The sequence below is a fragment of the Chlamydotis macqueenii genome, chromosome Z (assembly GCF_036417535.1).
Source record: "Chlamydotis macqueenii isolate bChlMac1 chromosome Z, bChlMac1.mat, whole genome shotgun sequence".
Classification (NCBI taxonomy): Eukaryota; Metazoa; Chordata; class Aves; order Otidiformes; family Otididae; genus Chlamydotis; species Chlamydotis macqueenii.
In genome coordinates, this window is record NC_141593.1 from 72,978,030 (window position 1) to 73,039,146 (window position 61,117).

The following is a 61,117-nucleotide window of genomic DNA, read 5'->3' on the forward strand; positions in this document are numbered from 1 at the left end:
CAAATTTAGAGTTCCATTTTTTTTTAAAAAAAAAGCAGTCCATGAATCAAATAATCTTTTTCTGACTCTCCTCCCAAATAAATGTCACTATAATGATGCAAAAGTGTTACTCCTACCTCATAACTTCAAGATGTGAAAAAAGATTATTTCAGGTGAAACAATGTGGGCAAGACATGCTTGGTTCTGTACTGACATGCAGACTGCAGTTCTCTTATGCCCTTCACTCTGAAAAATAAAGCATTTGAACAGCAGATCATGAAGAAGTTTTGGTGTGGGTACAGACTGAACTGACTAAAGCCTTAACCAGTTAACTAGACAGAATGCAGCAGCATTCATTACAAAAGACAGCATGTATTAGGATGCTTTTGATGATGATCTGACATTATATAATATAAATTCACAGATTTTATCAGAAGATGCAAATATTTAGGTATTTATTTTAGTGTGTTAGGCATTTCCTTTTGTCTGCTGCTTTAAACAATTTCATTCAAATGAAAACGGATTAGAAACTAAAACTCCCATCTTGTGAGGCATTCATTTTTTGAGGTTTGCTGGACTGGACCAAGAAGTAGAAGTTTTTTAAACATTCTGGAAAGTTTTGGTTTGGCGTTTCTGAAAAATTGCATTTCAACTGCACTGAAACTTTTTGTTTCAGCTCCAAGTTTACACAATGCAGTGTTTTAGTAGTACAGTTGTGGGGCCTAAACAATACTAAGCCATAGAAAAATACAATACATAGAAATCAGCATATTCTATGGAGAGAGATGAATTATGACAAAATCTTATTCTTTCTGTAGGAAACAACTGCACTGTAGCAAGAGTATTTCTACTATTCTATAGATACTGTAAATCATATCTACGATATCGTAAGAAACATGTTCTCAATAAGTGCACGTCAAGTAAAGGATAACTGGTTAACTTGTTTTGTGTGTGTATAGATTTAAATTATGTTAAAGGTGGTTTGATATGTTCAGAAGAATTATAAATGGGGCAGAAAAGAGCTGAACAAGAACAAAGACAACGATCTGTGTCTTTCTTGCCAAATACAAGACTGGGCAGAATTATAAGGAAGTGGAAGGCAAAGGCCTGGGGTGAGATTCTGACCTTGCTGGTGTCAGCATAACTACTGTTCCATCCTTGTTTAGGATGAAGATACAGCTGTTGAATGAGGCTCGCTGTTAATAAGGTCTGTTTTATAACTTCTCTTTTATGAACTGCAATCCTTAAAAATGCTCAGGTACTGCTCTTCACTTATCATCCTTACATATTCCTTGTTACTAGTGCTTATATACTCTGCTCCCCCTTTTGGCACAGCAGTAGAGGGAACTTGGAGGCCCCTTTGTGTTGCCAGAGAAGGAGAGAATCCGTCCAGGAGGGAGCTGGGGAATGCAACACATAAGCGTTTCACCAGGCAGACCAGTGGTGACCTTGATTAGTCAGCAAGATTCAACAGCAGTTGGCAAGCTCGGCTCCTGTGAGCATGGAAATATACTGTAAATATAGCACAAAGCTTGTCCGAAATAGGAAAATATCACTGGGGAAAGAAAAAAGGGAAAACTTAATTGAAAACTAGTACACAAAGTATCTTCAGAAATAAGGGGAAAGGGAAGCGAAGAAACTTTGTATCTGCAGTGATCCATGATCCTCTGGACTGGATTTGGCACTTAGAATCTCTATCTGATTTCACGTAACTACATGTTCTATATAGCATTGATTTTCCTCTCCTCTGCTACTTGAGAATTGCTACCACAACTGAGACATGCAGTGATGCAAAAAAAAAGGGCACAGAACAAAGGTTTCTGTTCTTTCGTACTTTTGCAATCATGGCACAACTAAAACCAAACTGCTTGTTTCAGTCTGTTGACTTGTGTGAAGAGTGTGTGAAGAGTATCTGTCAAAATTGTTGTGGAAGACAAAGGCCTATCCTCAGTCAGATCAACTATAAAACTTATTTTCCAGAGGGAGATTGTAACTGCTTTGTCATAGCACGCGCAGACCTACCACATAAGTCAAAACAAGATATACTCCTCAAACGAAGCACTGTACTGAAAGCAGTTTGTCAACCATCGTTTGCTTCTTAATGTCTAATTTTTTAGATTTTTCAGATTTTGCTGAGCTGCCATAATAAATGCAATTGGAAGTATAGAAAATGACAAGGTGAAGTTACACCTCGATTAGATAAATCAATTTGACTCTAGGTTGGATGTTAGTAAGTTTCTTAAAATAGTGTGTATCATAACCAAGTCATTTCTTTTTCAAGAGCATACACATGCTAGTACTTGAAGAATTCTGAGTTTTTGATAGCTTCATTGACAAATGTTCCCTAGCATTAAGTATTTCAGATCTACTTTGAAGCAGTTGCATTCATGGCTTCTGCTAGCTCTGTGGAGCATGGAAGATCTTTAATCATTCAGGGATAAATAGAAAAAATAAGAGGTTAATAAGACAAGGTTAATAATGGTACTAAAGAAAGTGGTTCTGTTTGCTCAAGAACAAGAAAGAATGGGAGGAAAGTTGGCCTGTACAGAAGGAGAACTATTTCAAAGCTCTTCCCTCCTTTCCCATTACCTGATGAAACTTCTTTATATCTGCTGCTGACTTGTATGCATGTATGTATACAGAAAGGTTTATTGATTGATTCACAGGTAGGCGAGTATGTGTGTGTGCACAGTAACAATTCTGAAATATCTCAGTAAGAGTCTACTTCGTTTACTTAAAGTTAACACAGCACAAAATAATTCCTTAGTTAACTTTTCCACCTCAAAATCAGTCTTTCTTGAATTACAATAAACACAAAAAAGCACGAACACAAATAAACATCGATTTAATTCCCTTGCATAGCACAAAAAGGAGTAGCTGCAAATTCTGTGAATAAAGTCAACGTTTCTGACACCCCTGTTTTACAGTCAGAAAGCTGGTAAATAAATTAATATGATTTCTAAAAAGTTATCACGAACAGCATAAGAAATTGCTTGTCTGTCTCTAAACACCTGTTGTTCTCAAAAGTGTGTATCTGGACTAATTTTAATTAAGGCAGTACCTCTTTAGGCAGTGTACTGGGTTTACTGAAGTAGCCATCAGCTAGATGGTTGCCAGTCTGGGCTCCAGGCTACTCCCTTATGTAGATATCCCATTTTCAGGCATAATATGCATAATGCAGCAAATTGATGTGATCATTGCTCTACCAGCTGCTAAGCTGTTCTCCAACTATATCCCAACAAACACTATGTTCACTCCACTGCTTTCATCTTCTGCTGAGTTTATACAATAGGATGCAAGAATTCATTTGTATATATATAATTAACAGTGCTTGGATGAGCATATTCTCATAATGAGGTCATAAAGCAGGTCAAAAGGGAGTAGAAAAGCTCATCCAGAATTTGTGTGGCATGAAAGGTTCCCAGTGCAGTGTTACTTCTGAGCAGAGGTGACTTTGCAAAAGCCTCATCTGGGAGAGCGCTGCAGCTGCTTTATCTGAATGTCCGGACTTGCTGTAATGATGCTACAAGATTGCATCCTTCTTCAATACTACTATCTTTCACTTTGGACAGAGTGAAAAAAGAATGAAGAAGGATGCAAACAGTAAAGACATAATACCTGTAAATTCGGTACTGTTAAGGAAGCTTATTTGAGTAACTGTGATTTCATACATACTGCTTACCTTGATCGCGTCACTTTAGTTCCCAGCATATAGCTTTTCAGGGCAGCGTATTTCCCTCTAGCTTTTCCATTCCAAAACTGGAACGAAGTTATTGCCAAAATCAAGTCTCCACAGGGTAACCAGCACCCTCTTGTGTTCATGGTGTGCAGAGACCAAACCTTGGGCTGGTAACTCTGGATAACTCCAGAACCTCATTCACTGCTCAATGCACCTTCCCGTGCCCTAAATCCGACGTGACAGCAGGAACCTGAAGGCTCACACACGTTCGTCCAATAGCTGGCTATTGCCCAAACAGGAAAGCAGGACTTTAGCACAACAGTGTGTACCTCACATTTTAATTTGCACAAACACCATCAGAAATCTTTGACTGGAACAACGTTTTTTTTTTTTTCCCAAGCATTTCTTTGGAGCTACCAACACCTTTACAGGAAGCATGGAAGTTTCTAAAAAAATAATTTTCACCATGTCTTCAACAGAAGGCAGAAAGTCCTCAACGGGCTCTTCATATCTGAAACACATTGTAAATTGCACAAGGAATAGTGTAATAGCAGTGAAATGATGTAAGTAGATCCAAAGCAAAACAAATACACAGTTTGGCTAGGGTACAACGCTAGTATCTCAATAAAAGCACAACTGATGCAACTACCAGAGGATCAGTTCTCTTATTTCAAAAATGAAGAGGACTGCCAGCCTCTAAACTCCATAAATTAATGATTTTTTTTTTCTATGCAGATTGTTTTATACAGAAAATCATAATTGCATACAGTTTGTGAAGTTTTCTGTAGAAACAACTCAATAGTTGTGGAGTTTAATAAAGAACTGCTTATTTTTGCAGCTTTTCAAAAATCCTTCTATAGAATTATGTAGCATATATTGTCCTTATTGCACAGCAGTGCTTCTCCAAGAATCCTCCAGTATGATCATAATTTTCTGTTTAATTCTATGGGTTTCTTAATGAACTAAGAAGTCAGTCCAATGCACATGAATATAACCATATTTTATCAGGTTTGTATTAATGCTTATGTATGTAAATTTTTGTAATCTTTGCTAGCTGAATCTTGAATAACTTTTCCACATAAGTATATTAGTAAAACTATGTAAATTTGAGTGCAATTTAAATTCACAAGATGCCAGATATAAAAAGATGTATGTTTGTAGTAGGTGAGTTAACCAAGTATAAAATATATTCTGAAGAATAAAAGAAGCAACAATAGTGCTGAATGCACTCATGAAGATATAGTTACAGAAAAAAAAAATACTACTGGCCATAATAATTAATTCTGCACCAAGGAAGACACTTCAATAAAATTTCTGGGCCTGGCACTGTCTTACGTTTACCATCAAAAGTAATTAAAGCGTCTCAAATTGCGCCCAGCTGTGCAGCCTGCAACATTAGAAGGACGTTGGAGCGGGTCCAGAGGAGGCCATGAAGATGATCAGAGGGCTGGAGCACCTCTCCTGTGAGGACAGGCTGAGAAAGTTGGGATTGTTCACCATGGAGAAGAGGAGGCTCTGGGGAGACCTTAGGGGGCTTGTAGGAAAGATGAGGAGAAACTCTTTAACAGGGCCTGTTGTGGTAGGGTAATGGTTTTAAAATAAAAGGAGGTAGATTCAGACTGGACATAAGGAAAAAAATATTTACTGTGAGGGTGGTGGAACACTGGAACAGGTTGCCCAGAGAGGTGGTGGATGCCCCATCCCTGGAAACATTCAAGGCCAGGTTGGATGGGGCTCTGAGCAACCTGATCTGGTTGGAGATGTCCCTGCTCCTTGCAGGGGGGTTGGACTAGATAACCTTTAAACATTCCTTCCAACCCTAATAACTCTATGATTCTAAAAGAACAACTTTGTCTCCTGAACCACAGTGTTCCTTATGTATATAATGAGGGTGAAATACTTGTCGTAGTTCAGCCCTGATCAGGACCAGACTACGCAGTCTCTCTCTCACTCCCCCCACCCTCCGAGAGAATATGGAGAGATAATACAAGGAAAAACGGCTTGAGGTTTGAGATAAGGACAGGGAGAAAATCCTTAAAGTCACCGTTACGGGCAAAACAGACTTGACTTGGGGAAAACTATTCATTTATTACTAAAACTAACAGGATAATGAGACAGAGAACAAGATAACCTCCCCCCACCCCTCCCTCTTCCCAGGCTTAACATTATCTCTACCTCCTTCCCCCCACCCCGAGCAGCACAGCGGGGAAGAGGGAATGGGGGCTGCGGTCAGTTCATCACGCATTGTTTTACGTCGCTGCTTCATGGTCGGGAGAAGAACTCCTCACATTCCTCCCGTGCTCCGTTGTGGGGTCCCACCCATACGCCACAGTCCTTCGTGAAACTGCTCCGGCATGGGTCATCTCTTCCATGGAGTACAGTCTCTTCAGAACAGCTGCCCCAGCACAGGCCCTCCACGGGCCACAGCCGCCTTCAGGCATCCACCTCCCCCAGTGTGGGGTCCTTCACGGGCTCCGAGTGGATCTCTGCTCCTCCGTGGACCTCCATGGGCTGCAGGGGGACAACCTGCTCCACCATGGTCGTCACCACAGGCTGCAGGGGAATCTTGGCCAGGAGCTGCATTACTTGTCCCCTCTCTTCTTCACTGACCTTGGTGCCTGCAGCTGTTTCTCTCACAAGAAAAGTTCTTCACAACAGGCAAGATCTCTTCATATCATCCAGCTCATCTCTCCACTTCTTGCAGCCGGGCCGGGCTGAGTCGGGCCCAGTCGGCCGCCTGGCGAGAGGCCAGAGGGTGAGGCCTGCAAGGCCCATGAGGCCTGCGCCTCCCCCTCTGCGCCTCTGCCCCCACTCAGCTTCTTCACATCTTCTCTCTTTTTTTTTTCTGTTTTCCCCTTCTTAAATACATTATCGCAGAGGCGTTATCACGGAACATTCTGCTACCAATTGGCTCGGCCTTGGCCAGCAGCGGGCCCGCCCTAGGCCCGGCCGAGTCCCCTGAACAAAGGGGAGCGACTTCTAGCAGTTTCCTACAGAAGCTACCACCTTAGGCCTCCCCTCACTAAACAAAACCACAACAATACTACATACTAATAACTGCTAGATCAACTCAAATGAGGGCATGACATATTCCAAATTTCTGTCACCTAATGTGGATCAGGAATACAGCAATGTATGAGTATGAAAGGATGAGCAGCTGGTAGCCTCCTCCTGCAGCCTAGGTGGGCAACAGTGCACCCAACCTAAGTGGTGTGCCTTCATATCCACTAGCCTCCACTGGTGCATTAGAGAGCACCGCCTGTGCCACTACTGTTTATAATATACTGGCAGGAGAAAAAAGTCCCACTTTTTTTTGGTGTCATACTTATTGTACAAATAAATGATCTAATCTGTCTTTGATTCTGCAGTTCAAGAAGACTTAGAATTGCCATCTTTTGCCTACAAAAATGAGTTTGAATATCATAACACGTAGACTGTATACCTGTTCTTCAGGTGAGTTCAGTAATATAGTTTAAAAAAAAAAATCTGTCCTCAAATGCAGAAAAATATCCCCCTCTGCTGGACTTTTTTAAAGATGACTGTTAATTTCATGAATACAAAAGAGTGGTGAGGTTATAATAAAACTACAGCTTGTACAGCATCGTCCATGGATATGGTGCACAAAAAGCTATAATCTCTGATTTGCCATTATGCTTTCCATTACACTCTTGATTTTTGTTGCACTTGGCTTAATACATCAGCCCATTGTGATCATTAGTCTCATTTCAGTGATCTCTGTTTGGCAAGCATGTGCACATTGGTCTGAAGTGTTACCCATTTTATGAATAAACGCAAGTAGAAAACAACAGCCAATGTGGTCTCCCGGAATTCACAACCAGAATTCAATTATACTTTAAACAACTCTGTAGATTAAAGAAAGCTTTATCTTGGCCTGGAAGATGCTGAAGCATACCTTTTAATGCTTAGTTACCACATTTCTCATTTGAATCTGTGTGCCAGTTTCTTTAATTCCTTATAGATGTGAAAATGTGACAAAAAGAAAAAAGTGGCAGACTTGTAAAGGAGAGCTCTAAAATCTTGTTGCAGGTATTCGTAAACTCACTGAATATTCTGAAGGTTAAAAAAAAAGCGCTGAACAAATGCATCATTGCTCTACAGGTCTTTTTTGAAAAAGCAGATAAATTTCTAGCTGATATGCCACAGAAGAGTGTACTTGAAAATCATGTGCCATTAACCTTAAATACTCTGGAAATTCAGTCATGGGTGATATACTTTGACCAGATCAGTGCAAATAGTTATGCCAGAATTCCAGCTCCAAAAGGGGGAAAATCAGCACATCTAGTGTGAGTAACACTGTGGTGAAGAATGGTAGGGTATAATGTATTTTCATAGAATCATAGAATCAATCATTTGGGTTGGAAGGGACTTTTAAAGGTCACCCAGTCCAACCCCCCTGCAAGAAGCAGGGACATCTCCAACCAGATCAGGTTGCTCAGAGCCCCGTCCAACCTGGCCTTGAATGTTTCCAGGGACGGGGCATCCACCACCTCTCTGGGCAACCTGGGCCAGTGCTTCACCACCTTCATTGTAAAAAATCTCTTCCTATATCTAGTCTGGATCTACCCTCCTTTAGTTTAAAACCATTAGCCTTTGTCCTATTGCAACAGGCCCTGTGAAAAAGTCTGTTGCCATCTTTCTTCTAAGCCCCCTTTAAGCACTGAAAGGCCGCAGTAAGGTCTCCCCGGAGCCTTCTCTTCTCCAGGCTGAACAACCCCAACTCTCTCAGCCTGTCCTCATAGGAGAGGTGCTCCAGCCCTCTGATCATCTTCGTGGCCTCCTCTGGACTCATTCCAACAGGTCCATGTCCTTCTTATCCTGGGGGCTCCAGAGCTGGACACAGTACCCCGGATGGGGTCTCAGAAGAGCAGAGTAGAGGGGCAGAATCACCTCCCTCAACCTGCTGGCTATGCTTCTTTTCATGCAGCCCAGGATACGGTTGGCTTTCTGTGCTGCGAGCACACATTGCCAGCTTATGTTCAGCTTTTCATCCATCAGTCCCCCAAATCCTTCTTGGCAGGGCTGCACTCAATCCCTTCATGCCCCAGCCTGTATTGATACTGAGAGTTGCCCTGACCCATGTGCAGGACCTTGCACTTGGCCTTGTTGAACTTCATGAGGTTTGGAAGGGCCCACTTCTCAAGTTGTCCACTTCCCTCTGGGTGGCATCCCATCTCTCAGGTATTTTGACTGCACCACTCAGCTTGGTGTCATCTGCAAACCTGCTGAAAGCGCACTCGATCCCACTGTCTATGTCATTGATGAAGATATTATACAGCACTGGTTCCAGTATGGACCCCTGAGGGACACCACTCATCACCGATATCCATCCAGACACGAGTTGTTGACCACTGCTCTCTGGAAACGACCATGCAGCCAATTCCTTATCCACCAAACAGCCCGTCCATCAAATCCATATCTCTCCAATTTAGAGAAAACTAGCGGAGGCTGGAGATTAATTCTGTCCTTCTTGTGAGTACCCTGGGTACTACTGACCTGTTAGCCTCACCTGTGTGCCTGGGAAGATCCTCCCAGAAGCTGTGCTGAGGCACATGGAGGACAGGGAGGTGAATCAAGACAGTCAGCATGGCTTCACAAAGGACAAGTCCTGCCTGACCAACCTGGAGGCCCTCTATGGGGGAGTGACTATGTCAGTGGACAAGCAAAGAACTACTGATATTGTATGTCTGGATTTCTGTAAGGCTTTTGATGCGGTCCCCCACAATATTAATTCAGGTGCCACTTTCCAAAAACAGGGCACAGGTCAAGCCTTCATGCTCAAATCTCTCACTGTCCCTTTTCACTCAAATAAGCCAGGATGTGTTGCCTGCTTAACAGGGGTAAAAAACCCCTGTCTTTTGGAAAAGCACCCCATGGGGAAACTGTCCAAGAACTTTGTTAGCCCAAAGACAGTATTTAGATATGGTCAGTGCTAGCCCATTGCTGAGGACTTTTTTTCCGGAAACACAGAAATCCCTGGAGATTTCTAATGCTGAGAATAGTTCTTCAAATGATTTCTGTGAGACCACAAAAATTCATGCAAAAGACCAGATCAACTTCTCTTATTCATAGCTCTGAGTTTTCTCCCCTGGACTGTTCTTCCAATAGAAGTGGTGTGGGCCAGATCTGTCTGCTGCCTTTTTTAGGCTGCGACCTAACCTGCAGGCTGTGGCTGTCAGAAGTTTGTGCTGGGAGGAAAACACACAAATCACTCGCCTCCTGAGGTCCATGGTATCTTTCCTAGGAATGCTGCCTCTTGTATGGGACTCCCTCACTAGGCTTGCTTGCCTGGATCAGCTGAGACAATGTGCCATCTTCTCCACAGCCACCAGAGGCTGGACAAAGGATGCCCTTCTGTAGCCAGGTCCCAACTGCCCTGACACATCTGCAGCAGCAGAGGTCCGTCACAGAGTGAAGGGACAGGGTAGCACATTCCTTCTTTTTGTGGTTTCGCCTGCTGCAAATGAAAACAAAAATCAGTGGAAAAAAAAAAAACAAAACCCAGATGAGTGGTCTCCTACCCTCCCCTGTGTGCCATGCAGTTCTCAGCAGTGCAGCAGGAAAGGCAGGGAGCAAACAGCTGAAATTGCTGCTCAGACTCAATGGTGTCTGTGGCTCCTGAGAGGGACTGTGCCATGACAGACTGTCCCAGATCTCACTCCGTCCTGCTGACGCTCTTCTCTAGGGTGTTGACAGCAGCAGAGGCTGTGTGTGCTCAGAGAAACAAGTTCAGCCGCTGCTGCCAAGAAGGCTTCCCTGCTTTTACAGGAAACGTCCTCACTTGGGGTGCCAGACCTCTGTTGCAGCACTCCTGGGAGAAGTAAGCCCAGCTCCTTCTGCTGAGGAACATGGATACACCTGCCTCTGAAGACCAGAGCCTTCAGCACGTGTTCTGTTGTGACTGGCTGCTGGGACCCCTTCCAGTTTACCCACTGGTACATCGGAACAGGAAGCCCCTCCCCTCTATGCACAGGGAGCCGCCATTTTGTTTCAGCCACCATTTTATGGCCACTGTCTTGCCCTGCGATCGGCTGGTTGCTGTTCTGCCCGTGTGTCCTTTGGTCTCCCTCTCATCACCTCCCTGGTTCCTTTGGACCAGGAAATGCTCAGAGATAGAAATATATAGATTCTTTTACAGCGTTGGCAGTGTAGGAGTAGATATATAAATGAGTATGTAAATATGTAAAAGTATTTTATTTATTTATACATAGATACACTAGTTTATATATATATATGTACACCTACATTTATATACTTGCATATTGTGTATACATTTATAAAGATACAGAAATTAAATATCTGTATCTGTAAAAGTATAGGTTTGAAGGACATAAACCATCTTTTACTAACAGCTAATGGGACAAATAATGAAGTTTTAATGTGAATAACAAGTAATTAAAAGGCAGATTTACCCTCCCCACCCCCACACTGTGTGGCTGCAGAAGAAGTGCCAACGCGTGATGAATCTGGTCCAGAATCCTTCTGGGGAGCGCAGTCAGAGGCGATGGGGCTGGAGGTGGGACTGGAGACAAGCTACAACATCCAAACGAGGAGTCCATGCAGGAGACAAGATGCCTACAGCATAGGTCTGAGCTGTCTCCGGGAGACGGGGCCGGGGACTGAAGATCCACGCCTGAGCTGAAATGGGGCTCACACAGGTAGGGTGAGGGATCGAGGTTTGGGGGTGAAGGTTCCAGCTAAGTCTGCTCAGGTCCCTGGGTCTCTCTTTGGGCAGCTACCCTGCCCAGAACGGGGTGTCATCACAACTTGCAGAGATTTGGGTTTAAAGGTGACTTGCTGGGGGTTGTAAGGGATCACAGATCCTGTAGCCTGGACGAGTGTAGCAGTGTGCTCCAACTTACTTTATTTAAAAAAAAAAATATATCCAGTCTCTAGAATTGAATAATCCATCCCCCCATTCACCACTGTTAAGCGAACACACTCATTTAGCTGAGACAGCTGCTTGCTGAGAATTTTGTTCCATTACAACACTGCCACCTCTTGTTTATCTGCAGATTTTCTTTTGCCCAGCCTCAGCCTGTGGTGGATCCACCACCACCACAAAGGCATAAAGCCTCGAATACTTCTGTTAAAATTAAACCTTACAAGGAATAGCAACCGACTGGATGCAACATCATGTACTGCCATACAAGTTACAAACAGGGAGAAATCCTGAAAACATCCACAGACAAGTTGTATCAGTGTTGACTGGTATGCTCTTTTCTCTGGTAACTCAAAGAATGAGGTACCAAAAGAAAGGGTAAAAACCAACAAAAAAACCAACAAAACAAACCACCCTGAAACCAAGAAGCAGCAAAACCCACCCCAGTGGAAAATGTAATGGGATTTTTCCAGGGAATGTGAGATATACTGTGTCCATGCAAAATTATCTCCAAACCTGAGACTTCTCCTGATGTGAATTTCAGTTGTGCTTTCAGTACTTGCCCCAACTTCCACCCCAGAGGCTGCCACCCAAAGGCATAGATTTTCCTGATGCTGCTATTCTGCCTCCCCCAGCGACACGAAATATGTGAATTGTATGGAAACCTCCTGGAGAAGGCATGGCTGCAGATGAGCCATGTAAGTTGATAATCTTTGTCTTGGAGTTTCTGACTAAGTGGTTTCTGGGAAGAGGTTCAGCATACCCTAGAAGAAGGTGGACCAGGAGAAGGTGGACCACACTCTCAGCTAGCAGGTACAACATGGGGAAAGTCCACAGAAAGCTGGGCAAAGAAAGAAACAGCACAGTCCAGCTGGGACACTTTGTCGTGCTGCTTGCCATTCAACTGGCTCATTCGGTTGGAGTTAGACTAGTGACAGAGATGTAGTTTCTGCATGGGTTCCTTGGTTTCTAGCATTCTATTTCATTTTTATTTCCTTCAGGTGGATTTAGAGATCAGTAGTAAATAACACTACCTTGAATTAACACTTTTTTTTTGTGATGCTTTTTCGTGGTATCTCTTTGTGTTTCAGTAGTTGAGAAGGGGTGTAGCTAGACCCAGGTCCCTGAGAGCTGCCAGAAGCTCCAGAAGCTGATGAGGAGCCCAGCCCCACAGCAGCAGGGCCAGCAGAAGCTGCTAGTCAACCCACCGCACAGAAAGAAAGGACCTGCCAGCCAGTCTGTCAGGTGTCGTTTTCTCTGCACATCTCTTGCCAGCTGGAAGAACCAATCAAAAAGAAAATTACTGTCTTGAAATGGAGTTGCCAGCAGGCAAGCGGATTTACCATGGTTGAGTCCTAACAGCCTCACACTTGAGGCAGCTGTTTTTTTTTTCACTTCATACTCAATAAACATATTATTTCTGAACCACAGGGTTGAGTCCAAACTTTCTTACAGCCCTCTCTGCTGTCTAAACCCAAGATAAACCGTCAAAAGCTGTGGTGCTTGTTTTGGGCGCTCAGCTAAGTGGTATGCAGGGCCCACCTTGGAAGTGTTAGTATGTTCCCTTGCCCCTCACCGCTATTTGCTAAGACAGCCTTGCTTTCTGTTCTCATAGGTGTGCCAATCCAGCTGCAGGACTCTCGGCTTTTCTCTAGACTCTAGAGTTAGCAGAGGCACAGGATAGTCCAATAAGGGTTTATTCCTGGATAGTCTTCCCATGACAGGTCAGAAACAGGGCAATAGGCATTTGGTCTCTTCACAAGCTGCTGTGGGAGGCTGTCCCCCTTTCTGCTGTCTGCAAAGCTGTCTGACTTCTTCACCCAGCAATCTGTTGAGGAACGTGTCTTTGATGTTTGTAGACCATGTAGACTGGATCAGTTCCCACAGAGAACTGGGTGGGAGCTGCTCTGTTCCCTCTGTCTTTCTTTTTAGTAGGTAAAAAAGTGATACCTGCAGAACCCAGGCCCTTTGCAAAGATGTGAAGCTGAGACTACTATGAGGCTACGTTAAGTTCCTGTTGAGCTACATGGTCCTCAGCTGTGTGGTAGGACCCAACTCTCCCACTCGGGCCAAGAGAGGCTGTCCTGGTGCATGGGGCTATTCCTCCCCAGGGCATTTCCTTCTGTTAAGCTGCATGGTCCATCGTCCAGGTCATTAATGAAGATGTTCAAAGGTATTGACACCCGTGTGGACCCTGGGGCACACTGCTGACAACTGGCATCCAGCTGTCCATCTCACACAGCACCCGTGGTTGCATCCTGCATGGGCTGGGACCATTAGGGGCCACCCCCAAGGGTCTCAGGGCAGAGCCTCACAGCCAGACCCATCCCACACCCGAGAGAGGGAGCAGGGCAGGGCAGGGGTCATCACTTACTCAGGGATGGGAGTGGACCAAGACCAGGCTGACACATCAGCCCATGGGGCTCATGGCTGAGCAGAACAGGGCTGTGAGGAGCTAGAGACCAGCACCCTATGGCCCTCAGGCCTGGCTGAGCCCCAGGCAGGGCTGAAATGGGGTCCTGGGTGATGGGCAAGGTGGGGACAACACCTGGGGAAGCAGGAATGGCTCTTGAGGCCCATGGATGCCCTTGAGGACATTACAACCTCCTGTTTGAAGGACATGAGACCTCTAGAGGGACAGGCACTCCCCTGCTTCTAAAACACCATGACAAGCTGTGTCCAAACCCCTCAAAAGGAAAGGTGAAATCAAGAGATCTTTTAAATTGAAAACAATGTCATCTCATGTCATTGATTTTAGGAGTGAAAAATAGGCAAATGTCATCTCTGTCCTGAGTGTTACAGCACAGATTTCCCTCCTCAGCTGCTTTTCTCAACCCATACAATAGAAATAACTGTAACGTAATGTAAGTGGTCATGAGCATAATCAAAGTGATACGAGCCCTCAGGCTGGTGCACACAGTCTTGCAGAGAGCATTCTCATAATGACAGCATCATGCAAGTGAACCATAAATCACAGTTTCCTTAAGTTAGGTTTTAGATTTATAATTTAGATATTTATTTAAACCACATTTATAATTTTGAGCACTATGATCAGGGAAAACAAGAACCATAAAATTAACACACAAGCTGAATCATTCTTGATGTATTTTAGTCCACTATTTCAGGTTTCAGTCCAATTTTGTGTAAATAAACCTCCAGTAAAAATATTTACTGTTGAGATGGTCTACACTGGATCCAGTTCATTGAGATGGCTGTGGTACCTGGGGCTGGACTCAGTGCTGAGGGGACTAGCAAAGAGCCAGCCTATGTGCTCCATGCCTGAAAGAGTCTAGCACCCAAATATAAGTCCTTTTTATTGCAGGGGTGGGGGGGGACCAAACCCAGATGCTACAAAAATTGTTTCATTATTCCATAAGAAATCAAGAGTAAGTGCCTCTACAGTGTCTCTGGGAAATACCATAAAGACATCCAGAAGCAGAGTTACCAATTTACAAAACCTAACACACACCTCCAGTCCTGCGAATGCACTATCACACCTCTCCCCCACAGGCCAGCACCCACCCACGGGCACAAAAATTGCAGTTACAGCTGGTTGCCACTTCTCCCTGGAAAAATCCCACTGCATCATCCCTGCTCACTTCACATCCCTTTTTCCTGGTAAAACCCTCCCCAAACAGCGTTCCCACCATTTGTTTAGTGTTCCCCTCCTGTCCCCGCACAGCATACACAGCCCCCCAGATCGGTACTACCTTGCCCGTGCATGGCACCCCCCAGCCCTGTGGTCCCATCCGCCCCACCAGCCTTCACACTCTTCTCTGGATGTTTTCAGCGGATGTTTGTTTTCTCTTTCTCCGGGCTAAGAAGAGTGCATCCCAACCCTGGGGGGAAAAAAAAAAAAGAAAACAACAAAAAGCTACCACCAACAATAATAGTAGTAATAATTAACAGCAATGATGGCAGTAATAATAATAGTAATAATGACAATGAAACAAACAGCAGCACGTCTCTTTTTGCAGTCAGTTTTTCTGTACCTGTTTCAGGCAGGCTTGCTCACGTGCTCTTACCCTCCAGGAGTAAAGCAAATGCCTCACAGAAATACCTTCTTTCTCACAAGCCTCTGGGTTTCTCACCTATGTTTGTGCTCTCTTCAACACCAAATATGAAGCCTGTTTGGAGCAGTGCTTTCCCCCCACGTCTGCTGTGGTCCATGCAGCCCCTCATCTCCCTGCGGGTAGAAATAAGATCTGATTCTGGCACACACACACACACACAGATGAATTGTGACCCGGGGAGAGGCAAGAAGTTCTTTCAGTGATCCCTCTTTTATGGGAACAAAACACAAAGCAGCAAAGATGATCCAGCCCGCGGTGGTTGCCCCCCCTACATCACCTCCCCAGCCGGATTCCTGCAGCTGGGATGAACCCTGCCCTCTCCCAAGGGAAAACCTGAGGTCCGAAGTGTCTGCGCTCCTCACAGTCCCTCTGGACGCCCATGGGGCAGGGAGCAGCCATCGGTGGAGCCATGAACCCCAGTTTCCAGCCCTGGCTAAAGCACGCAGTAGTGCAGGTGGGTGCAGTAATTTTGGAGTCACCCTCAGCCTCTCCCTCTGAGCGCTAGGGATTCCCGTCCGTGAAATCAAAACTTTTTCCAAAACACTGTCATCAGAATAGTGACTTTATTAACAGAGACAAAGGATTAAAACATGTTTGCTGAAACACACAGTGTACCTGTTGAGGATAGACATATTTATATATACATCAGTCCGTTGTAGAAACGTGAGCAATTTGGTCTAGATGACAAGGATATCCCCTGGTAGTCTGCAACGGATCCACACAGCTTCTTCTCCATTGTGGCTCCGGTAAAGCAACCGATTCCCCCCTCGTCCCACCCCGGCCGGGCTGGTGCCGGACCCCCAACGCCACCGGATTCTCGTGCGGGACTTTCTCCAGCGCAGGGCGAGCGCGGTTGGACTCGGCCCGAACCCGGTGCGGGTGGAACCCGCTCCCTCTGGGGTGCGCCGAGTCGGGCCCTCTCGGCTGCGGGGCGAGACAAAAAGGGGGTCAGGGTGCTTTGAACATCGCCCCCCTCACCCACCCGCCCAGGGGATCCCCCTGCCCCGGCTCCTCGGCCCCGCAGCGGGGGGATGCTCCCCGCCTCGGGAAGGAGCCGGGCACCCCGGGGCACGGCACGAGGCCAGCCCCGCTCCTGGGCACGGCTCGGCTCTGCACCGGTACGACGCTGCAACTCCCGGTACCGGCACTCGGCAAGGCACGGGCTGGGTTTTTCCTGGACGAACGAAATCAAACGGGGAAGGAGGGGAGGGAGGGGAAACGAGGTTTGGGAGGAGAGAAAGGAAAACAGCTGCACGGATGTCGGATGTCACGGACGGCGTTACACGGGCGGCGCGGGGGCTCCTCGCTGCGTTTTTCGGCCGGACGAGCCACGGGAAGCCGCCGCCACCGCCCCGCGCCGGCCCGTCGGGACGGGGACAGGGGGCCGGGGGGGGGGGGGAGGTACGGGGGAGACACGTCGGTGCCTGCGCTGCCGGCGGCTCGTCCCGAGGCGGCCCCGCTCACAGGCACTTGAGGAGGAAGGAATTGCACGAAGTCCCGCGGGGGCAGTCGCAGAGCTTCCCGATGCGGGCCCCCTTCCTCACGGCGCACTGCTCCCCGGCGTCGCACTGCGGGCAGTGGCAGGCGGTGAGGGGGGGTCCGCCACCCCGTCCCGCCCCGTCCCGTCCCTCAGGAGCACTCACCATGGGTACCTGCCCGAACTTCTTCTCGTAGTGCGGCACCCGCTTGCTCTTCAGCTTCTCCAGGACCTCCTGCAGCGCCTCGATCTGCCGAAAGACCACCCCCCCACCCCCCGCAGCCCCGGTTAGACCGCGCCCGACCGGGCGACGGCGGCGCCCCCCCCCACCCCAGCCTCGGCCCCCCGCGCCCCACCAGCTCCTTCTCTCGGGAGGCGCCGCCGCCGCCGCCGGGGGTGCCCAGGTCGCGGGCGCGGCGCGGCGGGGTCGGCCCCTGCCCGCGGGCGCCCAGCAGCAGCGCGGCCGCCACGGCGCAGAGCGCCAGCGCCCGGCAGCTCTCCATGGTGCTGCCGCCCCGCCGCCGCCGCTGCCTTCCCGCCGCCGCCGCCGCCGCCTTTATAGCGCCGCCACCGCCCCGCCGTGCGTCAGCGCCCCCCGCCGCCCCGCCCGGCTCGGGTCCGCTCGGCTCGGGTCCACGCGGGTCCGCTCGGCTCGGCTGGGCTGGGCGCTCCGTGACGTCCCAATCACCCAAGTTTTAGCCCCAAAGGCACCCACTCCGGCAGAAGTTTCCCCCGCGGGGACGGCTCGTCCTCAGCCCAGCCACGCTGGGCACCCGCAGCTCAGCCGCTTCTGAGGGCGAACGAGGGGAAAGCGGCCCCGCACCCCTGCCCCCGCACCCCGTGTCCTGGCGGCGGCCCACGGCCGCCATGTTGTGCGAGGAAAGCGGGAGGCTCATCCCTCGCCCGCGGGGGTCGGGAAGGAGGGAGGGGGCGGGAGGCCGGTGAGCACGCGGGGAAGCGAGGGGAGGTTGAGCCGTCAGGGAGACCGGGCTTGGAAATGGAGGCAGGGACCTGTTAGCCCACGGGCTAAGGAAAAGCAGGGCGTGAGGGGACGAAAAGCCAGGATGGGAGGGTTAATCTGAAGGAGTCAGGAAGGGGGAAAGATGAAGAGGGTGAGCGACCGGCTGATGAGGGTGGGGTGCATGAGTGGGGGCAGGTGGGGCTGCCAGGAGGGTGAGAAGGCTCCAGGCCGCGGCAAGCAAGGTCAGAGGCAGTGTCAAAAGGCCCAGGATAAAAGTGCTGGTACTTGGAGCAGAAGAGGTGCTCGAGGCTGAGCGAGCATCGTCCATCCTGCGTGTGAAAGGAGTCACTTCCTTTCGGGGAGAGAAAAAGAACTGACACTGAAAGGAAACCTGGTATCAGTGCACTCACCTCCCGTCAGGCCTTCTGACGGACGCTTGGCTCTGCAAGCTCCGTGGCCTCCGTGTTCATCAACGCTGTGGCTTAAAAGCTCCCCAGCAGCCCCGAACCTGTCCGGACCTCATGCTCGTGGTCTTCTGTCCCCCTGGCATGGTGGCTGTGGGCAGCAAGCCTGGTGTGCCTTCAAAGAGGCTCCACGCTTAGCTCTGCAGCAGCCCCTGCCCTCCAGCCAGCGGCAGGGGAGCTGGGTTGAGTCTCCCCGGGTGGAGGGAGGATCATCTGGAGAAGGAGGAATTTGGAAAGCCTCATTAACAGAACTCTCCTAGCTGGTCGTTTGTAGAGGAGCTAGGAACAGCCTGAAAAGGCAAAAGCAACATAAGCAAAAAAAAGTCGTTTAAAGAAAATGAAACAGGCCCAGGGACATACTTTTCCAAACAGGAAGGCAGTGTTTAAAGGGACCAAGAGGAGTATGGCTTAACAAGTGATTTTCAACAGCACCGTTTTATTTGAGGCAATAAAAAGAGTCCGATCTGTCCGACTCTCATGTTGCTTGTCTCCGGAGCTGCGTGTTCACCTCATGCTGCTACCTCCTCCTACACACTGCTATTGATCATCACATCCAGCAAAGGTCTCGTTTGTAATTGCTGTTCAGAGTAGACCTCTTCTGTGTGTTTGCGTGCATCTTCCAGTCTCCTTTTGCCAGACATCTGGCTGATGGTAAACCACTTGGAGAGAATCCTGTGTCCCAGGCTGGAGCAAAAATGCAGCTGCATGAAGTACTGGAAATTGTGGGCTCGCCGAAGCAAAGTTTCTTACAGCAGAGACATAACACAGGCTAAGAAGGATGCAACACTTCATATGGAGAGGCAGATATATGGCCCATTCAGCTTTGAAAGCTGCGTCTGTGAAGCCTGACCAAAAATTCAAGCTGTATTTTATAGTATGGGGATTACTCATGCAGTGTTGAAAACACGAGAGATGCTCAGAGAACATCACTGTTTTCTTCCCAACTTGCACTTCCAGTAAAAAGCTGAATTTGTTAGTTCCCTCAGTAAAATTATTGTTGAATGTGGAGGCAATTACAGATTTCTGTTGCCAAAAGTTTTTGTATCTGACTGGCTACAAACACCCAGAGAACTGTACGTTTTCATGCCTGTTCCTGTCTGTATCACACTGTCTCTGCAAATGTCACTGTACCCTGTACCCTGCTCCCCATTCTGCTGTTCTTGTAGACTTTGTTTCCAGCACTGGGAGGTAAAAATCCTTATAGGAGGCAGGAGAGCTGAGTATCAAATAAGAGTGCCAGAAGCTACCTCATAAAGGAGCAGAATGGGGTCAAGGCACAAAACCGCGAAATCACTGCTAACAGCTACAATAAGGCAGGTGCTTTTTGACAGCTGGCTATGAAATTAGGGGGGGGTCTGTGGCACTGTGGAGCTCAGCTCCAGACAATCTACACGGAACACCGTCAGACCTCGGAGACGGACAGCTCTGTTGTAGCTATGCATTAATTCACACCTCTCAAAGTTAACTTTCTCCATATACGTTATTGCAGATGAGGTACAAACAGGATACAGCCAATGTGCATTAACATCTGTATTTCAAATGGATCATTTTTGAAGTTGCACATGGTATATGCTTTTCATAATCACACACTCCCATCATGACCAGTTAATTGAATGTACTTCTAAAAGCAGGAAAATAATGGCGGTTTCTGTTGACGCTGATGTCAATGTAATGGAGTATCCATTGAGCAGTTCTGATGCATTTATGTGTTCTAGTTCTGGCTTGACGTAGACATAAAGTTGGATGGATTTTATAACTACTAGACCATAGAGATTAGTGTGAAGCCTTTGTTCGAGTGCTCTACTGAATCAGAGCCATGAAAGTGGACATCTGGCTTTAAGTGGATGCTTTAAGGCTTTGCTGAAAAGCAGCAGGCTTTGAAGTGCTTTGTTGAATTGCCTTAATTTATAAACCTCAGTTTAAAAAAAAAACGTTAATGTAATATACCGTCGTTGGGTTTCTGATTCAAGACATTTCTTTGGCTGAAATCTGGACCAGTGAGGAAAATCTAAGATAAATTAGGTTTCTGCCACATTTGAAGCAATAATAGAGTCCAGAGGCATACTTGAAAGGCAACATCTGTTTCAGCAGGAGATACCAATTCATCTGGATGAGTAACAGATTGGAAAAATGCCATCTGAATAAAAGATGGGTTCTCACAAGAACAACACATACGCAAATGCCAACACAAACACTGAGGCTACAGACTCCCCATTAAACTAATCCCAAAGTGGGTGGAAGAGGGGTGGGAACAGGCACCCAGTGGCTTCTCAGAAATTACATTTATCACCTCTCCATTTCTGCAGGCAGAGCTACCGTGGAGGCTGTGCACTAGCCATGTCTTGTTTCAGCCTTGGAAGCAGGCAGACAAGCCTCCCAATGGTTGTGTACCAGAGGCTCTGCCTTTGACGTTTGTTATACAAACTGCCACCAATTTTCCTTAGTGACCACACTGTAGCTCCCAGTGGTTCCCAGCACCTTCCTAGTTGCCATGATCACAAAAAGGAAAATGACAATGGGTAGGTTTTTATGACCCATCCTGAATTCACCATCTCAGCCCAGGTAATTGAAGAAGCACACCTGGTTACTGCAAGAGTCCCTAGGGATGTGACAAGCAGCTCAGCCCACCTCGTTCACAGCTTCCCACTTCTGTCTACAGAGGCATTTGAAAATGCCCTCAAGGTCACAGTGTCGGCCCTTTTAAACTCCTTGTACTCAAATGTTGACCTCTCTTAAATAGGCCATGTCCTACTATCAAGGAGAGCTGGAACTCGGTAACCTCTTGGCCTTGCCATGGCTCTGAGGCAGGAGGGAGGAATACGGCTGAGAAGAGCAATCCCCAAAGTGAGACCAGATGTGAGCAAAAAGGTCCTCTGGAAGCCCAGAACACCACCTATGAGGTCCTGGTCCACCACAGCTTGTGTGCCTGATAGGGCAAAGCCACTGCCCTTGTTCCTCAAGTTCCACCTGAAAAATCAGTGTCATTCTAAGTATCATCCTCTGCAGTAAGTAAGGAGATGAATGGTTGTGAGCTGCTTAAATACTACAGCAAACAGGTGACACATTATCAGAGATGGGTAGGACAAGTCTCAAAATAGTCACCTTTTTAACATTTCCTTTCATTAAACATCCAAAAAAAAAATCCTCCTGGTAAAGCCATGGCAATGGGAAGTGAGAATGAGTAATGAACGGACTCCATGTTAAATACACCTAAATCAAAGGTAGCTGCCACTGGGCAGCTGGGCGTAAGATTCCTGATGGCAGAGGCAACATAAGAACTGCAGGTATCTATTTTGAGAGAGCATAAATATATCTGCCACATCACCAAATGTGGTACAAGCATGGGGTCCAACTCCTCGCTCATGGTGGGTCCAGAGAACCAAGTTTTTCAGCAAACCTCTGGGCAGCAAGAGGCCATCTCTGCCGTCGGAGTGCCATCACACACAAAGTGGATTGCGTACAGTCAGTGCCTGCATACCAGGCACAGCACATCTACCTGCAAAAGCTTTTCCAAGCTAGGCTGCTATGCGGTGGGGCAGCGATAACTGCTAGTGATTCCTTGAATCGTCTGCAGTGAAGGTCCCGCTCGGTAACCTCCCCTAACCACAACATGCTGATAGGATCCTAAGCACATGCTGATGAATTTCATCTGTTTAACAAGTTTCCAAAGAGAAGTATTACTATGTTTTGGCTTGGCTTGCACACATATTTAGAGGAAGAAATTTGGTAACAGTAAATAACTGTCCTTTCAGATGTAACATGCAATAAGGAGTTGTCATTCTCAGAAGCATGAATCCTCCCTGTCCTGCTTCTGGCTGGGATAGTCACAAGAAGCTGGGAGGAGACACAGCCAGGACAGCTGACCCAAAGTGGCCAAAGGGATACCCCATACCGCATGATGTCATGCTCAGTATATAAAGTGGGGATGTCACGGGGGGGAGGGGTGGGATCAATGCTCGGGAGCAGGCTGGCATTGGATTCCTGGAAGTGAGCAATTCTGCCATCAATCACTTGCTTTATATCTTCTATTACTGTTAATGTGGTTTAGTTTTTTTTCTTCCCCCACTTTGTTTTCTCTTCCTTTGCTGTCCTGTTAAACTGTTTTTATTGCCTTTCTTTTTCCCCAGTTCTCCTCCTCATCCCACTGCAGAGGAGGAGTGAGTGAGCAGCCATGTGGTACTTGCCTGCTGGCTGGAGTTAAACCATGACACTCCCAAATGTATCCACTGCCATTATCTGTATTCCAGGATTGTCTGTTGCTGTCTGCAACTCAGAATGATTTCATTACCACTCTAACTGAAGTAATATATTCAGAGCAAAATTCTTATTCCAAAGTGATCAATTTTCTTAGCAGAAAAAGGCAATACTCCTTATGGCTTTAGGAGTAACAGATTGGGGAAAGTGACCCCCATAATTTAGAACAGAAAGACAACAGGTGCCTGAACTGATTATTGAACTGTAGTAGGAGAAAATACAGAGTATTTCTTTTTATTGGCAGCCATTAATAGCAATCATTTTGGGGTCTGAAACTTTTGCTCTCCCTGGATATATTTTATATATACGTATTTACAAGTAGGGTATTTTTTTCCAGCAACCATAAATAATGTCGCTGTACTTTCAGGGAAAGGAGATCCCAGGGCCATGCCCAACATGTTTACAAATTTGTGTAGCAAGACAAGAATCAGTGGCACAGAAGCACAGCCCTGTGCCTACCTGCCACTCACTGCAGCACTTTAAACTATTACTCTCTGCTAAGTATATATTTAATATATTGAGAACATGCATGTGAGCACGACAGTGAGATTACCTGTGGGCATGCCTACAGAAGTAATCTTTCCCATGGTTCAGAACACACCAGGTTACGGATAGATTTCTTCTCAGTAAAATGAGAGAGAAAACTGTTTTTTCGGTACCATGTAGACGTGTGCCAGAGACCCCACAGCTCAACATTGTGAAGAATTATTTCACTTTCACTTTTGCAACTGCCTGAGACACAACTGCGAGGGCTAGTAGGCAGCAGACCTTCCTTCCCCATCCTAGGTCCAAGGGAAACTCCTCTGCCACGCAAGTCTAGGAAGACTGCAGCTGGCATGTTATCCAGGATGATTACTCCTATCAGCAACCTCTCTTCTCCCCACAAGCCAGCACAGGACAGGACCTCCACCCATATACATTAACTCTTCTAGGATTTGATTCTCAGTTAAGAGTGTTTCTGCCAATGGTTATCTAGGCACCTGCAGGGCAAGCAGATAAAATCACCTTCCTAGTCCCAGCCAACACAGTATTTGCCTCTATTCTAGGCACATGCCAACTTCCCTTTCTACAAGGCGCAGTTATTTCTAAAGGGAACAAATGAAATGACAGTCACTGAATTCCTGAAAAACATTAGACAGCAACAAACGACGATAAATAAACAAGATTAACGAAAGCACTTCAGCATCTCAATAACCCTGAAGTCAGTGGCATTCAGGCATGTGCTCTGGGTGAAGCACTGATCCATCTGGGGAGAATGGTCTGTCTTTGTGAAACTAAAATTGCTAGAACGATCACACAGCGAGATGTTGGAACACCTTTGCAGCCAACCCCCGTCCTCAGAAGTGCTCTCAGCAACCTGCAGCTCCCACAGGTATCAGCATATGCTCACCCAGCTCTTCCAGAAAACACATATGCATCCATCAGGTTCTTCTGTTGTTTTGACTCCAGGAAACCTTACAGAAGAGCAGTGATTCTTGGATGAAAGCCAGCGAAAGGCGAAAATGCCAACAACTGCATGAAATATGCAATTTCATGCTGTGCTGAACTCTCTGGTTCCCCTTACAGCACTTCTCTTTTGCAAAAATTATTTACTAGCAAATGTGGGTATTTTTTGTAGGACTGCAAAATATTTTGCATTCACGGAGACATGCAAAGAAGAGTTAAAAGAAATAAAGGAGTTGATAAAGCACCAAACAGGTAGCTTATTCTGCATTTATTTATGTAAGAGTTAGTATCAATGGTTTCTTGCCAAACATTAAACATAATGCCAGAACGTGCCGTTTATTCATGCAATGCAGCGTTATACAAGGACTATAAGCTACTGATCTCAAATCACTATCAAAACACTGTGATGATTACTCAGTGAAAATAAATATTTACATTTCCACTAAAAACAGCACTGTACAAATCTTTATTTTTTAATCACCTCAACATTGTAGTTAGTTTGCCAGCTCCAATTAAAATACACAGAGGTAATTCTGATGAGTGTATGTTTAAGTTTACATCCTGAAAACGCCAAATTCTGTCTTCTTTGTAGGTGCATTTAATGCTGCGCTGAGACTGAGGCCCAAAACCAGTCTTGTGTCAGCTGGATCAATAATTCCGTCATCCCATAATCTAGAAAAATAAGAATCAAACCATAATAATTATAGGAAATTAACACATATAGCAGGTAGATTTTCAAGCACATGAAACTGGAAGTAGTTATACTAAAGAGCTGAATTATATTTGAAGCCATGGCGTTAATTCACCTTAACCATCAATGCAATAGACTGGAGTGTATCACTCTCTGGAATTTCTCTTCTAGAACAAAGTATAGATTTTGGATAAATTAAGAATGTCAAGTCTACATATTTTAAGAGAGAGTCTTCATACTTATTTTTAGTATGAAGTCATCACCTTAGAGGTAAAGAGACCCTCTTTGGTTTTTAATATTCACATGAAAAATGACCTTTTGTCGATGACCTGTCTTCTTCTATTAAGAATGCGAGTATTTTAAGAACTATGTCACATAATTATTTAGGCTATTCAAGTTAGTTCAGCTGCCAGATGAGGATGATAAAGTGTTTATTCTTTCATCAGTAAAAGAGGTAGAGTAAATTTCAAGTATTTCCAGTATTTGTTGTATTTGTTTTTTCTCAAGTCTATTTCTAAAAAAAACTGTAAGATAATACTCTCCTCAGCGGAGCCCTGAAGGCAATTATATTATGAATAAGCAATTACCAAATTCCCAAGCCCCCAAAATCATGAACACTTGTAAGCAGTCTCTTTGATATTATCCCAAAATTAAAGTACTTGTGTCATCAGTTCTCAATGACAGGTCCATCCTACTCAAAATAAAATCAGTTTCAAAACCCCCAGCAGGTCACAAAACTGTAAATATTGTGCAACTATTACATCCCCAGCAAGACATTCAAACAAGAAACCACGCTGCCCATTGCAACACAGTCTCGCCTAAATAAGCACACATTTTAATCAGGGTCTGCAAAACATATGCACAGTATCTTTAGTTAAGACAGTGGTGATGCTCCTTCTCCATCCCATCTTTCCCTAGAGAGACTGATTTCACATTCTTTTCTGAACTTACCTCAGCGTTGGCTAATGTTTAATTACTTGTCTGTGGAAAATTTAAAAATATAAGAAAGAGTTATGAATAGGAAGCTAAGACTGACTCTACCAAGAGGAAGCATAACCATTCCTTTCTAACTGAAGCTTTCAGCTGCAAATTTCCTATTGTTTGAAGATTATTTGAAAAATATCTATTAGACAGGAATCTGTATATTTTGCATTCTTCTCTCTATACTAAATGTGCCAACCTGACTCTGAAAAGAAAGAGGACTGCAAGCTGTACATAAATACATGCTGATAAACTCAAGGCAGCAGCAGACACTTCTGAGTGTTTCCCATCTTTTTGCCATTTGCTGTGAAAGTAATATTCAACAAATCAGATAAAAATATTAAGAGACTGACAATGTATGCTTTTTATTTTACAACAGATACATGTATCTATCCTAGGATGCACAAAAAGGAATTGTAATAAAGGACACTCATACCAAGATGAAGCACAAGGGTTCAGACTCAGTTTAGGAGCCTGTTCTCCAACTAGCAGAGAGACAATAAAAAAGATACTGAACTCAGAAATAATGTTTTACTATAAATGTATCTTATCACGATGCACCCCAAGTACAGGAGACTGTTACCCTAAATGCGGCACAACAGCAAAGCTGAAGTACAGAAGTAGACAGAGGTTTGCAGAAAGGAAGATACTGCTGTTAACTGGGCAAAATTATGTTGTTTCTTTTTTTTGGGACTGAAAACAGAAGCTTGATTAAAGAAATTTCACACCACAGGAGCTGTTGCACTCACTGACCTGGCTGACAGGTCCCAACCAGCATAGAAAGAAGTTTGGGAAAAAAATAACTTATTTCAAGGGGGGAAAAAAAAAAAGAGCTATAAATCCAAATTACAAATATAAGGAAACTGCAGGTCTACCTAATCTGTTTTCATTTTAGGACTCTCAGTGAGTATTTCCTTTCTAGTGGACTACTAAGCCATGCATTGGATTATTCTAACAGCCACGAATGCATCTGCACAGAAGTGGCACTGACAGCAAATTCTGTTGCAGAAGACACACAAGAATTGTCTACAGCATATTCTGGACAAAGTGCATGGTATAAACTCTTGCAGTCTGGTTCCTCTGAATAACTCCTTTCCTAACTGTAGCTTTAAATTGTAAGTAATAACTCATTAAAATATTTTGGCATATTTTAACAATACTCCATTGAAAAGAGACTCAGAATAAGTGCTTCTTACCATACAGCAGAAACCATTAGAAGCTTTTTTGTTCAAAATAACCAAAGGACCAAACATAACTTGGTTTTACTGAGACTTACTTAAGAGTTGTTCAAATTTTCTTGTTTTTCACCAAGATAGTGGTTATACCTGTTTTTACAACCTAGCATGACAGAATGGCCAGGATAGGATATTTCCTATATTTTCAACATCATGAAGTATGTATTACTGAAGTTTAATGTATATGCTTGTCTTTCCTTCTCTTTTAGATCTTGATTTAGTTTTGATAAATATAGTCAAATTAATGCACTGAAGGGATGAAGAATATCCCTATTAATAATGAAAAGCAAAGTAGTTTTGTGAGGTCAAATCAACCACAATCCCTTTGTTTTCTTAGGACTGTGAAAAACACAACTCTAAGAAGAATCTCAAATATAGTAATTTCTATTTTTAAGTAAATTTGGGGTTTTTTTTTTGATTTACAGGTTTGTTTGCTCTGCATATCAACTTTTTTAAAATGAACATTTGCAATTAACTTTTTTATTTATGAAACACACTGAAACTGAATGAAGGAACTAATGCTTCTTAAAAGTGTTTAATATATCTGCTTAGGGCCTGGGGAGGGCAGGGATGAGCTGAATCAAAAAGAATCACCAACTTAATGCGGCACCTTCCAAGCTGCAACTTCATAGTGACTACCGTTGTAATAAACACTTCCAAACACAAAGCACATTTTAATGGCAGACTTGTTTTTTTTTTTTTTTCTAACAACACAATTAACTTCTACTGACAAAGATTTTATGTTGCATGGAAGTCAAGCTGCTTTCAAATGGTCACCTCTGGCTTCTGTTTCTCTTTGTTTAAATAAAACTAATATAACATTAATAATTAAACTATCTATTAAAACCCCGTTGCTAGAACATGAGTCACAACTACACTCATAAAATATTTGTAACCCAGGCACCGTGAGTAAAAGAAATGAAGTTCGCAAAAGTAAAATGCTCATGTAATTTGTTAAGATGCAAACTGCTGAAATCCTTTTAGAAACCTGTAAGCAGATTAATATAACTCATTAAAAAGGGTGCTGCCTAATGACTCCTGTTAATTAAGACTGCTCACTGTGAAAGGTTCTAATCAAATAATTGATTAAAGTTTGATTAGAAAATACAACTGCAGGGAACAGTACTGATATGCTGTACATATAACAAGTTATAATTTATGAGCAAAATTACATAAGGAGAGTAAATACGGAAATTTGCTTGTATCTTAAGATCATTAGGGCATTTTCCTTCCCTCTCGTTATTACTGCTAAAAGCTTGACTCAAAGCCTAAGGAAGTCAACTGGAAGGGTCACATCAATCTCAATGGATGTTAGGAGAGAGGCAGACTAGTCCCCATATTTGAGCAAGAGGACAGTGTGAGGGAGCCTCTGAACTGGCTGCACCCCAGCAGTAACACAGACAGCAGCCCTTCTGCCCATCTATCATTCTTTCCTCTCAGTCATGCAAAGCTGTTTGTTGGAGTTTTCTTGCTGGTCTTTTTGGTGAAGAGATCTAGTTAGCATCTGACAAAACCAAGGCTGCTCAGACTCGGTTTCAATACAGCACCCTGTTATTTGGTTGACGGTCAACTCGTTTTTCTACCATGCTTGGGACCAGACAGGAAGCATCCTTTAGAGCAAAGGGAACAGTTACTACTTCTCCCTGACCTGCAGCGAATGCTTGCCAATCAGCAGCTGCTGATGCTGGCTGACAAATGGGTTGGCTCCAAGGTACAAGGTGGCTAAACCTCTCCCTCAGGTACATTACTTGCTGCAAAAAATGTAATCCTACTTCATCTCCTTTTTTCTGCTTGGGCAGCCGACTCCACCATAATGAAAACTTTTGAGCTACTCGTCAGAGCCCTTGTTTAGGAATTAGCAATAAATGAAGGAATGAGGCACACCCGTGATAATATTGACGAAAGGCATGAAATCAAGGCAGAAAACCTAAGAATATGTACAGATATACCCAATTATCTTGACGAGACAGGAGAGAGCAATTAAGAGCTCCTAGACAATGCAGACTGTACCTACGCAGACTGATGAGAGCGAGAAACCAGCCTGGACTCTCTTGACCTGAGCCAGTCACACACTGCTCTCACAAGAACTGCTCAGTGAAAAAGGGCATTTAACTTTCATTGCTTTTAGCCAGATGAACCTCAGTGGGATTTCAGCTCTGACATTTTACTTCATGTCTCAGCTGGGCTTATTAGCTTGAGTGCAGCATCACATGAACCCGGACAAACCACTAGTTCTTAGCCAGCTCATATCTGTGCACTTTAAGTTTCCTTTCCCAGCTACAGGCACAATAAGAAGTATGTCACTACCCTGCTTTTTGAAATGAAAGACAGGACGCCTAGCATTAACTGAACTTCCTAACTCCTAGGCTAGGCAAACTTAGGCTATTTATTGAGATAATTTCTGGATTTGCAACCTAACTTCACAGAACTACCAGATATTCTGGAAACACAAACTGGTAAAACTTGCACAGTAGAGATCACAAAGCTGGTGTTAAATACTCACATTTCATGACTAAAAATCACTGGACATTATTAAAAATCTAGAATCTGACTTTTATCAATTCTAACCTTAATCTTACATGTAAAACTTGTTTATTGCAGATTAGTAACTTACTGCTGTAAATACTGACAATGGTCTGTTGGTTTTTGGGAGAGGACAAGATTTTATATCATTAATATACTGAATATATTGAACGTTAAATAAATCCAGTTATTTTCAATCATGAGTACAAAGAGACTATGACAGTGTTTCCAATGAACATATAAAAATTAGCAAATGTGAAAAAAAAACCAAACCAAACCATTCATCTTCTCCTCCATGGTAGGGGGTGACTTTAAATACAGACAGTTTGACTAATTTTAAAATGTTATTACATCAGTGGAAAATTATACTCCTTAAAATCCAGTTATAAAAGATGACAATATGTGTTTTCATTCTTGCTTCAGGGCATAAGGTTTTGTGACACAGGTGCTATTCTTGATCTTTAAGGGGTACTAAAAGAGATAGCACAAAAATTTTTAGCAGTTGACACCATGTCTCAATGTGGGGAAAATCCTATAAAATGTAAACTGATTAAAAATTATTGTATGGTACCCTCTACCATCATTAGCAGCTGAGAACCTGTGGACAATTAGCTTTTGGATACCACAAGCAGAAAAATGTGCCAGAAGACTAGTACAGACAGGATGAAACTAATGTAGAGTAACAATCAGAGGCCAAGAAAGTCTCCAAGCTGGTTTCCAGAGGCAACACTCCAGGATGCTACCTTGCTTCCTTTGCCTAACTAGTTCCTGGGCATTTACTAATATTCCATTAACCTGAGCACAAAATGCTGCAAAAGACTTCTCAGCAAACATGAATATGCTGCACCCATCAGCTAATGCCTTATCCAAATTGCGATTATCCAATACAGTCAACTGCCAAGATCATGACCTAAGATTTGCAACTGGCTTCATGTCTTCCTGAAACAATTTCTTTACCAGTGGCCTCTTCTACTTGCAGAATCCCACTAAAATTAATTCTTCCTAACAGACACACAGCCACTCATTAAACTGTTCAATGGGTTTTAGAAGGTCACCAGATACTACACCAGGGAGAATGATAAAAAAAAAACTTATCCAGAATAAAATACATGGACTATAATTCTATGCCACTGTATCATTACTTCCAGAACCAGCAGAGTAATTCCTGCAAGTGTGTGCCTTCTTCTGAAACAGTGCATACTACAAAGTCTCCGAGACAAGACAGAGAAAACATTGATTTGAAGCTTGTATGTTGCACTCCTGCACATCAAACACAATCTTTGTTCCAGAATGCTGTGTTGTGCTGTTCTTCAACATCCAGATTTAGATGTTATTGCTATGTCCTGTGATTACAATTAAGTTTTGGAAAAATAATTTATATGTTACCTTGCACTAGAATAATAAGGGTTTCCTTCCTCCTCGAACCTTCTAATGATTGGCTCCTTCAAAGCTGCTTCATCTGCCTCAGACAACTAAAAAAACCAGGCAAATAAACAAACACAGATAAGATATTCTTTAATATTTTCTTCCACAACAACATCAGAGCTTTATATGCAGCATCAAACGTGAATAAACTGCCCAACTGATCTCCCCAAAGTCTCCCCTTTTTACACCCAACTATCAATTTAGCATATTTGACAATGCAATTAGAACACCACTTTTCAAAATAAGTGGGTGGGAAAAGGAGAGTAAAAATATACCTGAGTATAATTGGGGATTAGCATCTGAAAAATTACTGAAGCTACTGTACTGAATAAAATCCCTTCCGAGTTGCCTTTGGCAAGATTTTTTATTAAAACAAGTCTGTGCTATTCTAACACTGGGTTTCTCTGTGACCCAGAGTGGTCACCACTGTAATTCAGAAAATTTTCAAGTCTCTAACACATTTTACTGACATTAACTATAATTATTTTTCTCAAACTTCTTTCAGATTATCATCCTGTCCATTGTAGGGATTTGGGAAATTAAGACACAGAGAGATGAGGGTGAATATAGTCTATCCAGAGAAAGCCCAAGTAAAGTGTAGAAAAAAGAACTGTTGAGATAACATGTACATACTGCTTCATTATTCTGAATAACTCATGATAAATAAAATTTGAAGACATCACAGTACGGGACGAAGGCACCAGTATAAACATAAATAATTTAATTTAAAAAAAACAGCACAAAAGGTGTACAGAGAAGCTAGAAAAGATTATTAAACAAAATACCACTAATTTTCAATTAAAATGGTGAAATTAATCAAAACCTTTTCCAAACCTCTACAGACTTCTGCTGTTTTAAGTTTCATAATTCTCAATCACTGAGTAATTTGAAGATCAGCTTTCTCTAAAACTGCCTACTTCAAAAAATATTTGGAAAGACACTTTGTTGTCACATATTTCTCCTCATACTCTCAAATCAGGGAGGATCCTTGGTTGTTCATCTTGGGCAAAACTAATAATCTGGTGCACAAAATACAAAAAGATAATGATAAGAGAAATACTCCTCTTTTTAAGTAAAGACTAGAAATGTCATGAATGATCTTCACATTTAGAAGATGTAAACAAAAACGTTTCACAAATGTGTCATGTTTGTCGATGTCCCACATGACATCCTTCTCTCTAAACCAGAGAGGCATGGGTTTGATGGACGGACCACTCGGTGGATAAGGAGTTGGCTGGATGGCCACACTCAGAGAGTGGTGGTCAACAGCTCAATGTCCATGTGGAGACCGGTCACGTGGCGTCCCTCAGGGGTCCATGCTGGGCCCAGCCCTGTTCAACATCTTTGTCGGCCACATGGACAGTGGGATAGAGTGCACCCTCAGCAAGTTCGCCGACGACACCAAGTTGTGTGGTGCCGTCGACACGCTGGAAGGGAGGGATGCCATCCAGAGGGACCTTGACAGGCTGGAGAGGTGGGCCCATGCCAACCTCATGAATTTCAACCAGGCCAAGTGCAAGGTCCTGCACCTGGGTCATGGCAATCCCAGGCACAAATACAGGCTGGGCGGGGAATGGATTGAGAGCAGCCCTGAGGAGAAGGACTTGGGAGTGCTGGTGGACGAGAAGCTTAACATGAGCAGGCAATGTGCCTTTGCGGCCCAGAAGGCCAACCACATCCTGGGCTGCATCAAGAGAAGCATGGCCAGCAGGTTGAGGGAGGTGATTCTGCCCCTCTACTCTGCCCTGGTGAGACCCCACCTGGAGTACTGTGTCCAGTTCTGGAGCCCCCAACATCAGAAGGACATGGACCAGTTGGAGAAGGTCCAGAGGAGGGCCATGAAGATGATAAAAGGGCTGGAGCACCTCTCTTATGAGGACAGGCTGAGAGAGTTGGGGCTGTTCAGTCTGGAGAAGAGGAGGCTCCAGGGAGACCTGATAGCGGTCTTCCAGTACCTCAAGGGGGCCTACAAGAAAGATGGGGAGAGGCTGTTTAGCAGGGCCTGTTGCGATAGGACGAGGGGTAATGGTTTTAAAATAGTGGAGGGTAGATTTAGATTGGAAATTAGGAAAAAATTTTTTACGATGCGAGTTATAGAACACTGGAATAGGTTGCCCAGAAAGGTGGTGGAAGCCCCATCCCTGGAAACGTTCAAGGCCAGGCTGGATGAGGCTCTGAGCAACCTGATCTAGTTGGGGATGTCCCTGCTCCTTGCAGGGGGGTTGGACTAGATGACCTTTGAAGGTCCCTTCCAACCCTAACCATTCTATGATTCTATGATTCTATGATGCACTAGCTGGCATTTGGAGAATGACAGTTCATTAGTGTCTCACTTGTAATATCCGTTCCTAGCTCATAAAGTGAGCAACTCCAGTGAAAGAGTACATTATAATGACATTACTGCAAATGAAAGAAGAAAAATGTACCTGTTTTCCCTCCCTTGCTTTTTGGTCCTTAGCTATTGTAGCTAGAACAGTTGCAGCTTGTTCCCCTCCCATCACTGATATGCGAGCATTTGGCCACACATAAAGAAATCTTGGACTGAAAGAATACATATTAAATATTAAAAAAAGACATTGCATTATATTTCCTAGTAAAGAACTAATTCTCACTCAGCTAAAAATTCATTTTTATGCATAAGAATCTTATAATATACTGGTTTCTAAAGAATGCAAATTAATGTACTTCAATGCTTGCAGCATTATGTTTGAAAATGCGAAAATTCTGCTCATTTCCTATATTCAAGCACCTTAAAAATTTATTTCTCTCTTGAGTCTCTTCATCTCACACATCCCCCAGGAATTTTTCTCTTTAAAAATATCACCAACAACTTCAATAGAATCAGGAACCTTGAAAATTGAAAAAAACCCGAAACATTTATGTGAGTCATGTCCAAAGGGTCAAAAAAAAAATCCTTAGGGGTTCTGCAAACATTACTCACAAAAACAGGCTTGTTAAAGTGAATAAGGATATTTTTACACAAGCTGGTACTCTTCATATCAATGTAGAATAAAGGACCAGCCCATGCTGCCTAATGATTGTTTAGAACTGTACAATTGTTCCTACAAGAGCTAAAATGGGAGAAAAGCATGTCAGTATATTTACATGTTAGACGATCTCCTCTGTCACCTAATTCAAGACTAATCATGAGGCTACCAACATCTACAGGTTTGTCAGGTTATCTACTTGTGACTGTACTCACTGAGAACTGTTTTGTCTTCCAAATAGCACACCTTCTGCAAGAGTTTAGGTAGTTTTTCAGAATGGTTCTTTAAGGTTACGTTCTCTTATCTTAAGCCTTATGTCATGTCATAATTTGAAGTTAACACTTACCTATATGCTCTTCCACACATCCCATAGTTTCCAGCTCCATAAGAACCACCGATAATTACTGTTATTTTAGGTACACTGGCACAAGCTACAGCAGTTACCATCTTGGCACCATCTTTTGCTATCCCTCCAGCTTCATATTCTCTACCAACCATGAAACCTAAAGAATTACAACATGAAAAAAGGGCTCACTAACTTTTTATTATTATACTGTGCTATATGTCATACTATGTGCTTTATAGCACATGCAGAAAAAACTGAAGAACAAATCATAAGGCAAGGCTTTCACCAGCTGATGACAGGCTGATTTCAGAACAGGCTGGAGATATAGGTACAAAGCATAGAAGATGCTGTCTAAAATTTAGTCATAGCCTCAGGAGTTAACAGCAAAGCCTACAACATAGTGAAACTTAAAAATATTGAGCTTATTCACCTGTAATATTCTGCAAAAACACAAGGGGAATATTTCTCTGACAACACAACTGGATAAAATGTGTTCCCTGTGGAAAGGAAAGAAAAAATGAAAAAGTAAGCCATCAAAAGTTGGATCAGTGAAGCTACCACTACCAGCACTCTGAAGTCTGTGACGTCTCCTTCCACTGAAGTCCATGGGAGTATTTGCATCATGAAGTATTTGCACTACTTCTGCTTCATCCAAAGTCAACTGCAAAACATGGATTCACCCTAGCAGAAGTAAGAAAATGCCAGAAATGTGAGTCCAAGGGTAAAGAAGAAATAATCTTTAAAAAGCATTACTGCTGATACTGAAAAGCTCAACTGTTTTGACTCAGCCAGTATGTAGTTAAACTACAGACAGCTTCACAGTGTGGCATCTGACATCAAGTTTTGTAAGACTGTCATGGAAATCAAGACAGCCCATCAGAAAAAAAAAAAAATCTCCCATTTCCTGTAGAAAATAAAATTATTCTCTGAAATGGGCAAAGTCTCTCACACACTATTTGCTTACAGCCTTGCCAATTGCTGTCCTCTTTATGAGGGCAGATGTCCTCTCCCCACTTTTTAGGAAAAGACCATTTTCCTAGCAAAGATACAAATAGTAGATTCCAGGCTTTTGTTTTAACTAGAATTAATCTAAATCAGTAAGTTCCTCCGGATATTTACACACTGCTGGTAAAAAAAGAAAAAAAAGAAAGAAAAAAAAGAAAGAAAAAAAAGAAAGAAAAAAAAGAAAGAAAAAAAAGAAAGAAAAAAAAGAAAGAAAAAAAGAAAGAAAAAAAGAAAGAAAAAAAAGAAAGAAAAAAAAGAAAGAAAAAAAAGAAAGAAAAAAAAGAAAGAAAAAAAAGAAAGAAAAAAAAGAAAGAAAAAAAGAAAGAAAAAAAGAAAAAAAAGAAAGAAAAAAAGAAAGAAAAAAAGAAAGAAAAAAAGAAAGAAAAAAAGAAAGAAAAAAGAAAGGAAAAAAGAAAGGAAAAAAGAAAGGAAAAAAGAAAGCTATGTAGTACAGCAAATGGAAAAAACTCTAACCTCTTCACAATACAAACCCAGTGAAATTTATGAAAAGAAAATTAAAAAAAAAGAAAAATAATAAAGCATAATCTTTTTCAGGTGAGCACTCAAAAAGCATAGTGATGATCATGGGAAGAAGATGTGTCACAACTCATTACGAAAATTGGAAAGAAAAAAAGGAATATTGTTATATTATGATGCTCACAGAAGCAACATCTTTGACAAAGGTCTTTCTAGAGGGGAAACAAATTAAACTTGACCATCTCCTCTTACAGTACTGATATGCCAACAGATGTCAGCAGAGAAAGGTTCCTCACATTTTTTTCTTCGGTAGGAAAAAAGTTGCAGCACTGAATTATCAGATAAATGATGAAAGTATTAGAAATACTGAGTTATTTTCAAGTTGGAAATAACTATATTAAAACAAATGCTAGCCAAAACCAATGTCACTTAGTACAATACTCCAAGTTCAAACTATTCCTTCAGTAAATGAAACTCAATTTCGTGTATTATTTTATTACAGCGATAAATGAAGTAAAATTACTTCCTTTCTCCAAATCTTTCATCAAGGCTTCCTTTTTCCTGTAGATTTTCAGTACCGATTTCCTCCCCGTTAGTTTGAGGAGCCTGCTTGAACAAAACTACCACGTATAATCGCTATTACAAAAAATTCACAGATGGTAGTTTATTGAAAAAATAAAGAACTAAACTGAACAACATAGAACAAGGTAAGTAACCACTCTGCCATACCCAGAAACCCTTTGTCACCACCAATCCCCTCAAGCCCAATGTGTAAAGCACTGTTAACTGTAATGCAATCACAATATTCCATCAAAGATACCCTTTAATTCACAAAACAGATATTTCAGTTCACAGATTTTATGAGACTGCATGTTTTCACTCATTAGTCTAAGCCAGGAGCTGCTGCAGCAAAGTATGAAAATTAAATCTCTGGTAAACCAATGAATTGAGTACTGGAATCCAGGTTTGAAATTTTCCAGTTATTACAAAAAAAATAATGTGATTTATTGTAGTACTTCACAGTTTAGAGGTTAGGACTTCACTAACTGGATATTTTACACAATGAACAGGGACTTTTCTTGTAATAGCTGTAAGTTTCAGGATATACTACTTCAACAGTGTTGTAGCCACATAAATTCAAATATTGTTTTTCTAACTATGTTTTCCTGTTGACCTATGCACTTCATATCAGAAAAAATCTACAGAACACTGTTTCTAGAATATGGCCCATTATTTTTACAGCTTATTAAGCTATTTAATGCTTACATGAAAAATGTGGAACTAGTCCACTTTCATTATTTTAAAAAGTTCATCATTTCAAGAGCAAGTTGCCACCAGAAGTTTTATTTCTCAATGGCAAAGAAGATAAACCAATTATTCATTTACCTTTTTTGCTGACTCTGAGAAAAGAACTCCATTGTTTCCAATAATTCCTACGGGATACCCAAATATTCTTGCAAATCCTGAAGGAGAGAGAGGAATTAGTAACTTTTCACATGTATTTATTTCAATATAGCATATAAAGGTAAGACTTTCTCTTGGTAACAAAAACGGCTCTTCTTTAAGAAAAACGTTATTAAAAATATAAATGGGTGAACCAAACAGAACAAATCCAACTACAAAACCAGTGGGAACATACACAAAATAATTGTATTTCTACATACCTGTAACTAAAGTATCCCCATACAAGGCTTTGAATTCATCAAATTTACTTCCATCTACAATTCTAGCAATGACCTGAAGAAAAAAATAGAAAAAATTAAATGAAATTCTTAATCCTTCACAGTTTTTAATTCATTTAGAAAGAAAAAAACATGCTAACATCTAACTTAAAATAAATGCTTTCTATTTAGAGAACATTAGGCAGCCCACCATATAAGCAGTCTGGATAGCAGGCAAAGCCCATTTACTTTTAAAAGTGTGATTATCTACATGTTTATAAAAAATGGAATTTCAAGATTAAGAATATTCTAACTTAACAGTTTAAATTATACAGGAACAAAGTTTTCCTGATTAGTTAAATTTCAAAGAAAAGCTGCTACCTCTGGTTATATTAAACATTAATCAATAGACTCATATTTACAAAGAGAAAAACATATACAGCCATGAGTCACTTTCTTACAGATAACTTTATTTTCAGCTTTGCCTAAGTTTGTGACACTCAAAAATAATGAAGATCTGTTCTGAAGTTTCTCTAAGATGCAAAGGAGACATTCTATACAAATATAGATCCATTGGTAGCAAGACGTTTGCCAGAAGGTATTTATTCCAACTTTAAAAGAACATAAATCCAAGCTATTACAACTTTCTAGAGTGTAGTGTCAGTGAGACTCGGTAAAAATGTTCATCTTTTTTTCCCTTGATGTAAAGCAAATCCTAGTAATTTCTGACAAAGTATTTAAAGAAAGATAAATAATAATTGGTTGGTAGTGAAAAAGGCTCTGAATATGGGATCTACGCAAATAGGAGAAAGAATGTGGTCTCGGATGAAGGTAACGAGTGAAGTAATTTCACTAGACCTGCAGTAGAGTACAGCAGCCTCCATGTGTGATTCGGAGAGCACAGAATTGTTTGGGATGCTTATACCGCATAAATTTTTAAGTGTTTGATCTTTACTTTCACAAGATCAACAGAAAAAGAAAGATATCACATCACCTGGCAAGTCTATAGAATGCTTCGTCAATGCAAAATTCCCTATTTTCTGGCATTTTCAGAATTTTATAAACCTCTCATCCTTGCTCATCCTTCTTGAGATTATAACCAAAAAGCATTTATTTTCAACATGTCATTGCCCTTGCAAGGGATCTGCTGGACAAGAATACAAAACAATACCTTAAAAAAATTTATGAAATTTCAATATTCACTCTATACCCCAAATTAGATTTCTGTAGACAAACTACAATGATATAAAGAGTGATGTCCTTCAAGAAAACTCAATGCATGCATGCATGTGCATGTGGATCATGCATTTATATTCATACCTCTTTGACATCAAAGTTTCTTTTTAGCTGATCGCCAACTATTCCATATATTTCATCACCAGGAAATAAAGGCTCTTCTGATGGTTCTATAGTTACCTGTAGGAATTTGACAAGACAATTTAGACAACAAAGGAATTATTAGTCCACATTATGACTTCAAAACCCAAAACCCAATTAATTTGCTAGAAACAATTTAATTTACTAAAAAAACCCAAAAAACAATAAATGACTGCTTTGAGCACAGTCTTGTCTTCACGAACCACATCAAAATGCTTCTACTGGCTTGTCCTCATTGTGCATAAAGATCAAGTTTTTTTAAACTGAAGGTTGATAACACTTTCTCACTTACTGTTACCTTTGTTTCTACTACTGCACATGCCTCCATATGTGCTCCACTTCTTCCATTATTATAAAAAATTAAGCATGTCCTCCCATTTGCTTACTTTCCTCTTGTGCTCTATTAGGCAGGTAGTATTGCAACAAAACAATGAAAATTTTTGCCACACAACTGAATAAAACATCTTGACTTCCTTCAGCTGCTGAACTTTAATCTTCAATTCATCCTCTTCAATTCAGTCCCTTCTGCCAAAATAAGTTAAGGCAATTCCTTCCCCATATGCTATTCATCCTGTTTTCTACAAGGAATTTTTAAATCAGTTCAACACAATGTCATGATTTATTCTATCCTATCAGTTTTATACCTTTCATTACTAATAATGGAAAATAGATGCTTTAGTAGGAATCTAATTTTAAGTCCATAGGAGTGATCATGTCAGCTTAAAATTAAATGAAGCACTTTGTAAGACTGGGTTAATCTTAAAGGGCCATCTTAAAGATGGGATGGACCAGATTCTGAAGCACTGTTCTAGTTGCTTCACTCTTGCATGCAATCCCAGTGACTTTTTTGGGAATAAAGCAGCAAAAACCTAAGTGCAGAACTGAAACATTAGAGAAATCTTTAAGGACCACAACCATAACTTTAATTTTCAAAGTGTCTAAGTCAGAGACAAAAAAAATGTGTTGTATAAATCAGGCACAGAAAAGCATTCCTAATTTAAACAATGCAGAGTTTTCAGATTATATACACTTACGTCTATTTTCTTTTTGAGATTTAAACTTCTTACAGCTTTCCTTGCCAGATGAAGTGCATGACTGTCATCCAAAGCATAATGATCTGTTACACCAGATTTTCTGTATATAAATAACAACAGCAATAAGAATACTTTAAAAAAAAATCTGACCATGAAAATTTAAGGTTTTAAAAACTTTTAAGACTTTAAAAGTTTTATATTCATTTTAAAAATACAGATTGTACAACACAGCTCTCCGTGTTTTGTTATGAAATTACTTGCAAAATAAAACCCATGCCTGAACTTTTATTTGAAACAGTACATTGAAGTTACCAGATATGACATGAAATAGCAACTCTAGCAAGTTAAAAAACTAAATGACAATGTAACGGATACCCAACACTGTTCAAATGGAAATTAAAATTAATTTGAAATTACAAAGAAAACATGTTTACAGAAATGTTATGAACTGCCCTTAAAATAATTATTCACTTCAGTAAATTGAAGTAAAAATTAAGCATTTACTGTACAGTAAGACTTAACTTATTTTACAGTAATAACTATTCTCTTACAAAAACCACAAGCTATTTTAATCTTGTTCGCAGTAAGCTCTAGCTGACAATAAGAAAGACACAATCTGCAAAATATATTTTCTTTCTCAATGCTGATTACTCTATTAACACTCAGTATTAAACAGTATATACAAGTCCTCTGTATTATGCATGATGCTGTATTACATTAGACATGTAAATATTTTAAAGCAGGAAGTGAAGGAAACAAGATTCTATCTGGAGTAACATAAAGAAACCATGCTAGTCGAATAATAAAATGATTCAAAAGCACCAGATAAGGACACAGAAAATCTTAATTTTCAAAATCTAAATATAGTTTTTTTTAAAAAAATCTAAATAGAAATTAAAAAATAAAGTAAAATAAAATACTAAAGTGTAAAGGATGGAAGAAAGTAACTCTGGAAAAATATTTCTTTAAACCTGCAGTGAAGATCTGCCCCTCCAAGATCCTCTGCTGATACCTCTTCACCTGTTGCTGCTTTAACCTACCAGAAGAACAGCAAAATAAGTTTTAGAGTGACAATTGTCTTGCATTAATATTTGTATTGGCTTAGTTACAGCAATAAAAGAGATATTTGCAAAATGCTTCTTCATTAATAGTATTTCCTCAGTTACTCTCCCCAAGAGCATTTAGAATGTGACAACACAGAGTCTTGTCAAAATTACTTAATTGGTCTGACTTTGTATCCTTATTCTAGCATTAATATGTAGTCTTTGCTGCAAAGTGGCTGATGGTGAACTCTGGACCACTGTCCAGGTCATCTACGAAGATCTTAAGCAGTACTGGTCCCAGCACTGACCTCTGGGGTACACCACTAGTGACTGACCTCCAGCTTGAGACCATACTTCATCAGTTTGTTGAGGATGTTACAGAAGGCAGTGTTGTCTCTGCATAGAGGGCTATCAGTCTGATCAGGCCTGACTTCCCCATTGTAAATTCATGCTGACTACTCACAGTCACCTTCTTGACCACAGTGTTTTTGGAAACAGCTGTTTAGAAGAGTCCCCAGCACATAGATACACACAAACTTTACAAACTTATCCTTTTTTACCAGACTTTCCCTCACCACTGAGCACAGAAAGTACCAAATTTTCCATGGGGAAGGAAAAACCAGAAGTTTCTGGAATGGGATGGAGAAACCTGCAGGTTAATGTAGCATCCTGAGTTACCAAGCGGTATTGCCAAAGGTGAACATATAGATTCCTCAGCTTGGGGAGTGTGGAAGACTGGCCCTACATATTACTACTACTGTGACAATTCTCTTCTTACTATTGAGATCTATCTGTTCATGAAGTCATTACTCCTCACCTTTCTAGAAAGAAGGCCAAAGAAACCTGCACTTTAGACTTTGGACTGTACTTGCAAACTTTTTTTTTTGCATACACATCCCAAGATTTAACTATAACTAACATCAGAAATTTTCTTTTGCTTCCTTAGGATGTTTTGTTTTAGGCAGGTTAGCAATAAAATCCAATCCAATTTTCTTCATATAGGAAAGACATTCTGGGAAACAAAGCATACACAGTAATGGCTACAATATCTGCTACAACATGGAATGGAAGTTTCTATGGGAGTCTAAAGTAATTTTGAGGCTTAGAGAAAAGCTAGTGAAATATTTTCAGCAGGAATATGAAAAGCTCTACCAAAGAGAAAAGCTGACAGGTAGCGATATTAAATTTTGATCTATACAGACAAAGATAAGGATCATTACATCTGCAGGTTGCTAAGGAACAAATTAAATTGGAGGATAGTTGTGAAGTCTTCCTCTGGAAGTGGTGAAAATTTTTCGTCCTTTCTAAACTTCACAACATCCTTTGCAGTCACTGACTTGCCTAGCCAAGTCTTCCCTTTGAGACCTGACTCAAGCCACCGTTCTTCAGCTGCCTGTCCTGGCGAAAGTCTCTTGTGCTACATGTCAGCAATACATGTGTATGGCCTAAATTCCCTTGCGATGTTAAACGATTACCATCCTTTTAGAACAAGAGAGTCTGGTTCCTTTTTTTTTTCAGCTCCCTAGCCAGCTTCCTGGGTAGTACTGGGCATCAGCTCCTATTTCGTACCTGCTTCATGCTGGAGCTTGAAAGAAACCTGCTTTGAGTAAGCTCTCCAGGACACATTATTCAGTGCATCCAATGGGTCTCCCAGGGTCTGATGAACCTTTCCAGCTCTAACATAGCTCCAAGTAGAATCACTTCACTCCCCAGCACTCTTGCCAATGGAAACGTCATGTTAGAAGAGCTGAGTTTGCTCAGGTCTTTCAGATTTACCAGCTGAGCTTCTGCAACAAATTACTCTGAACCTCAGCAAGCCCCAGAGGCAGTACTGCCACTTTACATGCCACTGGCTCTAAGCTAATGAACTGTGCTGGACCTAGAAAGGGTTTGTACTTAGCTCAGGTGTTCCTGCAACCAGGGCAATTATTTGTAACACAATAACCAAGCCAATAACAGTCTGATGTAAAAGTTCGTGTCTTTCATCATGCTAATTTCCTTATCTCAATGAAAAGACACATGAATCAGCCAATGTTACTCACTCAGTTAATATTATTCTCAGCTAACATCTTCATTAATATTTATGCCACTTTTCATCAAGAAACTGCTAATATCTAAATTACAGTGATAAATTACTAGAAAATTGATTCATTTTGAGGGAGGATTTGTCTTTGTTTACCTATAAACCACAAGCTAAGAGACACTAACACAAGGCAAAAAGGAATAGAGACCTAGGTAAGACTTGAAACAATTATTGCGAAAGAAATTCCAATAGATAAAGAAATTCTAGAATTCTACATTCTAATGAGCAGTAAATAAATTAGTGCTGAATGACATAGTTGCTGTTAATGACTTCATTTGCTTTTGCTGATTAATTTGTTGTTCTTGTTAACTTGGAAAGCCTTGTCTGAAATAATAAAATGCTTCAAGCTAAATGCAGTATTTTATTATGGGAGACAACAAAGCATCCTTCTGCTTATAGAAGTGTATGTGTCCCTGATGCTTGCGATATGCTAGTTATGTTCTGAATTTATTTATGATATTCTGGAACAGTAATTAGCATTTACCACAGAAAAGTATGTCTGCATAAATTATAAGACTTTTTTTTTTTTTTAAGCTGCACAAGAATTTAATATATTGAACTTTGGAAGAAAAAAAAGGGGTCTGAAGTGTTGAATCCACTTTTAGCACCAAGATGACACAGCTGGGGAAAAAACACCTGAAGTAAAGGAAAATAATGAAATGCAAAAACATACTGTTGAAATGAGAGCAGTGCTATAGAAGTAAATGTTAAATGGCATCACAGGTAAGTTCTCTGGACTTTTAAGGAAATTAACACAATCATGCCTTAGCAACTGTTCAACAAAAAAAAAAAAAATCTGTCAGTGGTTTTCTTCCCATAGTTTATGGGACCTGCCACATTTTTCCAGTATCTTGAGTGGTAGAAAGATATGACTTCCAGCAGATGACTCTTCCTGTTACTAGAGGAATTGAGAGGAGCAGTACCTTCATTAACAATGCTGTTACAAAGTGGTTCCTCCATTCAGACTTGCCCAAGTTGGAAGGATTTTTGAAAGACATCTGATTTGCACTTGGGTTTGTCACAGGACACATGCCTGAAAGTTCCCAAAATATTATAACCAAAGCACAACCCATGAGCTGCCTCAGACAAGTTTGTTCAATGAGACAAATATTTAATTATTTCAAAAAAAAGCAAGTTTATTCAATCAGACTTCACTGACACTTGAATAGTTGTGCTGGGTGCTGCCCTACCTGTTAGTGCCAACACTAACATAACATCTGCTACTGGAAATCCCTTTCTTGTCATAAAGCTTGTGTTAAGTAAAATAAACTTTTTATTAAACTTTATTATTTTTATCAGTATAAAACTCAGCTTATGTTAGAACATACAGTGGTTCTAGTAGCTAGAACCTACATACAGTAGGTTCAGTAGTAGCTGTTTTTAAAAAAATAAAACCCACTCAAGCACTCTCTTTGCTGTTGGAGCCAAGCTACTATAATTTTAAAGCTGTCTTATGCTGCGGTATTTTGCACAGTCACAAATTCCCCTATGAGCTTTACAATAAAGTAAGTTTTAATTCACAGTTCTTCAGGTCAGTTTCCTTAGAAACAATTTCCTTACTAAGAAAGTATGGAAATGACAAACTCCATCACAAGTGCATCTCCCTCGTCTGTAAACTGACATAAAATATAGCAGATCAGTCCTGCTTCTGAAGTTCTCTGATCTTGACTCTGAGTTATAATATACATGTTTCTTTTTTTTTTTATTTCAAGTCTAACCTAGAGACTATATAACTGAATATAGAAAGCATTTTCATCATTTAAAATACGCATGGCAATCTAAAAGCAGTACTATAAAAACACCTTAACAAAATCTGATTTATATATACACCTCTAACAAACAGAAAATATTTAATTTAGGATATAAACATTCAGATATACTTTAAAATGCAAATTAATCTACAGAATATCTAGAAATATCTCACCAAGAAAGGTCTCAACAATTTAAGCTATACACCTGTCAGCAGCACAAATTTCTGGGGGGCTACGTTGCTAGAAACTTCTATGTACTTACCAGTGGTGGCCCTCCCAAGAATATCGTTCCCTGTTTGCCAACAATAATACTTTCATCAGCCATCGCAGGTACGTATGCTCCTCCTGCAGTACAGGATCCCATTACTACTGCTATCTATTGGGAAAACAAAAACGATAAGTTAATCAATTGTCCAACCCTTAAAAACAGCAAATGCACACACTACTATTAAAGACTGCACTGATTTTAAAATAACTTCTGGGACAGCACTGCAGGATTACTTTCGACTAACAGGGACAACTTTTTTATTTATGTTTTAGCTTTTCTTCCAAAAAATAGAGAATCTCTCTAGTTTTCAGTCTCTTAAGACATCATCTTCAGGATGCCCTGCAGGAAAACTCATATATGAAGTACCATGAGCTACGTACGTGAAACATTTGAAGACGTATCACGTTCTACCATGAAATTTGTTCTTACCAATGAATGGTAAAAAGCTGAAACCTAGGGGTTCCTGCTGGTGTTCATGCTTAAGTCAGAGCTTTAGTTGTTGCTTATTGGCATAATTTTACCAATGTTAACATCCTTTGAAGAAAATTCCTCGCATCTACTAGTATATAACTTCAGTTCTTCAACGGATCAACTAATTAACTCTGTTACTTCAAGGCACGTTGAGTATGCAGTTAACAGGCTTTATCATGAATAATCTCGGCTTCATCCTTATGCCTAATTTTGAGATGAACATCCACCCAATGAACATTTTCTACCACTAGTATTTTGGTGACACAAAACGGGCTTGACCCCACACATTATGAATACTGTAGCAGTGTTACGATAATGAAAATGAAGTTTCACACTGAACTTCTCTCTCAGGGGAGCTCCTCCAAAGACCCTTTGAAAACAGTTTGTAAAGCAGAAGAAATGGAATACTAATATGGAAAAGGCAGACAATAAGAAAGTAATTGTCTAATCTAATGCTTTCTTTCACAACCACAAAAATCCACCCCCACTACCCAATAATGTTATTTTGTGTTAACTTTGTTTGGAAATATTTCTAAAGTGACATCAAGTAGCATTGTGTGTTAAATGACAATTTCATGTTTGCTTTTAGAAGAAAACAGCATACAGAAATAAAACTTCCAGATCACAATACCTGTATACAAAGGAGCAGATGAACTAAGTCAACCTGCCAGCATCAAATCAAACAACTTTTTCAACAAATGGTTTTCAGTATCTTAAACTACATTCAGAGTCACTGGATTAATCTGCAATGCTTCTGTTGTGCATTTAACAAATATCTCCAGGTAAATACAGAGGTAAAATAAGCCTCTAGAAATGGGAGAAACCTGGGGAAAAAGTTCATTCGATTTCTTCCCCAGGATTTGTTGTTTTTTCCTACTCTTAACTTTACTGTGCTCATGCTGAAAAACGTGTCTGCATTTAAACTCGAACTCAGATGTTACTTTTTCCAATACATAAATTGAAATATGTACATACTGGAAAAACCAAAACCTACTTGTCAAATAGCACAACCTAAATTCCCAACTAATGTGCTATTTCCTGATTTCATTCTTTGAATTACTCCATAGGACATTACTTAAAAGCACAATGAAAATCAACAGTTCTGAATGCACATACAGTATTTCATACCCACTGATTTGCTCCCCATTATATCCATGCAGCATATTAATGCGAGGGAGCTTAGGAAGCGGCTAATGAGAAGCTAATCACAGCTTTCTGATTCACAGCTATACAGACATCAATGCAATTTAAAGCTGCAGTAGGAGTATAATAAATTAGTCACAGCTAAAAGTAGAGCGGGAAATTAAAAGCACCGTAGGCAACTGGGAAAACACAAAAAGAAAAAGTAAACACTTTAAGGGCAAAATTGAGAAGGGCTGATGAACTGATGAAACAGACTTTCAGGCAGGCCACTACAAAGAACAGAAGGTAGAAAACAAACAACGTGCAGACTCCCATGTTAGAAGAATTAACCAGAATGGAAATCAGAGGGAGCATAATTTCCTAACACCATTTCCTAACGAAAACTCGCAGACAGAGAAAATTATTCTAGCTACCAGTCTGTTAGCACAGAATCAATATGAGATTGACAAATGTTAATAGTGACTTTTTGAATTAAAAAAAAGGACAGAAACATCTCCTGAACAAAATACACCAGTATTACAGCCTTTACGTGAAGGAAGAACTTCAGTAAAAGATTTTTCACAGTCTTCTATAAATATTTTAAGAAAGTTAAACTTTCATTAGTGTCATACCAAACAGAAATGTGTTTTATTAAAAGACAAATCTTTCCTACACTTAAGTTTTTATCGTACAGGAGTAAAATGCCACTTTAAATGTAACACTGTATAGTAACTGAGATAAAAACAAATTCAACTTTATAAGAAACTTCACAAATCTATTAAAGTTGTTTCAAGATATTGAGGAAAACACCAGCACGACTTTAGGGCCTGGCATTTCTAGAAAGGTCCTGCGTAACGTCAGTAACTTCAGCCTTGCAAACTGGGTCTACACATTCATCTTTGATATAACATCTAAAAATTAATACTCCCATACCAGACAATGATTGGAGTCTCTAGCAAAAATGAGGTTTACCAAACCTTCTCCTAAAAAGGTAATTCAGCAGAACAGCTCTGTGACTGTCTCCTTTGATACCTGCTGTTCCACAGAAATGCTGGGACCAATTTTATTCACATGTATAAACCTAAAGTACAACCTACACCTAACAGTGACTCTGCAGGATGGCCAGGTTGTAAAGTGTCTTTATCCTAAATATTTTTGTTCTAAATAAAGAGTACTTTTCATCTGGAGACCTAGCTAATCATTACAATTGTTCCATTTTTATTGTTGGAAAGGAAGGAACTGCAGAAGTTAAATTATGTCAGACTTTCTAAAGAGATTTAGTGTATTCTTGGAATCCTCGTCCTTGGGTTTCTCTAGAGGCAATGGATTTCAGGATTCTTTGGTAGAGGAAAAGATGGCTGAAGATCTGAAGTCTGACTTGCTTCCAAAATGTGCGAAAAAGGTGTCAAAATAACAAACGCAGTTTCCTCAGAAATAATGCAAAACCAATGTCTGCCACGTAAGGAGGAGTCATACAGAATACTGTATCCTTGACCAGTGCATCTGCTTCACACTGAAGTATTAGCTTCTACTTCCTGCTTTTGAACTGGAAGATTCAAACAAGCACAGCTTCTCACAAAGAATAAATAAAAATGGTTCCAGCCCAACCATGCCTCTCAATTACAGACGTTGGTAAGAATGAAGAAAATAAAGTCCTATTTCCACTTTACATTAATGATGAGTAAGTGTGTCAAACCAACACAGTAGTGAAATACTTTCATGACCAGTACTCAGATGAAACAGCAAGTTAGCGAAACATTTACTCTGCTTGAGGTTCCAACATCTATTTCCAATTGTTCGAAAACAATTTTTCCTCTCAGGTGGAATATCCTGAAAATTTCTTTCACCTTCTTTCATCCAGCCTATACAAAGTGATAGGCACTGAACTGAAAACTACACCTAGGCTCTTGAAATTAAGCTAATTCACTGAGAATACCAGCTCACTGCTCAGCAGTTGAAAAAATCAAAGGTGTTACAAACTACTGCCTAAGGAATATAATACTGCATATAATTTTGCTATGTTTTTTATATATATCCATCATTAGGTGACATATTGAGTGCTGCAGTTTAGCTCCTTCACCTCAAAAAAGATATAATGAGACCTGGGAAAAGTACGGAACACTTTCTGTAGGAAGAACAGCTACGTAAGCTTGAATTCTTTGGCCTGCAAAGGGGAGTAAGAGGCATATATATGAGAGGGCTACACAACCATACGAAGGAGCTGGGAGTTGACTGACTAGACAGCAACTCTGTAGGAATGACCTGGTGATTTGCTTTCCTGGAATGTCCCTTTATTTGGAGGAAGTGATCTCCAAAGATCATGGATGACTCTGCCCTTCCTGACACCCTCTCACAGGTCCCTGCTGACAATTCCTTTAACAAGCCCAAGACTACTCTCCTGAAGTCCAGGGTCTTTATCCTGCTACCTGCCTTCCTTCACTTCCATCTGGACCTTACACTCTGCCCTCCTCTTTCACTGCAGCCAAGGCTGCCATCAGCACTCACATCCTCAAACAGTTTTGCATTCTTCATGAGTAATAATGCACCTCCCCTAGCATGCCACCTGCATAAAAAAAAAAAATTACTCCAACGCACTCCTGAAATACCCATGACACGAAACCACTTCTAAATCCAGGAACTCTGACTAAGAGTAATGCTATGCATCATTAATACATGACAAAATAACCTTGTTGTTAGGGTAGTTTTATCATACAGCACATCAGTGTATTAAATGGATATATAAATATAAGCACACCTCTGTTAGTACAAAGTATGTCTCATTTACTAGCCATCATCCAAGGGGTCCTCAGCTTTACAGTGTTGATACACAATAACCAACGGTTCCAAGAGACCTCCTAGTGCTTTCTCACATGGCCCTACATACCATGTTGTCAAGTCCCTTTTCCTCCTACTCCAAGATAGCAGCAGGTAGGTCATGTCATTAACACTAAGGCCAAGACAGAAGACAGCTTCTTTAAAACTATAATGACTTTTTGTGGACAGTTATTGTGTTTATAGTGCCTCCAATTCCCAGACTGGGCCATCAGGTCAGCAAAACACAGTGCTGTCAAAACCAAGCATGAATACAAGTCTTGAAACCAGATAAAGGCAGCAAGCATAGCAACTAATTAGCATGTTTCATTCTTAACTAAAAGCAAATTACCTGTGGAATTCCTTGTGAGGACATGACTGCCTGATTATAGAAAATACGGCCAAAATGATCTCGATCTGGAAATACTTCTGCTTGCCGAGGTAAATTTGCTCCTCCTGAATCAACTAGAGTGAATGAAAATATATTAATAGGTCTTTGAACAGTATTATATACTTAAGTTTTTGGTAAAGTATCTGCACATTACTCAAAATATACGGCAATTTCTATCGCTAACACTTTATGTATTTCCGTGAATCTAGGTATATTAGGATATTCCTCTTGGAAAAAAAAAAAGAAAGAAAAATAACATCCCCTCCTCCCAAATAACATCCATCCCAACCCCTCTAATGGAAAATAAATTCAGATGTGCTTAGAAATGCAATCATACCTTCCTAGACAAACTTCTAAACTTATCTTGCTGCAAAACATTTAATCTAAGAACACTTTCAGTCTACATTTTTAACTCAATTATTCCATTGCAATCCTGTCACAAGTTCCAGAAAAGGGAAAGACTAAGCAGCACTGAGTTCAAAGGTATACCATGTGTACTTTCATACCCTGACTATATAGACACACCAAAGACCTTACACTGCCTTTAGGAACCTTCACTTATTACGTGTCCTTGCCTCATGATGTGCCCTCCAGCTTACAGATCTCTAACTGCAGCTACATCTCCACTCCCAAATAATGTCGTAAGACTCCAAGGGTCAGAACACTAGAAGGAAATGCACAGGGAAGCCAATCACCTCTGAGCACTCTGGCTGCTGGTAATTAATTTCTACTTATGAACAACAGTCCATGTGCACATTCTCAAGTTGCACAACTGCAGCCAGTAATGACCTACATTCAGCTTTACCATGAAGCAGGGGTTTGACTGTTCTCTTGCCCTTGCAGAACTGCTCTCCCCAACCAGCATCAGCTACAACAACTAGACAAACTCCAACCTGGTGAAACAGACCATCCCTGAACACAAAAGAAAACGCCCATACCAGTGACTGACTCAATGACAAATGGCAGCAAGTGTCCACATCAGAGAATTAACACCTACGTGGCTACCACTGAGGGAGAAGGCAGCTCAAATGGCATGAAAATGACATGGTCAGCCAAGTGCTGACTGACTGCAAAGCAATCCCTCTTGATCGCACAATCGAAATGAACTGAAATAAGCTCAGGTACAGAAACTAATTCACCAGGTTTGAGTGATAACCAGTATATATACAGGGACTACAACGTGGTTTTATTCCACTCTCAAAAGTGGAATAAAAAAACTAAAACTTTTGTTTCAAAGGTCTATCTGTGTCCCACAGTTCCTCATTCCGTAAGATCTCAAAATGGTAAAATCACATATTATTGCTGGTAACTCAATGAAAAAATAAGAGTTGTCTGAAAAGACAGAATTTGCTGATAATTCAGACTAAGAAATCACACAGTTGTTTTGCAAACAGCAAAGTTAAGTTTCTTCTGTTTTTTAAGACTAAGACAAAATTTAGCCCTCCCCTTGCCTCCAAGACTCTCTTAATTGCAGATACATTCTCTCATAGGGCCACATGCTCCAAGAAAAGACAAAGTAACTTTTTTTTTTTTTTAAATTTTTATTTGAATTAAGGCTTGATGAAACTACAGGAAGGATTTCTCAAGCATGACAGAAGGGAAAGGAATAAGAAAGAAGTGATACAGTGGCATAGTTACATCTGTATCTTATGAACCCAGCCCTAGAGCAGTGCAGAAGTTAGTACTGAGAAGCTATGGGTACCATCTGGCTAAGATTTGCCACCAATCTGTAAAAGTAACACAGTATTGATGAAAATACATTTGAATATGTGCATCTAAAAATACAGATGTGTTTAGTTAAGTCTGGTGACACACCAGTCTCAAGAATACTTATTTAAAGAAGCAATGTCTTATCTTAACAGAGGACATTTTCTGTTTCTGCAATTGGGCTTACCCAAATACAGGCAAGGGAGATGGTTCTGCATTGCAATTTCTTGAGCACGTAAATGTTTCTTAACAGTGATGGGATAATAGGTACCACCTTTGACAGTTGCATCATTAGCAACAATCAAGCATTCCACCCTAAAAATAAAACAAGTTTATAAGAGAGAAAAATATTTCTAACGAATGTTTGTTGGTTGAGAACTGCAACATGCTCAGGACCCTCGAAGCCCAGATGCTCGGAAAGAGCCCCCCTCGGCTGCATTCCCTCAAATGTGCATTGTAACCACAGCCTCAGCACTATGATGTCCCATTTCACAGTCCCGTGACTCCGTAAAATAATGCTGTACAGCATCATATTTAATTTTAAAAATAGTCTTGAAGGTACTTTTAGTGGATAAAATAATCATTAGCCTAGAATAGTGCTCTATTTTTTGAAAATTGCCTTACTGATGCACTGATCTCTTTCCTTCATTGAACACCAAAAACTCTATGTGTGCTCTGCTTTAATATGGTATACATTAACTAAAAAACAAAAAAATCACTTCATTTTAACTAAGACTGACCAAATTAAGATACCAACTTTGTTGATTTTTTTGTGTCAGAAATAAAACACTAAAAACGCTAACAGCTTAATACTGGAAACTAAGCAAAATTACACCTTCTTCCTTCTCATATCATCAGTAAAGTAGGTCACTATTATCTCTCACCCAGATACTCGTCCAATGCCTGTGATAATGCCTCCTGCCGGTACCTCTTCATTACCATACAACTGGTAACCTGCAAACTGGGAGAACTCCAAGAATGGAGACCTGAATAATGACAGATACGATTTTGTAAAGGAAATCAGACATATTTGCTATTGAACCTCACTTAAAAGGTTAAATTCTTAAAAATGAGTTTGTTTCTTTTTTTTAAAAAAAAGAGAAGAGCATTTCAAAGAACACTTCTGTAAAATTTCAACTGTGTTATTTGCCAGTGTTTATGGAAACTAAAGAGAAAACAAGCCCGTTACAATACTTACCAGCAAAAGAGAACCTGAAGTGTTTTCAAAAAACAGAAAGTACCTACCCAGGATCAATAAGCTTGTCAATTCTCTCTCTGGGTAACAGTTTTCCTCTTGATATGTGAAGCTTACGAGCTTTTTCTCCACCTCCTGTGACACAATAGTAAATTGTTAGATTTACTATGGACACAGATAGACAAATCACCACTTATATTAAAACTTAGAATGGAAGCACTGATGAATTCCCAGTTTTTGAAGTATGGGCCGTAATAATGAATTGGATAAATAAAGGTTTAAACTTCAAACAGATGTAAGGTATTGATAAAAATCCTTGCTTCTCAGAATCTACCCCATTTCCCCTCTAATTTTTCACAGTTAGTCTTGAGGTGGAGACTGAATAAACACAGTTCTCCGAAACTTCCCCCCATTGCTTGGCAATAAAACCGAAGGGATGAAAACACAAATAAGCAGTAAGAACTACAAAAAGTACCGTTCCCCAAAATTGTTTCAAAATAGCTATGCTGAATCCAATCTTGAAAGAACCAATACAATCTGGATTAATTTCCTTATATCAGCCCAGAACTGTAAGCAGAGCTCAGACACATAGCATTTAACATGGAGTTTATCTTTGCTTCATTTCAACCCTTTACTTGAGGTCATCCTAAATCATACCTTTTGCTCTCTAGAGCTTTGTGTCATTCAATACTTAAGATTTGTTGACACACCTCAGCCTCTTTATAACAACAGCTTATACAAACATGGTCTATGTAGACAGATCACTGATCCACCTCATCACTCTAAAATTGTCTCCCATGTCCAAAATAAAGAAGGTGCTATTTTCCTAACATTTTTCCTGAGATTTCAAGATTACTTTGTCAGCTGAGCATCAACTGAATCAAAGCTTTTGAGCTTACCTTTCAAGCTCTTTTCTTACCTCCTTACTTGATCACTATGAACATTATTTCCTACCTGTTAGGCACGCCAGAAAGCTCACAATTTATTTCTGAGTCAGGCTGTTCATTAGGTGTGTATATCCAGCTTACGTCTAAATCTTATAAATTCTTTCTGTTCAAGTTTATTAAGATACAATCTCTAACATCCACCCACAGAGCTAATACTCTCATGCAAGTTCTCAACATTCCACATTATGATAATTACATTTTATTCAACCTCCATCTTGCCTTTCTCATTTACACCCAGAGTGATGCTGCAAAAATAATTTTCCACCCTGTGATTTTTCTGTGCACTTTCCCTCTTCACACACTAACTGTAAATGCTTGCCCTCTGGGCCCTGCAGCCATTCTATTGAAATCTTCTCTTCTAGGATCAAGGTGTTTGCTGTACCCTATGCTAGCCTCCTCTCTGCAGACTGTGAGAAGCAGCGTCAATGAAACAACCTTGGAGGCATTTAATTTGAAATCCCTTCAGTTTCCCCTTTACAGTAATTCTGTAAAAACTTCACTGTGACTGCTGATGTGCTATGATTGCTGCCAGTCATGGAGACTAAAAGTATCTCAGTTGCTTCTTGCACTTGTCATCAGAAATCCATTGGTTTTAATTTATTACAGTCTGTAAATTCTTTGGGGCAGGGACCATCTTCCTGTTGCACAGCTGAGGATTACTCAGTAGAATGGGATATTCCCATTCTACTGAGTAATCCCCAGCTGTGCCCTACCCATTGAAGTAACAGATAAAGAACGAAGCACTCACTACAAGGTCCTCAAGCAAGAGCTCATTCTCTGAAAGACAGCTCCTACAAATAAAAAGGTGTTGCGCTTACCCTTCAGAAGTATGCAACATAAGTACCTAATTCTTCTCATTCTTAAATGATAGGCAAACCAACCTCAATCAACACCACTCAAAACGGTGTATTAACATCCTGGTAGAAGTCCCTGAGATGGAGAAAAGATGAGGGCCATGTTCTTGTCCTGTTACCATTTAACAGGCAAGAACAGGAAAACATGCAGCAGTGAAGAAGGCCATGATCATTAGTTCATGAGCCACAGAGGGAATTGCTGAACAGTCTCTACACCCATAAAAGACAGAGGTAGTCTATGGGTTCCAGCATCTCCCCAGGAAATCCTGCAGCTTTGTTTCGCAGCAAGCAAGAAAAAACACTAAGCACAAAATCTTAACCTCACTCCGTTCCAAGATGTAAAAGAAACTGCATTATCTAAGAAACAGTATATGAAGAGACAAACAGTATCAGGATGGACACAGGAAGGGGAGAATTAAAGCTGCATGCTCAACCTCTGGCAGCACGGTTCAGCATTTACAAACCATTTTAATTTTATCGTCCTCATTAATTACAGTCAACTGTAATTAATTCAGGTAGTCTTACAAGTCAAGAAGATGAAACATGGATTTCAATCTTTTAAACTATTACAGACTTGCTTTTGTTTGCCAGCACAACTACAGTTAGGGTCTTTCAAAATCCTCTTTGCACATAAAGAGACTAACACGCAACCCAAACAGAAGCACATTTGCCAAATGAATTTGTTATAAAAGCAGGCAGCAGCAGATGAAGCAAGGAAGCAAGTGAAGTGGAAAGTATATCAGCAAAAGTCTTTTATTAATAATCTTATCTATTTAAAAAATACTGTGATTAGAAACATACATTTCATTGATCATGAAGATCTTAACTGATTAAAAACTAACCAACTCTAAAAATCCAGTTTTCACTATCTACTTGGTTACTTTTTGCCTCCCTGGCAATGAAATAATTATTCTGTTTCACTAAATCAGCCTTGTGTTCATTTACGTCTGCTTCCAGTAATTTATGGATTTGCACGCATTAGCATATTGCTCTGATATTCAACTGGCAAACAAAAAAATGTGTTAATACACTAGATACTGTGGTAAACAAAGAAGTGCTAATGGCATGGACATTTTTTCTTAGCTGGCCTGAAATTTTAGCTAAGCTTAAGCTCATTGTCGTATGACTACGACAATCCAGCAAATACGTTGTGTCTGAATGACCTGACTGATGAACATACAGCCATGGGGGAAAAAAAATCAAAATAATAAAAATAAGCAATAATAAACCCGGTTTTTGGAACAAATTAATCAAATGTTCTAAAATCTAGACTATCATCCTTACCTAATCTGATTTTTTCTGCTTGCTCTTGGAGTTCAGTTACCAGTGCTTTCATTCGTTCATAGTTTTCCTAAGTGGGGAACAAACCAGCATTTTCAGTTTAACCAAGCGTGACAGTATTATTTTTCAAGAAATAAACACAGAAAGTACAAGACTTATCTATCTTCTAAATTTAATTTTACCTTATTAAATACTAGCTCTGTATTGTCTTTAAAGTAATAACATTCCTACCTATGTATTTGCTTTCCTCAAGCATTCCAAGGCATTTAATAAACATGAGTGGATTTAAATTCTAAAGGATTAGTTCCAAATTTAATAAACAAAAATAGAATTAGTCATTACAGAGTTTAAGTGCTATTTTTCAGGTTTTGTTAATTTTTTGTTACAGGTTTCTTTGCTTTTTTAATCTAATTTTGTAAAAAACATTATGAGAATTCAACTTAAGAGCTACTATATCTCTTCTACCAAAAGATGAATGACCTAGACCCAACACATGTTTGGTGAACACTTTTAACACTCCTGTTGTTTAGGTAGAATGTAAAGATAAAACAAAGCTTTTAAAAAAGAAAAAAGTCTGGTCTTCTTGCCAATATCCTTCTTAGAAAAAAACCAAACCTCTTAGTTTTGAATATGACTGACCCAGTACCGAGCTCACCATTTCTACCAGAATTATCCAAAACTCTTTGTGCTCATTACCGTAGGTTTTTTTTTTTACCATTTCCTAGGAATTAAAAGGTATTTGTCAAGCTTAATTTTTTTTTCAGACATATTAAGAGCTATTGTACCTCTTTGAAAAGTGCAACTGCAACAAAGAAATATAGTAACTGCTGCATAAAAACCATACTGTCTTGTCTAATGCTCATTTAGAAGACAATAGAGTCTACTTTGACATTAAAAAACAGACTGGTGACTCTACATTTGGACTTGAACGCTCAGAATTAAGGTTTCTCCTAGAGGCAACAACTGTTGCAGTTAAAGTTTGTTCAGCTCTGTCTTAGTCACTGAAAGGCACCAAGATGCAAAGCAGGAAGAAAATAAAAACACGTACACAGGCACCTCACATTCAAACTGTTTTAGCCGCACAGAAAGACTTTCAAAAGAACACACTTCTCCCCCTTTGCAATTGCTACAAATAAATCAAAAGTAGTCTACTGAACAGTAAAACTGTATCGGGTGAAAACAGGTCTTAGCAATTTTATCAACTTGCATACACAGTTAATACAGAAGGTCAGCATTTAGAGGCTGTCCAGCAAGACCAGGGTGATGTGCTGAAACACCAAGTCCAACTCGGTTGGCTCTTGGGATGGATTCCCCTGCTCTAACAAAGTGGCGTCTGCGATATGGCTCACAACCTCCACTTGTACAAATTTTGTACCACCCAGTCGCTAGCCAACACCTAACGCATCTCAGGATACCGACCTCAGCTAATGAAATCTCTCTGATGTGTGGTGTCATACTGAGGCCCCCTGACTACTGAGAACACGGGAGGTCACCAGATTTCTGCGTCTCCTCCCTCCCTTTTAAGGCTGTATCAGTATGTACACCATGTTATTCCCCTTTCAGTCTCCTTATCTTGATACTTTAATTTGCCCTCTCCCACAGCACAGCTCAAACATCCACCTCTACAACGGTTTTTCTTCCTCCTAACCTGTGAAATCACAGTGCAATGATCTACTGGCAGTTCTACCACTGTCACAGCATCCCAAAACCCAAGAACAAAACAAGCCATGTCTTTTGTTGGCTCCGCCGCTCCTAGGAGAGACTGGGGACAGTAACTGCCCGTACAAGTTACAGCCATACAACCACATGCAGCACTGAAGAAAACAAAACCTGCTTTTAATCCTTTCCAGAAGACTCTGTTTACAAGTTTACTTTTTTTTTTCCCCTGTGAGAAATCTGTAAAACAGCCATTGTAATCCTATATTTTAAAAATCTGCAGTTTTATTGCACGTGTAAGTATCCAGCTTGATCTGCTGGCTCATTTTGCAGGATTACATAGAAAGTATTTTTTGCATTTCTCCTTGTTCAGTCAGCCTGTTTTCTCCAAATAAACTCACCTTTTGCACACAGCACTGAGCATAAAACTTACCTTTAATATAAGAAAAAAAAAACCAGCTGAAAATGGCAGAGGAAATTTAAAAGGGCATAGCAATCACAACCCTAGGCTTTTTTATCAGATTCTGAATTAACAACTCACTGTAGATACTTTAGTTACTCTACATGAAAAACTGTGAAAGGACTTTTTAGATCATGTATAAAAATTATTATACTCAAATATTTGAGTTGCTTAAATTAACTTAATTTCTATCCTTATCTTTCATGCCGTTAACCAGAACACAACATCATTATACTTCACAAAGTGAAGATGCCTTGAAATCTTACTGCGGGTTTTGACTATACACAGAAAAGGCTCCTCAGAACCAAATGTGCTAGTTCTACCACGTATCTGTGGGCTCTTCACTAGTTAATGACAAAAAGGCCCACACAGTGACGCAAGCTCTTTCTGGAAACTAGCCCTTGCACCACTAAGTTCTATAAAATTCTGCTGTTAACATGAGGGCTTCTATGAACTTTAAAGCAAAATCAAGAAGCAAGATCTGCAGACTGACTAATCCTAGAGTTATTGCATGAGCCAAATGAATTACTGCTTCACAGGCAAAGCAGCTGCAAGAGCTAATCCTTGGAATCTTTACATGGTTTTTCCTTTATTTTCCAGAATTTAGGCTTAGTCATTTTTAAATTACAGTTTTACCTGTCTGATTTGAAAGACAGTTTGCATTATGAAGGCCAGCCTGTACAGCCAGAAAGGCAAACATTAGCTAAGGAAGGCAAGACCTTCATCACGTATCATTACTCCTTTGTTTGCACTGTTACTCTCTGTATTACTTTTATTTCAGATTGTTAAGTGCCTCACAGCAGGGACCTCAGCTCTTTGCGTCTGTAAAGCACTGCATGCATTTACAGTGCTCTGTAAATTACTTCTATCAAACAGTAACACTATTAGCTATTTCACTGCTTGAATGACGTACCAGACGTATCCAAGCAAGTGGGCCTGTCTAGCACAGCTAGGCAAACTTTTCCTGTCTGGACATCCCATTGGAAACTGCTGCCAAAACACATGAACATTACCAAAAAAAGCAAAAAATGTGTTCTAGAGACATTACCAAGCCTCACTTTTCTTGTAAGATCCAAAGGTGCACAGACAGAAATGTAAATCCAGTGACAGCTTAGCTGAGTAAACACACTTTTAAAAACAGTACTCTTTTTCGATATGCAGAATATGGATATACACACATACACATTTAATATACACAAGCTTTGTATGTGTGTATACGTACAGACATATTGAAACTTCACATAACTTTCAGTCACCTAACTTCTGTCCCCAAATTCAGTTTGTGCAAAATCAAACACAGAACCAAATAAAATGTTTCAATAAGAATAGATATTGTTGCTTCACTTGCTGTTTTATATTTTAAAATTTGGAACAAATTTGAAAACAAATGCACGCCCTCCTACCAGTTTTGATCCGTACCCAAAACTATGCTTTTTGCAGCTGAACATAAACACCATTTTTATCTTGAATATGATGACGTTAATAATGCCCCATTATAAACAAAATTATTTATACCAGATAAAGTACTGTTTTCTCTGCGTAGACAACTGGAATTCCACCTATCCCTCCTCCTCCAAAGAGGATTCTTTCTGCTGGTATGGTGTTTTCTGGAAGCATGCCCATGACTTTGTAAATCTATTCCACCCGCCTTCAACTCAGAAATCAGTTTGCAAACAAGAAAAATTCCGACTTTGACATCACCGAGACACCACGTTCAACCGCCTACAAACTCCCTGTCTCCACTTCATTATTACGGTATCGACCAGCACTTTTATACAAAAAAAAAAAAAAATGCAGTAAGAGATGGTGTTCTAATTAAAAAAAAAAAAAAAAAAGTATTAAAAAATCCATACTGGTGCAGACGATGGTACAAACCCACGCTCTTTTCAGATGGTGCCTTTACACACAAGGCAATAAGCCCGCAGATAAGAGGGGCGGGGGAGCAGCAGGGAAGCCTGCCCTGCGTGCAGGGTGACGGCGGGCCGCGACCCACAGCAGCCCACGTCTGCCACGCACGGCTGCACGGAGCCCGCTGTCACGCCAGCTGTACTCTCGCTCAGAGCCCACGTCCCCCCGTTTCATTTTTTTATTCTGCCGCCGACGGTGCCGGGCAGAGCATGCCCGGCCCCCGGCGCCTCACGGCGGGGGCCCTCCCCTCAACAACCGGTTTGTCATAACTCGGAAGCGGAGGGCGGACGAGCCGCGGGACCGGGAGGGCCGCCAGCGGCCGCGCCGCGGCTCCCTCCCAGCCCGGCCCCACTCCGGTCCCCGAGGCTCCGCACCTCCCCCCGCACGGGGAGGCGGCCCCCGCCCGCCGGAGCCTCCCGTCTGCGGCCTGCGGCCCATGGGGCGGAGGGAGCCGGGCCCCCCCGGCCCGGCCTACCTGGTAGAGCGCGGAGCCCGTGTCGGGGCGCGAGCCCACCGCCGCCACCGCCTCGCCGCGGTAGGCGCGGGCGGGCGGGGCGGCGGGCGCGCGGCGCAGCAGCCGCCACGGGCGGAGGAGCCGCTGAGGCCCCAGCAGCATGGCGGCACAGCCGAGCCCAGCCGGCCGCCCCAGGCCCGCCGCCGCCACTCCCCCCGCCGCAGCCAATGGGCAGAGCGTGGCCCCGGGCCGATGGGGCAGGGCCGCCGCACCCTTACCGGCGCCCGGCTCCGGCCGGGGCCTCGGTAGCCTCATGGCTCGGCCTCGGCTCCGGCCCCCCGCCTCCTGCCGCTGTTGGGGGCGGCTGTTGATTTGAGAATTAGACTCGATAAAATGCGAAAGCATTTCCCGTTACAGATCGGTGTCACCGCAGCGCTGCATGTGCCGTTCAGTCCCCGTCGCCCTAGGTCCAAGATAATGCTAAAACAACTCCTTTTGAAGTAATTTTGCTTATACGCTTCAGAGAGGATCGTATGCTTGTGCATTCTCAGAAATCCAGGGGCTTTGCCACTAACTGCAGAACTGCTGAGAGGCTACAGTACTGGTGGCAGATTTATTTTTTTTTTAATCCTAACGTCTTTGTTGGAGTTGCTTCCTCGCTTGAAAGCTTTGCTGTTTTCCTGCATTCCAGCTTTACTTTTTTTTTTTAAACAAGGCTATAGTACTTACAGAGAGCTACA

General features: G+C 41.3%; 2 protein-coding genes across 2 annotated transcripts; both read right to left on the reverse strand.

Annotated features, from left to right (window-relative positions):
* Positions 1-16,180: 16,180 nt before the first annotated feature.
* On the reverse strand, positions 16,181-17,611 carry CARTPT (CART prepropeptide). Its single transcript, XM_086770889.1, has 3 exons — positions 17,465-17,611; positions 17,275-17,358; positions 16,181-17,199 (listed from the first exon to the last, which is right to left on the reverse strand). The coding sequence occupies exons 1-3, from the start codon at positions 17,609-17,611 to the stop codon at positions 17,092-17,094; spliced, it is 339 nt and encodes a 112-aa protein (XP_086627015.1). The 3' UTR covers positions 16,181-17,091.
* A 6,875-nt stretch (positions 17,612-24,486) lies between these two features.
* On the reverse strand, positions 24,487-60,553 carry MCCC2 (methylcrotonyl-CoA carboxylase subunit 2). The gene is made up of 17 exons (XM_086771211.1): positions 60,399-60,553; positions 55,903-55,969; positions 52,868-52,952; positions 52,507-52,608; positions 51,810-51,937; positions 49,877-49,989; positions 45,115-45,228; positions 40,947-41,011; positions 39,976-40,075; positions 38,885-38,980; positions 37,568-37,640; positions 37,290-37,366; positions 34,852-34,918; positions 34,422-34,578; positions 33,515-33,629; positions 31,050-31,135; positions 24,487-24,905 (listed from the first exon to the last, which is right to left on the reverse strand). The coding sequence occupies exons 1-17, from the start codon at positions 60,537-60,539 to the stop codon at positions 24,788-24,790; spliced, it is 1,704 nt and encodes a 567-aa protein (XP_086627337.1). The 5' UTR covers positions 60,540-60,553; the 3' UTR covers positions 24,487-24,787.
* Positions 60,554-61,117: the final 564 nt, after the last annotated feature.

Coding starts and splice junctions, on each gene's coding strand:
- CARTPT (XM_086770889.1), bottom strand. CDS start 17,611: ATGGAGAGCTGCCGGGCGCTGGCGCTCTGCGCCGTGGCGGCCGCGCTG. Junction 17,359..17,464: donor CCTCCCGAGAGAAGGAGCTG/GTGGGGCGCGGG, acceptor GTCTTTCGGCAG/ATCGAGGCGCTGCAGGAGGT. Junction 17,200..17,274: donor AGTTCGGGCAGGTACCCATG/GTGAGTGCTCCT, acceptor CACTGCCCGCAG/TGCGACGCCGGGGAGCAGTG.
- MCCC2 (XM_086771211.1), bottom strand. CDS start 60,539: ATGCTGCTGGGGCCTCAGCGGCTCCTCCGCCCGTGGCGGCTGCTGCGC. Junction 52,953..55,902: donor AGCAGAAAAAATCAGATTAG/GTAAGGATGATA, acceptor ATTGTGTCACAG/GAGGTGGAGAAAAAGCTCGT. Junction 45,229..49,876: donor CCTCACAAGGAATTCCACAG/GTAATTTGCTTT, acceptor TTTTCCCAATAG/ATAGCAGTAGTAATGGGATC.